The sequence below is a fragment of the Temnothorax nylanderi genome, unplaced genomic scaffold (assembly GCF_030848795.1).
Source record: "Temnothorax nylanderi isolate EJ_2023f unplaced genomic scaffold, tnyl_v1.0 TNYL_tig0328_pilon, whole genome shotgun sequence".
Classification (NCBI taxonomy): domain Eukaryota; kingdom Metazoa; phylum Arthropoda; class Insecta; order Hymenoptera; family Formicidae; genus Temnothorax; species Temnothorax nylanderi.
The window spans coordinates 112,728-184,816 of NW_027249390.1; the positions used below are offsets into that span (position 1 = coordinate 112,728).

General features: G+C 38.3%; 4 protein-coding genes across 4 annotated transcripts; 1 reads left to right on the top strand and 3 right to left on the bottom strand.

Annotated features, from left to right (window-relative positions):
• Positions 1 to 23,405: 23,405 nt before the first annotated feature.
• On the bottom strand, positions 23,406 to 26,075 carry LOC139781301 (uncharacterized). Its single transcript, XM_071720151.1, has 4 exons — positions 25,811 to 26,075; positions 25,138 to 25,635; positions 24,467 to 24,708; positions 23,406 to 24,242 (listed from the first exon to the last, which is right to left on the bottom strand). Exons 1-4 carry the CDS (start codon positions 26,073 to 26,075, stop codon positions 23,406 to 23,408), a joined length of 1,842 nt encoding a protein of 613 aa, XP_071576252.1.
• A 299-nt stretch (positions 26,076 to 26,374) lies between these two features.
• On the bottom strand, positions 26,375 to 28,570 carry LOC139781302 (uncharacterized). Its single transcript, XM_071720152.1, has one exon. It carries the CDS (start codon positions 28,568 to 28,570, stop codon positions 26,375 to 26,377), a length of 2,196 nt encoding a protein of 731 aa, XP_071576253.1.
• A 10,876-nt stretch (positions 28,571 to 39,446) lies between these two features.
• Positions 39,447 to 40,831, bottom strand: LOC139781303 (putative nuclease HARBI1). The gene is made up of 6 exons (XM_071720154.1): positions 40,668 to 40,831; positions 40,344 to 40,484; positions 40,213 to 40,234; positions 39,967 to 40,131; positions 39,572 to 39,880; positions 39,447 to 39,482 (listed from the first exon to the last, which is right to left on the bottom strand). The coding sequence occupies exons 1-6, from the start codon at positions 40,829 to 40,831 to the stop codon at positions 39,447 to 39,449; spliced, it is 837 nt and encodes a 278-aa protein (XP_071576255.1).
• An 11,842-nt stretch (positions 40,832 to 52,673) lies between these two features.
• On the top strand, positions 52,674 to 53,592 carry LOC139781298 (uncharacterized). The gene is made up of 3 exons (XM_071720149.1): positions 52,674 to 52,763; positions 52,838 to 53,177; positions 53,272 to 53,592. Exons 1-3 carry the CDS (start codon positions 52,674 to 52,676, stop codon positions 53,481 to 53,483), a joined length of 642 nt encoding a protein of 213 aa, XP_071576250.1. The 3' UTR covers positions 53,484 to 53,592.
• The last annotated feature ends 18,497 nt before the right edge of the window (positions 53,593 to 72,089 follow it).

Below are 72,089 nucleotides of genomic sequence, written 5' to 3' on the forward strand. Positions count from 1 at the left end.
CGCGTATTTCACATATGGCTCCCCGTCTTTCTGTACGCGGTCGCGGATTTCATTTACTAGTTGCAGTCGGTATCGTCGCGGCAGGAATGTCTCTCTAAAATCGGCGATGAAATCCCCCCAGGTCAACCATCCGTCGCGGTTGTTACGGTACCACAGGAGGGCGTCCCCTTTTAGGAGTTCGGGCAGCCCGCGGAGCCAGTGGTCATCGTAGAATCCGTACGCGGCGCGGAGCTCGTCGATCCGTTCCAAGAATGCCCATGGGTCTTCCCGTCGAAGTGGAGGCCCCATTTTCGCATTTGGTTCATTATCTGGGTAGGGGGGGGGGGGCGGGGTCCGTCGGGCGGTCGGCTGGAATTATCGTTACGGGGGATGCCGGTACTCCGGTGGGTACGGTCAGCGTTCTTGGAGGGGCGTCGGATGCGTTCGGCGGTATTCCGGTGGGCACGGTCAGAGTTAGCGGGGGAGCGTCGGACGCGTTCGCCTGGAACTGCTCGGGATGGGCGTCGATAAATCGATTCAATCGGCGGCGTAGATCGTCGAGATTGCCCTCGGTGTCGAGTCCGAGTGAGTTTAGTTCGGTTATCAAGTCGGGTTTGCTTAGCCTATAGAAATACTCCTTCATTTTGCCGGTTTCCTGGGTCTGCTCCTTACGGTCAGGTCCCTGTTCGGGCGCCATAAAACAACCTGTGTTCGAAACGCGGATCTAGCTCGCGGCTGGGCTGGGTTCGAAGGAGGTGCGGAGGAACGGACGCGCGGTGAGGTTCGGCAAAATGAAGTGTATCGTGGTTAACAATAACGTGGCAGAGTTTATTCTATGATGCACGGTCGCGAGGTTTACAATGGATTGAGAACACAGTGTAACAGTCGCGGTACGTACAATGGTGCGGCGAGCGCAGGACGCAGAGCCGGGGCGCACGCGGTGCGCGCGGGAATGCACGCGGATGGCGATCGAGTCGGGCGATCGGTGTGTGACGGGTGGCGCGAAGTAAGGCGCGGGGCGCGCGGGCGCGGATACGGCGGCGAGATCGCTGCAATTCGGCGCGTTAGGTGGTAGGAGTACCCGGTGAGAAGCGCTCGGTGGAGGCAGAGACGCGTTCTGCCCCCGTTCGGGTAACTCCGTGTGCAGGGAAGCCGGTCGGGTATCGAGAAGCGCTCGGTGAAGATAGAGTAGGCCGAAGGCTCTCTACCTTCGTCCTGACTAGCGGGGCGTGATGTAGGAACGCCGGTCGTCTAACGAGAATCACTCGGCGAAGACAGAGAGGGCCGGAGGCGCTCTACCTTCGTTCGGACCTGCGGGCGCGCGGTGGAAGAAAGCCGGTCGTCGATTGAGAATCACTCGGCGAAGACAGAGAATGCCGGAGGCGCTCTACCCTCGTTCTGACTTGCGGGCGCGGTGTGGAAGAAAGCTTGTCGTCTTTCGAGAATCGCTCGGCGAAGACAGAGAATGCCGGAGGCGCTCTACCCTCGTTCTGACTTGCTAGAGAGATGCGGGAATTCAGGATCGGTGCGGTCGGTCGGAGCGTTGATCGGAAAATCGCATTTAGCGTTAGAAACGCTCGTCTTTTATACCCGGCGCGGCGGCGTTCCGCAGTGGCGGGGGTAGCGACGGCGACCGCGAGCGCCGGGATGGCGCGGCGGAACGGTCGGAAAATACGGCGTCCCGACGCCGCGATCGCGTTCGGCGGTCTTCGGCCGCGGTCGGCACCGTTCGGCGCGTCGAGGCGGTTGCCGCGGCAAGCCCGTTCGCGGGCTTCCTATCGTTATATGCTAGCGTTTAAAATAAGGTGGGCACACCGTGCCCGTTCCTCGCCCGGCGGATGGTCGGCCGGGCGGCCTCGGCAGGGTGTTACGCCGGAACGATGCAGTTTTCGGGGGTGCATCGTTACAACGTGTTCGCGATACCGCAAAAGCGGTCAGTCGTCGCCGATACGTCGTCGAAGGTGAAACGTTAGCGTTACAGAGAGAGAGATCGACGCTCTGCTTTGTTTTTTCCCCGCGATGGCTGCGATCGACGGGAGCGAGATGATTCGCGAACGCGAGAAGATCGTGAAAAATATTGCGAAAACAAGTGATTCGATTCGCAAGAAACTTCGCGCTTTGAAAACCGGTAAGATCGAGAAGGACATTGAGTTGGACACGCACTTTAAACCTCTCATCGGGCCGCTGAAAAAGATCGTCGACAACTCGAGCTTGATCGCGGTGAAGAAGAAGAAGCCGGAAAGCGTCGCTAGCGGGGAGGAGGAGGAGGATGCTACACCGAAGATAAAGAGGGAACGATTAGACTCCTGGTCGGATCTCTCATCGTCGACACCGCGTAAATCTAATCAATCGAAACGATCGAAAGTACTACCGATAACCTCTACACCGATAACCTCTACACCGATAACCTCTACACCGATAACCTCTACACCGACGCGAACCGTGCAACGTACAGTGAGGAGCATAAATGAGTTCCGTTACCCGGTGAGCTACGGTGCAGAGCGGTGCAGATGAGCGCGCTACCTCTAGGTCGGTTACCGTCCTACTTACAGCCACGGTCGATAAAAGGTTCAAATACAGAACCGCGAACGCGTAAAAATAGTCAGTCACGCTGTATTGCACGCGCGTGCATTTGATTAAAAAAACATTTTTAATACAATTTGAAACACACAATTAATATTTATTACATACAGTATAACAATCATAGGTGATTATGTAGGTAATTATAATTGTATTATGCATCTGCAACTATTATTCCACCGACTAAGTATGTGTTTACTGGAATAATATAATTATAGATAATATGATAATTATAATTACAACATAATTACTTATAATTATTCTATTGTATATGAAAAATTGTTTCGCGATATTTTATAATTTTTACGATGTCGCATTATCTTCCGTATCTTATTTATAAGTAAATAAAAAATATTAAAATTAAAAGCTAAGTAAATTAAAGATTAATCGGATACAAAATCTATTTTAATAAAAATTAAGTCAACGGACCCTTGAAATGAAAAATATAAATTGGAAGAGGCTGTAAGGATCAGACGCAGTTCTTAGTGCGTAGTATCAGTATCACTGATTTATTATTCAAGTTTTACATCCATCCGTACGTTTCGGCTCCAATTTGAACTATCTTCAGCGGTATAATATTAAAAATAGATTAAGAGGTTCTTCGTTCCAACGTGGTGAGTTTACTGATTGGAAATTTCAAGAAACGAGATTGAAAACATAATAAGACTAAAAAATCCATATCTGTAAAAATAATTTTATTGTTACAAAAAGTATTTATTTAAAAATTCCAAGATAACTCACCAAGTAGTCTAGAGAACGAATTCATCGAAATAAGTTGTTACAGATCTTAATGTTAACTTGTCGTTTTATAGTCTAAATAAACTTAAGAATTTTATTAAAGTGCAGAAGGATATTTCTATCCAATCAAATAAAAATGTTTATAAAATTTCATGTAAAAATTGCGACGCTTCATATGTTGGTCAGACATGAGGCAATTAAAAACGAGAATTTCTGAACATCGCCACCTGCATATTCACAGAAATACAACAACTCAGTCTGTCATTACCGAACATAGAATTAATTTTTATCACGAATTTGATTGGGAAAACGTTGAAATCTTAGATAGGGAAAACTTTTTAGCAAAGCGACTAGTTTCAGAGATGTCACATAAAGCTACAAAAGAATAGTCTCAACTCCCAAACTGATACTGAGTTTTTGCACCATGCATACGTGTCTATCTTAAATAAATTGTAAACCATGTCCATAAACATTTTGTCTGTCGTCAGATCACGTGTTATTGTTTATACATTGAATAGTTTTATTTCTTACTTGTTTGACCTACACTTTTATAAATTATTTTATTGATGCTTTGACTTAAGACATGCCCCTTCTTGTAATACCGAATTTATATCATTGTTGTGCGTCGTGTCGACAGGATCTCCGGATCTCTTAGTACGGTTTATACTTGTACCGGATGTTCATACCATATTTTTATATCTTCTTCGTTTGACTTATTTCGATGTATTCGTTCTCTAGACTACTTGGTGAGTTATCTTGGAATTTTTAAATAAATACTTTTTGTAACAATGAAATTATTTTTACAGATATGTATATTTTAGTCTGATTATGTTTTCAATCTCGTTTCTTGAAATTTCCAATCAGAGTAACTCACCACGTTGGAACGGAGAACTCTTATTAATCTTTTTTTAATATTTTACCGCTGAAGATAGCTCAAATTGGAGCCGAAACGTACGGATGGATGTAAAACTTGAGTAATAAATCAGTGATACTGATACTACGCTCTAAGAACCGCGTCTGACCCTTACAGCCTCTTCCAATTTATATTTTGAAATCTATTTTACAATATTTTATGAATTTATAGATTTACTAATTTGAACATTAGTAATGTAAATGAACAGTTTTTAATGCGATTTTCATCCATTTTTGCTTTTTACAAAATGTAATTATCTTTTTCATAAAATTGAAATATCTTCTTATAAGAAGAAAATATTTTTATATGTAATGATGGTATCTCGTGTTTATGGTAATTGGAATTATTTTCTGCGAAAGAGGAAGCCATTTTTTATGTGCTATGGAAATTGTGAAGAAATATATAAAGTCTGCGATATTATCACGTTACTGTTAGCCATTATTTTCACAAATATTATATTATTTATATTATCTTTTTTATATAATAAATCAAAGATTAATCGGATAGAAAAATATTCGTAATATAATATATGTTGCCGAGATGTTTCGAGTTTCGAGATGTTCCTTGTCTTAATATTTGGTGGTTCTGAAAAGAACCGATTGTTTTGCTTGGTCCTGGAGCGAATTTTAATAATCCGTCCAGTAACCATTTCTCTCGATCACCTGATGCAGTCGTCGATCGATGGACTGACGAAGATTGGTGAAGAACTCAGGTTCGGCCCGAAGCGCTTCCCATGCATTCCTCGCATGCTCAAACAGAGTTTCTCTAGTTCTCTCATGACCAGGATCCCACGTATTCACAATTTTAGCCCATACGTTTTCTATTAAATTGAGATCCGGAGATTTAGCTGGCCAATCAAGAACCACAATCTCTGGATGTTGTTCGAACCACCTTCGCACAATGTGGGCAGTGTGAACGGCAGAATTGTCCTGAACTAATCGAAATCTCGGTACTTCTTCTGCTGGGAATATATTTCGGACGCTGGGAAGCATAACGTTTTCCAAAATATTAATGTATTCCACAGCATTCATATGTGCCGACGTTTCAATTAATTCACCTGGACCATTTGCACTCATCCACCCCCACATTGCACAAGTGATGCGTCCACTTCGCTCTTGAGGAATAACATACCTCGGATCAAACCTGTGATCATTGGGTCTCCAAACACGACGACACCGATCAACTGCAGAACAAAAGACTTTTTCGTCTGTCCAAATAGTGACATCCCATTCTTCCGCAGATGTCATTAGCTCTTGGCGCGCAAAAGCAACGCGATTTTCGCGATGTCTTTGCGTAAGCGCGATTTTTCGTGCAGCACGACGACAGTGAACATGGGCTTCATGTAGACGTCGTCGTGCTGTCCATCGAGAAATCGGTAACTCCAAGTCGTTAATGGCATTTGATACCGGAAGAAAAGGATGTAAATCTACCTGGTTGACTAAAGCATTATTTTCTTCCACAGTTGTTTTCCGTGGTCTGCGATTATGCTCACGATGATCACGCAGAGCTTCTTCACCACCTTCTTGCCATGCACGAATCCATTTTCTTGCCGTCTTATCGGAACATGGAATTGTGATGCAAATCTCTTCGAGATTTACACCTCCTTCCCACAAACCGATTATACGGCCACGCTGGATTTCACTCAACATTACTGCACCAAGTCGCAAGACAAAATGCTGACTGAGGCAACTATGCGCAGAGCTTTTGTTTAACGTCATTTGACAAAAGACGATCGCCACGTATTAGCGTCTTTTGTTTGTTGATTCGACCGGATTCGGTCAGATCGAAAGTTCGGTTTGAAACTTGATGACTCTAAACTATCATAACAGAAAGCGTTCCTTAACATCGATCAAAGATTCTTAGCATTATCGTGGCAGATTTTAATATTTCATTATCATTTCTCCGATCTTTTAATCTGACCCGAATCGGGTCGAGTCAACAAATCGAAAATCGAAAACGCTATATGTTAGTGCACGATATATCATATTATCGAAAGAAATGATTACTGGACGGATTATTAAAATTCGCTCCAGGGCCAAGCAAAACAATCGGTTCTTTTCAAAACCACCAAATATTAAGACAAGGAACATCTCGAAACTCGAAACATCTCGACAACATATATAATGTTACGAATATCTTTCTATCCGTTTAATCCTTAATTTTTTGTATAAAAAAGATAATAAAAATAATATAATATTTGTGAAAATAATGGTTAACAGCTACGTGATAATATCGCAGACTTTATATACTTCTTCACAATTTATAGCACATAAAAAATGGCTTCTCTTTCGCAGAAAATAATTCAATTACCATAAACACGAGATACCATCACTTACATATAAAAATATTTTCTTCTTACATAAGAAGATATTTCAATGTTAGGAAAGACATTTTGTAAAAAGCAAAAATGGATAAAAATCGCATTATAAACTTAATGTTCAAATTAGAAGAATCTAGGAATTCATAAAATATTACAAAATATATTTCGTATCCGATTAATCCTTAATTTACCTACTTTAATTTTAATATAAAAAAATAGGACGTGTTATCGCTCGTCGAAAGCAAAAGCTAAGTAATGTTACGGCCAATATTCCGAGCAATATTAATTAATTAGGGTATTAATAAAAAGCTATATATACATTTTGAATTGTAATTATCGAGCCAACGTTTCGACCTACTTGGTCTTCCTCAGGGCATTACACTCAAACTTACAAGTAATATAAATAAAAATAATAATAACTGTTAGAGTTCACATTATCAACACTGAAAATTATAGTCATCGCCGATGAACGATTACGACACGCAAAAGAAATAAGGTCAAAGCCAACTTCGAATTAAACGCCGTCACAGGCCACATAATTACAATAATTGTTACCTATTGCAATAAATCCTGATCTGAGTTGCAGTTGACGGAGATGCTAATTTCGTGCATTTTCTGTATATTTTAAAAGGTTCTTGACGCAAAACCGATCTCTACTTTAATTCATTTAATATTGGACATGGCAATTTCCGACGTTGAGCATGGCTGATACCAGGATCATACAGAGGACTGCATTACTTATTGTAATCGGTAACAATTATTGTAATTATGTGGCCTGTGACGGCGTTTAATTCGAAGTTGGCTTTGACTTTATTTCTTTTGCGTGTCGTAATCGTTCCATCGGCGATGACTATAATTTTCAGTGTTGATAATGTGAACTCTAACAGTTATAATTATTTTTATTTATATTACTTGTAAGTTTGAATGTAATGCCCTGAGAAAGACCAAGTAGGTCGAAACGTTGACTCGATAATTATAATTCAAAATGTATATATAGCTTTTTATTAATACCCTAATATTGCTCGGAATATCGGCCGTAACATTACTTAGCTTTTAATTTTAATATTTTTTATTTACTTATAAATAAGATACGGAAGATAATGCGACATCGTAAAAATTATAAAATATCGCGAAACAATTTTTCATATACAATAGAATAATTATAAGTAATTATGTTGTAATTATAATTATCATATTATCTATAATTATATTATTCCAGTAAACACATACTTAGTCGGTGGAATAATAGTTGCAGATGCATAATACAATTATAATTACCTACATAATCACCTATGATTGTTATACTGTATGTAATAAATATTAATTGTGTGTTATCAAATTGTATTAAAAATGTTTTTTTAATCAAATGCACGCGCGTGCAATACAGCGTGACTGACTATTTTTACGCGTTCGCGGTTCTGTATTTGAACCTTTTATCGACCGTGGCTGTAAGTAGGACGGTAACCGACCTAGAGGTAGCGCGCTCATCTGCACCGCTCTGCACCGTAGCTCACCGGGTAACGGAACTCATTTATGCTCCTCACTGTACTGCAAAATTGCATGTCTTTTGCACAATCTTTTTGGTAAAAGACTTAATTCAGATTCTGGCAGACTCGATCAAATCATCGACAGAATCAACGCTTCTAAGGATTTGGAAAATACGTTAGCTCAGGAGGTTGAAGATAACAACTGGAATAGGAAAACTGTACCCTTTCAGAGTCTATCATCTACAGAGATATTGGATTTTCCTGAGATGACTATAGAAGATTTGAAAATATTTTTTACTGGATCGTATCAGTTATCACAAGCAGTTTCGTATCTATCGGAAATGCTAGAAGAGGATAATACTCTTCGTTTGAGTTACGCAAAAGAACAACATGATATAATCAGGTTCGAGGTCCGTTCACGGCATATCAACAGCAAAGTTTACAAATCTTATTTACAATATCAACCTGATAGTGTGGGACTGCAACGGTGTCAGACGTTATTGCTGTAACTGCGCTAATGGTAACAGAACTATAGGGTGTTGCTCGCATATAGCCGCCATAGTTTTTTACCTGTCTCATGCAAGATACTTGTCAAGGATTATTCGACCAGCTGAGATACTTACAACATTGTTTGACTTCGAAGAAGTAACACCAGTAATTGAGGAAGATAGTGACGAGGAGGATTAAAGAGACGATCATGGAATTATAAAAATTAATTTTATTTTATGAAAATGTATATGTTTGAATAAATGAACGATTTCTTTGAAATATATGTATAAGAGGTACAATTTTTTATTATATTTATATTTACAATTACTAATCATATGCAAAAAAACTTAGATAAAATAACCAAAAATCCAGAAATCGACGAAAAATAGGCACTTTTATACAAAAAGTAGGGTTTTCTCGTTGAGTTATGACTGATTTCATGCTCAAAAACATATGAGACATATCGGAATGTATTAAATATTGACAACATATATCCAAAAGTAATATATTATGTTTATTTTAGAGTCAGTTAAGGCACTATCAATCATTTGAGGACCATAAAAGGCCCAAAAATGGCTAAAAATAGGGTTTTTCGCATTTTTGAGTACGGCCCACCATTCCGAAAAATCTGAAAAAATTCTAATACATGTAGAACACTAAAATATACAATTTTCTAGAGTAATTAGACCTGCAACTATCAAAGAAATTAGAAAAAAATTGATTCAAATATTTATTTTATTTTTTTAGGTTAGGTATTCAACGCGCCTAAAGCTAAAAAAAATTGTGTGCTAAGTACTTATTATAAGCCATATTCTCAAATTTTTTCAAAATTTTTAACATGAAGAAACCGGAGAAAAAAAATAATTTTCGAAAAAGCGGTTTTTTGGTGCCACTAGGAAAAAGAGGGGGGATGGATGGTCGGAAAAATCGTAGAAAATTCTTTTTTTAGTGTACTTATGCAAATCCAAAGTCATTTTTCCGTTTCATTGACAGTGGCATTTTGCCTATCTTAACGTGGGGTACCCTTTGCACTTGTTTCTGTAAAAAAATAACAAATGCTATATATTAAAAACTATTAAATATTTGATAAAATTTTATGCATCACAAATACATATAATATATTAGATATTGATTTTAAAAATATTATTTACCTGTTATAGCATCACTATCAAAAGTACTTATTAAGCCATCAACTGAAGATTTTATAATTTCTCGTACACGGTCCATAAGTGTATCTGATCTAGATTCACAAGGTCCTCCACCTAATGTTAAGATTGCATTTTAAAAGAATTGTATATATTTTTATTATTAAGTTTGCAAATATATTTTAGTGTTTAATTTCGACTAAACAGAAGTTGTCAATATTAAAATGAAGATTTAAGTATTAATTTAGAAATATAAAATATTGTATACGAATAAAAAGTTATTCTATTACAAAAATTAGACTGATAATAGATATGTTACAAAGAAGTATAAAGTTTTAAACATTTACCTGTCTTATAAAGTTGCATCTTTTCATCTGCAAAAAACTTTCTTGTTTTTCTTCAAATTATCCCAACAACTTTTTAAGACTTCTGAACTTCGAAATTCAATTGGACACATACTATTAAATAATTGTTCTTTTACTTTCCAAGTTTTAACCTTGTCTTTAGAGGTTATAGCATCGGATCTCTTATTTTCTATTATATTTTTGTATCGGAACACCAAATCTGTTAAAATACTTTTTTCTGCTTCTGTAAAATTTACAGCACGTTTACGCTTGCTTTCTGCGTCCATATTTTCAACTTAATAATAATATTATTAATAATCTCGCAATATTATATGTAATTCTTGTACTTTGATCACAGTCCGTTAGAATCAACATTAAACCAATCACGTTCTATCTTTAGTATGTTTTTTGAGTTATGACATATGTTGGATCTCTGCAAGCTCCTCATTGGGCAAAGACCGCACTAGACTTTGTCCCTAGCTTTAAGTTGGCTACAGTGTACCAAAGAAGAAGCGCACGGCGCGAAATACATCCAGAACGTTAAGAGCACACCACCAGAGAGCATCTGAATCCTATTTCTTCTCTACCTCCCGGAATAAGTTCGCTATTCGAACCATTGGTCCTTCGAGCCGGATTGAAGGAAGAAGTAAAAACAGCAAGGATTCAAGTGTCAATTTCCGAGAGTGTATTGGAAGCCGCTTCCCGTAAAGAAAAGCCGCTGTTCTCCAACGTCGAGAAGACGACTATAGCCGCCATCTTTTCGCTCTCGGGCGGGACATCGCCGTTCTCGCTGATTCCGAGCAGCGAGCTTCCGCTGTCCTCCAACGTCGAGAAGACGACGTACAGCCGGCCTCTCTCTTCCGCTCTCAGGCGACACACCGCCGTTCCCGCCAATCTGAGTGGCGACCAGCCGCTGTCCTCCTCGTCGAGAAGACGACGTACAGCCGACCTCTCTCTCGCTCTCAGGCGAGGAACCGCCGTTCCCGCCAATCCGGGCGGCGACGTGCCGCTGTCCTCCATCGTCGAGAAGACGACGTACAGCCGACCTCTCTCTCGCTTTCAGGCGAGGCACCGCCGTTCCCGCGAATCTGAGTGGCGACCAGCCGCTGTCCTCCATCGTCAAGAAGACGACGTACAGCCGACCTTCCCGCTGATTCTCGACCACCGCTGGACTTCGCATCGCAGACGTCAGCTTTTAAGGTTAAGCAATTAAAATAGGCCAAGGGTCAGTATTCATAATTTATAATAATTACGTGCAATAAATAAGGCCACGGGTCAGTATTCGTAATTGCATTTTTTAGTTTAGTAAGCGACAACAATTAAAATAAAATACCATGGCCGAATTACAGCAGTTAATTGTAAAGAGAGGTAGAGTAAAGGCAAAACTCACTGCTTTTAGAACTTTTCTCACAGCAATCGAAACAGAACCACATAAGCGTGCGGAATTAGTCAGCAGAATAGAAAAGGCTGAAGCATTGTGGACTGAATATGATGCGGTTCAAAATGAAATTGAAGATTTGGACGACTCAGACGATCAATTAGTACAGCGAACCAACTTCGAGGATTCTTATCATGAACTAATTAGTAAAGCTCAAAGTCTTACAGTGGGAAATCAAACTGTTCCAGCAGTCAATGTACAGCCAGGTATGCCTGATCCACTAGCAGTTCGACCTATCGTAAAGTTGCCCAACATAGATCTTCCTAAATTCGATGGTAGCTACGAACGGTGGATACCGTTCCGAGATTTATTTGAATCCCTCATTGCATCTAATGTTGCTCTATCTCCAGTTCAAAAATTGCATTATTTAAGAAGTACATTAAGTGGCGAAGCCGCAAAGGTAATAACAGCCTTGGAAATAAGTAATGATAATTATGAGATAGCATGGCGCTTGCTAAAACAAAGATACGAAAATAAAAGACTCATAGTTCAATATCTTATCCAAAATCTAATTGATCAGCCGCTTATTAACAGAGAATCCTATATAGATCTCAGATCTTTAATAGATACCGTGTCGCAATGCACACAAACATTAGCGAAGATGGGTCAGCCGGTGGAAAGCTGGGGTACCTTGTTGATTTATATAATTTTGCCTAAGATTGATAAGGGATCTCGAAGAGAGTGGGAATTAAAAAGGTCTATAGAAGAGTTTCCTACCTTAACAGAATTTTTAGAGTTCCTTACAAATCGTGGTGCCTTTTTGGAATCAGTGAGTCGTGCCAATCGTAATTTTCAATATCCCACTTCTAGCGATAATCGAAGCAATAACAAGACGCCAGGTCATGGCAAAAATACGTCGCAATCATACGTCGCTTCAAATACTTCGTCATGTTTAATATGTTCTGACAATCACAAAACCCATGAGTGTAATATATTTCTTGGAATGTCAATTGCTGATAGAAATTCTGAAGTAAAAAGAAAACGTTTATGTATTAAATGCCTTAAGACTTTTCACGGGCGAAATTGCAAAGCCCCTAATTGTAAGCAATGCAAAGGCTATCATAACACGTTATTGCATATACCTAATTCTTCAGATGTAAAAGTATCAAGCAACAAAGATGCTAGTTCTAAGGTAGAGGATAAATCTGTTTCCGCGGTTACCAATCAAACGCAAGCCCAACTTGCTATTGCTTCGAACTCAGGCTCAACCGCAGTCTCGGTTAATCATTGTAGCGCTCAAAGAACGCCTCAAGTTTTACTCTCCACAGCGGTCATATTGGTGCGCGATGGTTACGGAGCCCTACACGAATGTCGTGCTCTTCTCGACAGCGGGTCGCAATCCAATTTTATTACGAAGGATTGTAGCAAAATATTAAATTTAAGGCCCGAAACTATTGATACGACTATTGTAGGCATTAGTAATTCTTCCATAAATGCTATCCAGCAAACATGCGCAACAATTAAATCGCGAACAAGTGCATTTCAAGCTAAACTTCACTTTGTAATTATTAATAAGATTACTGAACGCCTGCCAACGACAGAATTGCATAAGAGAAAATTAGAAATCCCCCCCGACTTGCAGTTAGCTGATCCCGAATACTATACTCCAGGGGACATAAATATTTTGCTCGGCGCATCCATTTTTTGGGAATTAATCTGTAATCGTCAAATACGACCACCAGGACAAGCACTTATATTGCAAGAAACCTTGTTTGGATGGATTATATCCGGGCGCATTCAGTCTAAGGAAACTCCATCAAGCCACAAAACATATTGCAATGTTTCTGCAAACTTGAAGCTTAGCCACCAACTGGAAAAATTTTGGGAGATAGAAGAAATCAATCAAAAGGTGCACCTTTCCAATGAAGAAAATGAATGTGAAGCTCACTTCGTCGCTACTCACTCCAGGGATGAGGAAGGCCGCTTTATTGTTGAATTGCCATTAAAAGGTGCCATTGAAGAGCTAGGTGAGTCTTACTTCATAGCCGAAAAACAACTAAAGGCTTTAGAACGAAGGCTAGAAAAGCAAATTGACTTGAAGCATCAATATCACGAATTCATGCGTGAGTATTTGAGTTTGGATCACATGCGAGAAGTACCATACGAAGAAATTGACGATTCACCCGCGTATTATATTCCGCATCACGCGGTCATAAAAGAAGATAGTACCACTACTAAGCTAAGGGTCGTCTTTAACGCATCTTCCAAGACATTATCAGGAAAATCGCTGAACGATTTACTCATGACCGGACCAAATATACAGGACGATCTATTTGATATTGTAACACGTTTACGTCAACACCAATACGCAATGTCAGCAGACATTACTAAAATGTATCGCCAAATCAAGATCGCTAAAATCCACCGTAAATTGCAGCGCATACTCTGGCGATGGAAGCGTGAAGAGCCTATTAAAATACACGATCTCGGCACAGTTACATACGGGATGACAAGTTCTTCATTTGAAGCCATCAGAAGCCTTCAAGAAACAGCGAAGCAAAAGCAAGAGGAGTACCCGGAAGCTGCCAAAATCATACTCGAGGATTTTTATGTAGACGACTTACTAACTGGGGACGATAATATGGAAAATTTAAAACGAAAAAAGCGAGACATCACGACTGTACTTGCCAGTGCAAAGTTCGAGCTTAGGAAGTGGAAATCCAACGTTCCAGAAATTAGCGATCAACCTAGTAGTGAATCCACAGTCATGCTCGGTGAAGCGACAAAAATACTAGGACTATGGTGGAATACAGTTTCAGATACATCTATATATATAAAAATGAATGTATGTATGTATGTATGTATGTCCTTTATACACTCTTGAACTATTCGACCGAATTTTTACCAAAAGTATATGAAATAGGGGTAGAATTTCCCGGGGAGTGTTATAGAGTGTATAGTTTTTCGTTACCGATTTCCTGGAAAACGGTTTTTTTAAATTTTCTAATTTTTTGAGAAATAATTGACCGAATCTCAAAGAATTATAGATCAAATTTCTACCAAAAGTATATGAAATAGGGGTAGAATTTTCCGGGGAGTGCCACTATGTGTATAGTTTTTTGTTACCGATTTTCTGGAAACCGGTTTTTCCAATTCTTCTAATTTTTCGGGAAATAATTGACCGAATCTCAAAGAATTATAGATTAAACAGGGGTAGAATTTTCCGGGGAGTGCTATAAAGTGTATAATTTTTCGTTACCGATCTTTTTGGAAGCCGGTACCAAATTTTTTTCAATTTTTCGGGAATTAATTGACCGAATCTTAAAGAATTGTATATGAAGTAGGGGTAGAATTTCCCGGGAAGTGCTATAAAGTGTACTATTTTTGTTATTGATCTTTTTGGAAACCGGTTTTTATAATTTTTCCAATTTTTTGGGAAATAATTGATTGAATTTCAAAGAATTATACATGAAGTAGGGGTAGAGGGAGAGAGAGAAGAAGAGAGAGAGAGGGAGAGAGAGAGAGAGAGGGAGAGAGAGGGAGAGGGAGAGAGAGAGAGAGGGAGAGAAGAGAGGAGAGAGAGGGAGAGAGAGGGAGAGAGAGAGAGGGAGAGGAGAGAGGGAGAAAGAGAGGAAGAGAGAGAGATGGAGAGAGAGAGATCGAGAGGGGGAGGGAGAGAGGGAGAGGAGGGAGAGAAGAGAGAGAGGGAGAGAGAGGGAGATTAGGGAGAGGGAGAGGGAGGGAGAGGGAGAGGGAGAGGGAGAGGGAGAGAGGGGGAGAGAGAGAGAGAGAGAGAGAGAGAGAGAGAGAGAGAGAGAGAGAGAGAGAGAGAGAGAGAGAGAGAGAGAGAGAGAGAGAGAGAGAGAGAGAGAGAGAGAGAGAGAGAGAGAGAGAGAGAGAGAGAGAGAGAGAGAGAAGGAGAGAGGGAGAAAGAGAGGGAGAGAGAGAGAGAGAGAGGGAGAGAAAGAGAGGGAGAGAGAGAGAGAGAGAGAGGGAGAGAAAGAGAGAGACTATTTGTGTGTCTTATTACATATGTTCTCCGGGGCGGAGCCCGGGTAATCAGCTAGTTTGATTATAAACTAAAATTAGAAAGTCAGCAAAAAATCACAAAGCGTCACATATTAGCGAACATCGCACAAATTTACGACCCCCTCGGTTGGTTAGGACCAATAGTGGTAAAGGCCAAGATAATTATGCAGCGCTTGTGGCAGCTAAAAAGCGGTTGGGATGACCCCGTAAGCGATGAAATACACACATTGTAGACACAATGGAAATCAAACATCTCCTGTCTAGAGTCCATCAGCATTCCTAGAAGAGTAATCGGTGACAATGCAATCAAAATAGAATTACATGGATTCTGCGATGCGTCTGAAAAGGCCTATGGCGCTTGTCTTTTTATTCGCACTATTTCATCTGGTTTCAGATATACACTAAGGCTGTTATGTGCCAAATCACGTATAGCACCGATGAAGAAGATATCCTTAGCTAAATTAGAATTGTGTAGCGCCGTTCTATTGGTCAATTTAGGTGAAAAGGCCACTCAAGCACTAAATATCAATCTAGATGAAAGACATTACTGGTGCGACTTCCAAATAGCACTAGCATGGATCAGCCACGAATCAAGTAGGTGGAACACGTTTGTAGCAAATAGAGTAGCAGAAATCCATCGCGTCGCGAATCAAGTACAATGGCATCACATAAAATCACAAGATAACCCAGCTGATCCATTATCAAGAGGAATTAATCCTGAAAGGCTAAAATCTACAAACATATGGTGGGAAGGACCCGCATTCCTTCATCATGACACAGCGATGCCTCCGTACGAGTGTGAAAATGCTGCTAAGGACATACCTGAAGTTCGTACAACAAGGGTACTAGCACACTACTCAGCCACACAGGACCCCACAATTATAGAAAGGTTCTCATCTTTCACAAGATTAAAACGCGTAATAGCATACTGCCTACGCTTCAAGAATAATGCTTCAAAGAATGCCGTAAAAATAAACGGACCTTTAACAGTTAACGAAATTAACAAAGCAATAACTGCGATTATTAAAATCTGCCAAGCAAATGAATTCCCACAAGATTTACATGACCTTCATAAGCAGTCGCGATTAAATTCTAAAAGTAAATTATTAACATTGCATCCCTTCTTAGATTCGGATGGTCTCATTCGTGTGGGGGGAAGGCTCCATCGCGCACCAATAGAACATGCTCAAAAGCATCCGATTATCTTACCGAGCAAAAGTCATCTTACAAATCTGATAGTTAAGGACATTCATTATAAAAACTTGCACTCAGGACCTCAATTAATTTTAGCCACCATGCGCGATAAGTATTGGCCATTGGATGGCAAAAACACGGTACGTCGTACTTTAAGAAACTGTATTGTTTGCTTTCGCACGAAACCTATAATAGCAACTCAGCTAATGGGAAGCTTGCCTTCAGTCCGCGTGACACCAACCAGACCATTTTTAAACACTGGAGTAGACTACGCCGGTCCCTTCAATATAAAGATCTCGCGAAATAAAACCGGTAAAGCGTATCTGTCCTTGTTTGTATGTTTAGCGACGAAGGCAATACACCTTGAATTGGTATCCGACTTAAGCACAACATCATTTCTCAATGCGATAAAACGCTTTATTGCTCGTAGAGGAAAATGCTCTATTTTATATTCAGACAATGGTACCACTTTTACAGGTGCTAACAATCACTTAAAGGATTTAAAAGATTATTTGCTCAAACAGTCTACGCAGACACAAATACACGAATTCCTAGCGGAACAGTTTATAGAATGGAAATTTATCCCCCCTTACGCCCCGCACATGGGTGGAGTGTGGGAATCCTCAGTTAAGCTAGCGAAAAATCATATGCGAAAGATTATCGGTACAACTATATTAAGTTTTGAAGAATTATACACGATCTTAACGCAAATAGAAGCCTGTCTAAACTCGAGGCCTCGTACTCCTATTTCTAGTGACCCTGCGGATCTACAGGTATTGACCCCCGGCCACTTTCTTATAGGTGAACCACTTAACGCGATTCCGGAGTATGACGTAAGTCAGTTGCCTACAAATCGTTTAACGAGATATCAGTTGCTTACTCAAATTAAGCAAAATTTCTGGACACGATGGTCCAAAGAGTACGTAGCTCAACTCCAGCAACGCGTCAAGTGGAAGTTTTCCAATACGACAAATATAAAAGAAGGCACAATGGTGCTTATCAAGAATGAAAATACTCCTTCAATGTCCTGGCCTCTAGGTCGGATAGTAACTGTACATCCAGGGCCTGATAACCTGACTAGGGTAGTCACGATACGCACAAGCCGAGGAATGAAAAAACGAGCTTTATCTAAAATATGTATCTTACCTATCGAAGAGAATAGAGTCATATGAATAAGTCGAACACTTAACATAGTTATATAAGTTTAGTATTATTTTCTGGTCATGTAAGCTAAATCTTACCTGCGTTTATATTTAAAAAAGAATTTTATTTTATGTATTACCCGCAAAACAGGCATCTTTATGTATGCGACTATACGACATTCGTTTTCTTTTATATATGCGATATTCTTAATAAGATCCGCTCTTTCATGTATTATTATACTATTTAACTATTGTATTGTAAACCTTCCGCTTTCCAAGGGGGGCAGGATGTTGGATCTCTGCAAGCTCCTCATTGGGCAAAGACCGCACTAGACTTTGTCCCTAGCTTTAAGTTGGCTACAGTGTACCAAAGAAGAAGCGCACGGCGCGAAATACATCCAGAACGTTAAGAGCACACCACCAGAGAGCATCTGAATCCTATTTCTTCTCCACCTCCCGGAATAAGTTCGCTATTCGAACCAACATACAAGTTATAGATTTAGCTAAACGTTCACTATGTAACGTTGGTAGAAACTTATCTGAACTAAACCGAAGTTTAAAACTAACGTAAGTTTGGCTAAACTGCAGGTTAAAGCAAATATGGTAGAAACGGGCATAAGACTGACATATTTATGGTGTTCGAATTTATAAAACAAAGTGACAAGTTCAACGCTGCTGAGGTTAGAAATGCAAAAGCCGCAATGTAAGTCCATTTATTCGTGAATAATGACTGTATAGTTCCTGGTTATTCTCCAAATTAATTAAAAATGATGAATTAATAAAATAATAAACAATTTTTATAGGTTATCACGAGAATCGTACGGCGATCAGGCAATTGGTTATGTATGCCTCAAAAGAGACGGATCTTTGGAAACATGTATTATAAAATGTAAAGTATGTCCTGAGCATCGTGTTTGCAATAAAGGATACTCGGTTAGGGGATAATGTTATTTCCGGGGCCCCTCAATTTGATAGGTATATTTGATAGATCTTCCGCGAAAAAAAGAATGCCGCAAACCACAATGCGCTACGATGCATAGTTTTTGAGATATCGATTTTTAAATGGTAATTCTTTACAATAGGGTCTTTTCCGAATTTTGATATTTTCTTGCGGCTCTCTTGGTAAAAACCTTTGTTGTGACTCCGACAGTAATAATCAATCGGGGGAGCCCGAAAAATATGTACCCTACCTATTTTTTTACCAATTTTTTTTCCTATTTTTATACCTATTTTTTCCGACATGCCGGAACACACACACACACACGCGGGGAATGCAAGGGGGGCCTTTGCCCCCCCCGCACCCACCTCCGAAAAGCATCGCTCTTTACAACGCTGTGAGTGTGAATCGGACGGCAACCTTAGCATGTACTTTAAAGTTGTAAAGCGAGGTCTACGCTGCCTACCGGCGGAGGTGGGTGCGGTAGGGGGGGGCCGATATCTTAGAATCAATTAATGAGCCGAAATTAAAAGCTTACTTGGAACAGTGTTCTATCATTTGCAAGGGTGTCATCTCAGATTGGCCTTCGACGATTCCAGAGCTGTGTTTAGTGATTCAAAACAGGTCTAAGATAATTAAATTGGACAGGATGTATCGACGCAGTTGGAACCCCGATACCCAGAAGACGACGCTTGTTGCCACGGACAACATAATCACTACTTTTAAGACTGACAAGATCTGTGATCTATCTATATTTAGAAATGGAGTATCCCTGAGAGTCAGACCGTACGTACCACAAACTTGACAATGTTTTAACTGCTTTAAATATAGACACACTAAGGTTGCATGCAAGTCTGAGACTCGTTGTATAGTATGCGGGGATAAATCCCATGGACATTGCGATAGACCGGTTCGCTGTTGCAATTGTGATGGACAACATAAGTCCACTTTTAGAGGTTGCCCGATGCATGAGAAAAATAAAAACATAAACATAGTTATGGCATATAAAAACGTTTCATTCCACAGAGCCAGGCGGATTGTAGAGGGGGAGGATACCCCCCAGAAACCCCGAGACTAGTTCAGGGAACCGACGGTTTGGCCGGAGTTGTCGCAGAGAGTTGATCCATTGGAGGGGTGTGCGGAGAACAGAAATGGAGAACGGGAAACCCGGCGCCAGGACAGAGCGAGGGAACCCGGTGGCCGTGCGCCCACGAGGCCGAGAAGTGCACCCGTGCCGCTGAACGGCGCTAGTAATTACTACGATCGTTTTGACACTCGCGCTGGCGAGATTACAAAGGAGAGGAGGGGCATCGCCCTTTCTCCTGTGCAAAATGGACCATCTTGGGCTCAGGTTGCCCGGGGGGATCCGGCGGTAAGCCACGGGGAATTAGACCCTCCCCTAGACACAGTTATAACTAGCGTGTTACAGCTACTTCAGAGATTTTCAGTAGCGAAAGAGATTTTGATTGGAGCGCTTTTACAGTCAGAGCGGGGCGGTCAGGGGAACTTGGCATCAGCCCCGAAAAATGACAGCAATGAAGAAAATAATATAGATAAAAGAGAAATGTACAGACGTAAGGAACTAGGACACTCTTCGAGTAGATGGGGGAGGTCTTCCACCTCTCCATTTATATAATTCAATCTATTACTGTGGAACTGCCGGGACTACAGGAGTAGCAGAGATGAGCTCACCAAGAATGTTTTGGACTATGACATCGTCGTCCTTATTGAGACCAGATGTTCTGGTCCCAATCAAGTTTTCTTCTCCAGTCACAAGACTATTAACAGTAAAAATAGCGGAGGCGTGTCTATCTCTCTCCGCAATCACTTAGATTTTGAGATTCTCCCTGTCTCTGGAACTCTGCCGGTGGGATATGACGTCGTTTGCCAAAAATCTTAATAAAAATTTAAATATTGTTGCCGTTTATAGACACCCACGAGAGGCCATGACAAGACGGGATCTCCAATCGGTTTTTCGTGCTCTAGATGGTAGTAGTAATGATACTATTATTCTGGGATACATGAACGCCCACAACACCTCTTGGAACTGCCCGAACACAAGCAACTACGGAGACCTTTTGTACGAGGTGATGAGCGATGAGGAATTCATCTGCGTCAACGTTGATACATTGTCGAGAGTGGGCTCTCGGGGTCAGCGAGATACGAATCTAGACCTTATGTTTGGTACGGAAGGAATTATCGACAGAGTATCCTATAGAAGACGATAGAAATTATGACGACGTTTACACGGCCCGATTTACGCTAAATTAAGTTATAGTCATCATTCGGTGTAAACGTCGTCATCATTTCTATCGTCTTCTAGAATACATAAAGCTAAAGCAATATTTTGATTGGTTCCTTCAGCTTACGTTTACGTTTTACGTTGTTTGTGGTTATGGCAATTTGTGTGCGAAAGTCTTAAGGCTGATTTATGCTGGCAGTAACCACAATTTACCAATCACAGTCGAACGTGAGATGAATAATCGACTGTGATTGGTCAATTTTTGAGGGATTACTGCTTAAACAGTTACGCCTAACATAAATCAGCCTTTAAGGGCCGGTCTATAATGGGTGTCGTAAGTCGTAAATCGTAAGAATTGGCCAATCACAGTTCATTATTCTTCAACCGCAAGAAGAAGAATAGACTGTCATTGGTCAAGTCTTACAATTTACGACTTATGACACCCATTGTAGACCGGCCCTAAGGGCCTTCACACACAAATTCACATATAGCAGTAACGTAAGACGTACCGTAAGAATTGGCCAATTAAAATCATCCCAGGTAGCAGAGTGACGTGAAATGACGTATTAATAACGTCTCTAACGTCATTGAAACGTCTTTAAGGTGCCATTTAAGGTGCCACGTTGACGCACGACGCTCATTTTCAGCGAGCAAAAATCTATAAATTTATATATATATATATACACATAGATTATTGTTATTGTTTATATATATATAAAGTATTATTTCTAGGGTCACGTGATTTTGCTTTGACGCCAGCGTCAAGAAATAAAGTTGAATTTATTTAATATCCAGCGTTGACGCTGAATCGTCGTTGATCGTCCCAGTAAAATAAATAATGGACTTCGAAATACGTAAAATATTAATTATTTTCAAGTAATATCTTCAAGTAGTAATATTTTATGGATATTGTTTCGTATTGCGCGATTTCGAGCGGACATACTGAGCGATTGTGGAATGTGTGTGTCGGCTACTGCCCTCTCGCCGTTTAGTTTGGAGCGAAAGAGTGCGACGTGTCGGCAGTCAGTCGTAACCCAAAGGTTCGTCACGAAGCATCGTGATTGTAACGGCTCAATTATCTAAGGTAGCCTCGGGTCCTTAAGCTGAGTGCGACTTCTCTCATTAAGAGCTTACACTGCTACCGTTATTGATGCTAAAGTTAACAATAAAGGTGTATTACAAGTTGACTGTACCCTCCGTGTTGCAATTAACTATCACACTATCCTCGCGCGTGCCACAAGAGCCTACCCGCGTGCAAGCAATCCTGTGTCCGAACAGCATTACTAAACAGATATATATATAAATAAAAAATATTATTTCTGAAGATTTTTGCTTACTGAAAATGAGCGTCGAGCCGGTCGAGCGTCAACGTGAAAAGGCACCTTTAGACGTCATCCTGCTACCTGGGATGTCTCTTCGAAAATGGCAGCATTACGGTTCGAAAATACTTGATGTAATTGGTCAATTTTTTGTCACATAACCTGGAAGAGATAACATTCATAGTGCAACTATAAATGTTAACTATAATACTATTGGCCGGTATTCATAGTCGGTTTTTATTTCAAGACCGTCTTAAGTAATGTCTTAAGATGCTAATATGGCTCTGTGATTGGTTCATAACATCTTAAGATCGTACTTAAGACGGTCTTAAATATAAGAACCGACTATGAATGAATACCGGCCTATGTCAACTTTGACGCGCTTGCGAGTCCGTCCTTCAATTAGGTTAGTTAGTGTTAATTCCTCCCCTGCGGGCTTGTCGTCCGAGAGAGAATCTGCGGGCTGGGTCGCCCTCCGCGCGTGTTCACCGGTGTGATTCTTCGGGAACGGCGTGGTCAAGACAACGTGTCTTTGAGTTTAATTAGTTTTATTGCACCTTTCGTCAATAGCACCACTACCGAACTTACAGACTTCGTTCGATAATATTTTACAATGAGCGTTGCTTTTTTACTCGTCGAGAGGACTGTGCTCGTCACACGTCGGAACACAGGCCGCAACTGGACTGGCACGGGCCCGTTCGCCGAGAAGAAAACGGAAACCGCACGCGATTGGCTGAGCGATGCTAGGAGCGCGCACGCGATTGGTTGGTCGATAGTCGCAGCGCTTTGGGTCACCGCTAAAGGATCGGAGAACGCGGGAGTTTATATGATTTAAATAGATAATACGCAACAACGCCGCCCCCCTTGAAGGGTTCGCCTTCAACGTGCTATGGTAGATGGACACAACTTTCAAAACGAATGACAACGCGCGTTCAATTCACGGGTCGTGATGATAGTAGTATAAGATCTAATTTAGCGCAAGCTTAAAATAAATGACTAAATTAATTTGTACTAATGATTTAACATGCAGTTCTTAATTCTGAAACGAATTAATGCGCGACACTTAAAGATAAGAGGATATCTAAAGAACAAACAAAAAAAAGGAAAGTGCGCGATTACAAGTCGGTAACGGAAGTTTACAATAAAATAAGAGGAAATGAAACTTGTGGCTATGCGGGCAGTATGGCCAGTTTGGCGAGAGGCCTAACATAAGAGCCCTTGCTCGTTTTGACAGTAGCCGAGCGCGCTACGCCGTCGGATCCGGTGTGTATCTCCTGGACTCGTCCGATGGGCCATTGCAGGGGTGCCGTTGTTTGCTGTTTTATTATGACCAATTGCCCCGTCTTTAGCTGTTGACCCTTGGACGTCTTCCACTTGTTCCTCTGCTGCAGGGTGTTGAGATACTCGTGGCTCCATCTACGCCAAAAGTGCTGACGCATTTGCTCAATCACTTGCCAACGCAATAACTTGTTTACATTTATATCATTTAAATCCGAGGTAGGAAAACTATTCAACGGTGCCCCGACCAGAAAGTGCCCAGGACTTAAGTAAGTCATGTCATTAGGATCCGAACTTAATGGAGTTATAGGACGCGAATTCAAAATTGCTTCAATTTCGCATAAAACGGTTTGCATCTCCTCGAAAGTTAAATGCGAGCTACTCACTATGCGCGCGAGGTGGAATTTGACGGATTTGACCGCAGCTTCCCATAACTCACCGTGGTGCGGAGCGTTGGGAGGAATAAAGCTCCACTCAGTTTTTTGTTCGCGCAAGAAATGCTCTATGTGGTCTCGTGTACCGTCGGCCTTGAGGAAATCATATAGCTCTTTTATTTGCTTTTGTGCACCAACGAAATTAGTCGCGTTATCGGAATAGATCCGTTCTGGCTTGCCTCTGCGAGAGATAAGTCTTTTGAGAGCCGCGATTAATGCGTCGGTGGTAAGATCACTAACAAGCTCCAAGTGCACCGCCTTGGTAGCGAAGCACACGAAGACGGAGATGTACGCCTTATGATTACGCGAATTACGACGCTTACTCTCCCGTAATATTACCGGACCGGCGAATCCACTCCGCAATGCGTGAATGGCCGTGATACCGTAACGCGAGTCTCGGGCAAAGAGCCCATCAATGCCTCAGAAGAGACAGGTTTTACCTTAAAGCATGTCACACAATTAGCTATTATCTTCCGCGTGGTTGACCTCAACGAGAGCGGCCAAAATCGTTGCCTTACCGCGGCCATGGTGGCCTGCAAGCCGGAATGCATATTGCGTACGTGTTCAAGCTCAATTATACGTTTAGACAATTCGTGATTTCGCGGCAGTACTATCTGATGTCGGGCGTCGAAGGCCAGTGCGGAATTTTTCAATCTTCCACCTACACGGACTAGTCGGTCCTCGTCCATGAATGGGGAGAGACACAGAAGATTGCTAGTTTTGCTAATGTCGCGGTGCTTAGTCAAAGAATCGTACTCATCTGCGAAGGATTGTTTTTGAATGACCTTACAAATTGTGTTTAATGAATGAGTCATTTCTTTGGGTGATACGGCAAGGGTTGACGGTTTGGAATTCCGGGGAGCTGAGAGCCTAAGGCAATAAGCAATAATGCGACAAATTTTATTTAGATTGGAAAACTTGTTAAGCAGGTCATCGATGACATTGGTATGCTGAGGTACAACGACTGTGCAAATCTTCCTTTGTTCAGGAATCTCGTTAGGCAGGACAAATTCGCTGCTAGGCCATTGCCGCTCGGGTAGTTGTAAAAACGGAGGGCCATGCCACCACATGTGTGAGTGTATTAGCTCGTTAGGAAGCAGTCCTCGTGACAACACATCTGCCGGATTATCAGAGGACGCAACGTGTCGCCATTGACGCGGTTCGGTTAGTCTTTGTATTTCTCCGATACGGTTCGCCACGAAAGTAGTCCATTTGCGCGACGGAGAGGAGATCCAATGTAATGCTATAGTGGCATCCGACCACAACGTAATTTTTATACTAGACAGGTTTAATGATGCTCTGGCTTTATCGGCTAATTGGGCGAGCAATAACGCTGCCAATAATTCTAGACGTGCAAGGGTCACGGCCTTGAGCGGAGCAACGCGAGACTTGGAGCAAAGCAAGAAAGACTTGTATTCATCTTGTCCTACTTTGATGCGAATGTATACGCATGCGCCGTAAGCGCGCTGGCTGGCGTCGCAAAATCCGTGTATCTCAATGTCCTGATGGTCGGCACAACCCCTGACACACCGAGGAATCTGTAGTTCTTTGATATTGGGTAGCTGTAGTTTGAACTGCATCCATTTGGTGTGCGCATCCTGAGGCACTGATTCATCCCAATCAAGACCCGATTGCCAAAGATCCTGTAATACGAGCTTTGCAATTACGATGGTAGGGCCCAGCAAACCTAGCGGGTCGAACAATCGGGACACCTCGGATAATATTGAACGTTTGGTCACGGGACCGGAGACGTGGCTGGGTTCATAAGAGAATCGGAAGAAATCGCCATCTTGGTCCCAAAGAATGCCCAAAATACGAACGTCGTTTTCCTTGTCGAGCGATACAACCCTTTCGCCACGAACAGCTTACGCCCGATAGCAGTTCGGGGCAATTAGATCCCCACTTGCTGAGTTTAAACGATCCTTCCCTAAGCAACTGGATAGTCTGATCGCGAATTGCGAGAGCGTCGGTAATCGAATCAGCGCCTGTGAGCATATCATCAACGTAAAAATCTCGCGTGACGCACAGTGAACCGAGGGGATATTCTCGCGCACGTTGCTCTGCGTGATGCTTTATCGTATTTGTGGCTACGAAAGCGGCCGCCGCGGTTCTGTAGGTGACGACCATTGATTCATACACTTCAATCTTTAAATTGTTATCTTTACGCCAGAAGATTCTGTGCAATCGCGTTTGAGTAGGGTGAAGCCGTATTTGGCGATACATTTTTGTTATGTCAGCCACAAGTACGAATTTGTGAATGCAAAAACGCAGGAGTATGGAGGCGAGATCTTGCTGAACGACCGGACCGACAAGCATTAGGTTGTTTAGGGAGAGTCCGGTATCAGTTTTGCACGAGGCGTTAAACACTACGCGTATTTTGGGGCCCTCAGCCGTTTCTTTAAAAACACAATGGTGAGGTATACCTATTATATATAATAGACACCCTGTTGATTTGACGATTGCTCGTTTATTAGTTCCATGTGCCCTAACGCGATGTACTCCTCCATGAATTCGGAATAGAGTCCTTTTAAGGCAGGGTCGCGGTCAAGACGCTTTTCTAATGCGCGAAAACGATTCAATGCAATATCTCTAGAATTTCCGAGCCTGTCGGCCCAACCTTCCTGTAGAGGCAGTTTAACGACGTATCTGCCTTGCGGATCGCGACGAACAGTATCTGAAAAGTGCCTCTCGCAGGCCTGCTCCTCAACGGTATAATTGTTAGAATTATTGGAAATGTCATCTATTCGCCAAAATCGTTGGAGCTGATTATGCAATTCGGCGTTGCTTATAGTAGCGTGAAGAGCAACTGCTCTCTGGTCTTGCGCGACGCGCGTGCCCGTCAGACCACCAAAGATCCAACCGAATCTCGTCTTTTGTAGCGTTGGACGGTTAACTGAGGCCTTGATTTGTCCCACGCATACGAGACTCCAAAAAACTTCTGCGCCGACAAGAATGTCAATATCCGAAGAGACGTTAAAATTAGGATCGGCCAATTCAATATTTCGCGGTAGATTAAATGCCGATTTTTTCATGTTGAATGCGGGAACGCTGTCGGTTACGCAACCCGTTACTAAGCAATCGAGGGTAACGGAAAATAAATTTAATCGCGACTGCAGTTTTACGTGAACTGCTTCAGTGGAGCGTGTAGCTGTGCCATTTATGCCGGATATGGACATGTTCACGGAACGTGGGGTCAAGCGCAAACTATTGAGACACTCCCGAGAAATTAGGTTAACTTGGGATCCCGAATCTAATTGGACGCGACAAGATCTTTGAGATCCGTCCGCGGCGCAAACGAAAGCCACGGCGGTTGATAATAGTATGGATTTGCCGTCCGATACGCTTGATGTGTGAGCGATTACCGCGTCCGAAACAGCTGGCCCTGATGAGACCTTATCGATCTTTTCGTAACCGCTTGACTCCGCTTGTTCGGACGCCGTCGTCTGCAAGTGCAGCAACGTATTGTGTTTACGAGTGCAGGTCTTGCAGCCTCCAGACGTGCATTTGTTCGAAGTGTGAGCTGTCGACCGTAAGCAATTCAAGCATAACTTACGAGTACGAGCTTCTGCTATCCGTTTAGGAATCGAAAGGGCTAAAAATTGCGGGCATCGATAAATAAAGTGCGCGCCCTGACAATATTCACATTTCGCATTAAGTGCACTATTGCATGATGCCTTTTGTTTGGCATGCGGCTGAGAACGCGAGCTGGCACCGGATGACTTGCAAGTAGCCTCGAGTACTCGGCATCGATGTGTTAGAAACTCGAAGAACTGTTTTAATGACGGCAATTCTACGCCCTTTAATGACGACTGCCATTCCCGTGCTGTATTCGTGTCTAGTTTGGAACTGAGAATATAAACCAAGAGATCGTCCCACGCGTCGGTCGGGCGTTTTAAAGCCGTTAAAGCATGCACATGGCGTGCGGCGCCATCCGCGATTTGCCGCAATTCAGATGCGTTTTCCCTGTTCATTACCGGCAGGTCAACGATTGACCTTATATGAGTCTGTACTATCACCCTTTTATTGTCGTATCTTTCTTTGAGAAGGTTCCATGCAACCGCGTAATTAGCGTCCGACATTTCTAGTGAACCTATCACCGCACTCGCATTTCCCGAGACCGCGGCTCTCAAGTATTGCAACTTGTGTATGTTACTGAGCGATGCGTTCGCATGTATAATCGCGGTAAATGAATCGTGAAAAGGAAACCATTCGTCGTATTTTCCCGAAAATTTAGGTAAATCGAGCTTAGGTAAACGTACATTGCAGAAGGGCTCCGATACTCCGGAAGTATTTGTCGATGTCCCCGGTAGTGACGGCGCAACATTAGGTGAGGCAGACAAACCTCTTAATAAATCCCGCATTTTAGCTGATAAGTCATAATATGCCTCTTCGAAAGCTACCCTGTCATTAGCCTCGGCCTCATCGAGCATTTCCAATTTTAATTGTAAATCGTTATATTTGTCCCACTGACGTTCTAATTTATCCTTACGCTCCTCAATCTGAGATATTATCGCTGGCGTATGGCCGCGAACAGAATCGACATAACTTTTTATGCGCGTACATGCCGACTTTACTGTCGCACGGCGTCTTTTAAGCAAGTTGAAATCGTCTTCGGTAGCCATTGTAAAAAGAGGCTTTCTGGTCGGGTAGCGCTAAACAATTTTCTTTACCTTAACAATAATACGGAGAGCGTTGGCGAATCGCAGCGGAAGACGAGCAGGAGACGATGTGACGTGACTGCCGGTGCCCGTCGCAGGCAATTGGTCGCTGTATGGAGGGGAAGAAGACGACGCAATATGGCTGCCAATGTCCGTTGGCGGGCGATTACTCGAAGATGGCGGGAAGAGGGCGGGAAGATGGCTGCCGATGCCTGTTGCCTGACGATTCCTCGCTGTGTGGCGGGAAGATCAGCAGCGTGGTCCGAGTAGGCTCCGTCGATGACCCGTTTGTTGGTAGGTGCAAGCGCACTGGCGCTGCGGAGCTCGAACGTAAATGAAAATATGCCGCAATGACGACGGCTTGTCGGGATGGCGTCGAATGCTCGATGCAACCCGATTGCGACGGGCGGGCTTTTGGTGAGCCCTTGTGTGGCGGCGACGAAAAGGAAGGCGTGATTTTGCCGGATATCCGGCTCGAAGGACCAATTGTTAATTCCTCCCCTGCGGGCTTGTCGTCCGAGAGAGAATCTGCGGGCTGGATCGCCCTCCGCGCGTGTTCACCGGTGTGATTCTTCGGGAACGGCGTGGTCAAGACAACGTGTCTTTGAGTTTAATTAGTTTTATTGCACCTTTCGTCAATAGCACCACTACCGAACTTACAGACTTCGTTCGATAATATTTTACAATGAGCGTTGCTTTTTTACCCGTCGAGAGGACTGTGCTCGTCACACGTCGGAACACAGACCGCAACTGGACTGGCACGGGCCCGTTCGCCGAGAAGAAAACGGAAACCGCACGCAATTGGCTGAGCGATGCTAGGAGCGCGCACGCGATTGGTTGGTCGATAGTCGCAGCGCATTGGGTCACCGCTAAAGGATCAGAGAACGCGGGAGTTTATATGATTTAAATAGATAATACGCAACAGTTAGGTTGTAACCGGACACGGCTAAGTGTCGGCTCAGATTCGCGAAATATATCAGACTACTGCTCGGTCGCCACTCGGTTTAACCAGAAATCTACCGAGAAGGTTTAGTTTTCGTTTCTCGTTAGGAATGGATTCTAATATTGACCCTCTTTTCTGTTTCAGGTTCCTGCCTTCGATGGATCGCCGCTGGACAACGATGGACCACCAACTACGTGACCTTGGATCGCCGCTGGACAACGCTGGATCTCCAATCGGATCGCCTATGCTGGACTTCCCCGGATCATCGCCTTACCGCATACCGGATTGCCGCTGGACATCAATGGATCGTCAATCGGATCGCCGCTGGACAACGAATGAATCGTCAACGTTGGATTTGGATCAGCGCTGGACGACGACACCGATTCGTCGATATCAAAGGATCAGGTAAGTATCAGGTAAGTATTCACTAACTTGAGACACTTTTGTTTTATGTAAATTAATGATCTTTTATTCTTAGATCAAATTACAATCACACCTTGATTTCAGGATGGCCTTACAGACTTGATGACCAACACCAGAATCTTAATTTCACAATATTCGTTTCGCGCTCGTAATAGGTTATACGACTATGTGTTCCCGCTTTCGTATCGCGGGCGGTAGCGTAATACTCGGCTAAGTGGCCGATTGTCTTCAGAGGTGTATCTCGGATACGTCCGTACGCGCGTATTTCTGTCGAGCGACTGCCTCGAGTCCCACTCTTCGCTCGGTCTCGCTGATTTGCCACGACTTCCCCCACCACGACTTATGCTCGAACTTGTTTTCGACTCCGGGTCCGCATTCCTGCGTGTTTACGATTTCGGCGGTTCGCGACGGCTGTTTTTGTCCGCATTCCGATCTGTTTGTCTCGGTGGGCCTTTGTTCGCTCGTGTTTACATTCGGAAATTTTTACTCGCTCGTGTTTACGTTCGAATGTTCTCGAATCTACTTCTGTCGCTATCCCCTTACATGATTCAAACCTTAATATTATACATTATTGTTTTCGATAATTCGAACGTTCTCGACGCTTTACGCTTTACAATATCGCGTCTGACTAACTATCTGATACCCGGCTTTACAATTTTATGACGGTTGTTATCTCCGGAATGACGGTCGTTACCTCCGGATTTTAAATTCGGTTTCCGGTCGACGCGCGCTTGTGTACCTACTCTATGGGGCGTCCCATGTCGGATTATATGCTCGGATTTTGTCTCCGTTCCCCGGCTCGGTATTTCCCGGGCCCGTCATCGGCCGTCGACGGGAATGTCTCCGGCGCGTTCGTCGGACTTCCCTGATTCGGTTTTCGTCATGACTTTCTGAAGAAGTCGTCGGGCTCGCGTTTTCGCGGGCCCCAGGTCGGACCTTGACGCCGACCCCATGGCATCACTTTTCGGACCTCTGCCAGTCGTCTCGTAGGTCTTTTCCTCGAAGAAGTCGTCTGGCTCGAGTTTTCGCGGGGCCCCAGGTCGGACCTTGACGCCGACCTCTTGGCATTTTTGCTTGAACCCTTCTCAGTCGTCCCGCAAGGTTTCGTCTCGAAGAAGTCGTCGGCTCGCGTTTTCGCGGGCCCCAGGTCGGACCTTGACGCCGACCCCATGGCATCGTTCTCCGGAGCCTCGTTAGTCATCCCAACAGGTTTCGTCTCGAAGAAGTCATCGGCTCGCGTTTTCGCGGGCCCCGGCCTTTTTCGCGTTCTCAATCACGCATCGGGTGTTGCCCGAATCCTGGAGATGACTTGCGGCTCTTACTTTACGCAAAACCAAATAAAAGAAAATTTTTATCTCGCATTTTTTTACGCCGATCGAAAGGAAATCAAAATAATTCGCAAGAACCTAATAAGTTAACTAAACCTGGGTTGTGCAAGTTCGGCGCTCGTCTTAATCTACTTACTATCTATATATATATAATTGTCTTACGCTACCCATCACCAATGATCATCAAGATCTATGCTTAAAACTATATTCGACGGATAATCGGCCGCGGTGTCTAATAATTAAACAAAACGTGTCCCTTTTTGGGCAAAACTTATAATTAAAGTTCGATCAGCCCGCGGTCGTGACCTCCGGCTTAGTCCGTCGCTTCCTCCTCCCGTTCGCTCTCGCCGCTGGGGCTGAGGAACGGCTCGCTCTCGTACTCCTCTGCCGGCTCGGCCGTCCTCACCCTCTCCAGCAGGACTCGTGGCAGGGTTACCAGGAGCCTCGGCTGCTTCGTCTCGTCATTAGGCTGCAGTAAAGGGTGCGGCTGCAAGGTCAGGTTTTCTGTATCCGATTGGCTCGTCGTAAAGTCGCAGTCGCGGGAATAGGAATTGAACTGACTTGCACAACTGCGACAACGACTGCCTTGCAACCGGAAATAACCTCTCAAGCGACCATCGATACGACTCTACGATCGTGGCTGCGTTCGGGGATCGCGCTATTAGCGCTATTGCATCATTCTATCTTTATCGCTCATCAAGTGTAGAACAAGGATAGAATAAGCAAATAGCGCTAATAGCGCGCTCCCCGAACGCAGCCCGTATCATACGACTTTGCGACTGCTATTGTAGACGAGCATTTAGTGCAGTTTTTATTGCAACGCAGCCAGGCATTTTGGAAGCACCAGAATAAATTAGGGTTTTATTTAGGCGGCAATGAAACAGAGACACGATGTGTTGATTTACGAAAAATACGGCACTTCTAAAACAAATTCTACTGTCGCGCATTTGAGAACACACGTCTAATCAATTAAGAATCAATTAACACTTATTTTGAGTTTAACAGAATCAATATTTAAGTTAAATTTTTAGATTAATCGCGACGCCAAAAAACGTATTGACGTTTACGAAAACAACCTTTTACATGCGGTTGGAAGAAAAATGGCGAACGAGTATACCTCCTTTTTTAGAGCTCTATACCTACTTTTTTAGTGTTACTCTAGTTACTGCTACGTCAATTCGTATGTAGAGGCCTTAAGTTTTTCTATGCCACGGTTTTGCTGGCCACACACACTTCCCAGGTAAAACGTAACAGTAAGATAAGGTTTCGACCAATCGCGTTGCTCGATCCGGCCATCCGTAAAAATTTCTAATTAGCTGATTCAGTGGAAAAACTCCAGGCACCGGGGGCTGTGATTAATTGCAACCTGGTCAAACGGGACACTCTCCCGTGTACATATGCAATACGGCCGTGTGCGCAATACGCTGTATGCAATACGGCCGTGTGTGTAATACGGTCGTGTGTGCAACACGGCCGTGTGTGCAACACGGCCGTGTGTGCAATACGGCCGTGTGTGCAATACGGCCGTGTGTGCAATACGGCCGTGTGTGCAATACGGCCATGTGTGTAACACGGCCGTGTGTGCAACACGGCCGTGTGTGCAACACGGCCGTGTGTGCAACACGGCCGTGTGTGCAACACGGCCGTGTGTGCAACACGGCCGTGTGTGCAATACGGCCGTGTGTGCAATACAACCGTGTGTGCAATACGGCCGTGTGTGCAATACGGCCGTGTGTGCAATACAACCGTGTGTGTAATACGGTCGTGTGTGTAACACGGCCGTGTGTGTAACACGGCCGTGTGTGCAATACGGCCGTGTGCGCAATACGCTGTATGCAATACGGCCGTGTGTGTAATACGGTCGTGTGTGCAACACGGCCGTGTGTGCAACACGGCCGTGTGTGCAACACGGCTGTGTGTGCAACACGGCCGTGTGTGCAATACGGCCATGTGTGTAATACGGTCGTGTGTGCAACACGGCTGTGTGTGCAATACGGCCGTGTGTGTAATACGGCCGTGTGTGCAACACGGCCGTGTGTGCAATACGGCCGTGTATGCAATACGGCCGTGTGTGCAATACAACCGTGTGTGTAATACGGTCGTGTGTGTAACACGGCCGTTGTTACGTCACGGCTTTTGGACAAATACTCGGATTGATGCTAACCGCGTTGTAACACTGTTTTCCCTCTTTCGACACTACTACCTCGGCGTAGTGTAAAGGAGCCTCTCTTTTGTTATTTCAGGACAGTCTGCATACACCGACTATATCCCGGGACTGGCGAGAGGTGTCGTTGTCGGAACGGTACGTGGAAAAGGAAGCAAGGATCTTATTATACAATAACGTCTCAAACAGGAGTAATTGAGGAGATTTTATTATATCTTTATTCAGTAACCGGGAACTGGCAGTTGTTTTATAGTAGGGGTTCTGAGGAATAAATTATTATGACTTTGATTCATGTGCAATGTTTATTTCAATTAGTGGATAAGGAACGGAACAGGGGGTAATTTATAATATTGCGAAGCTAGAGTTTAACATTGAATTTATTATAAGGATAAGGAATACAAAATTATTACTTCGCTCGATTATTAGAACTAAACTTACTATTGTCACGCTGATTCTTACGGAAGGAGCACCCGTCAATCAACCGTCGAGAACGGATGGTCCTAAGCTCGTCAACCAGCCGGAACAGCTTTTGGTACGGAAGGCCCACTGACGTTACTTTAATAGACAAGGATTCGATACTTAATTGTGCAAAAAAATGCGCTGAATGCTAATTGCTCCGGCTGAGTACGGGGTTTTTATAATGGTACATTTGAACGCCTGCCGAATTTGTTATGTTCTGATTCGCTAGTGGACAAATAGAGATGGTAATTATGGGAGGTTTCTCCGGCTTCTATTGGTTAGAATTATTTTCCTTCCAGAAGGTTCCGAGGAGGCTTTGGAAGGAGTCAAAGGACACTTAGGTCATGCGGCTATAGTTCGCGACTGGTAACCCAAGTATTTTTCTCGCGTTATCAGTTTGATGCTTATTCATTGAGATGAAACTAAATCCTTTTTCGTCCTTTGATTCCTACTGCCATTACGGTGCAGCCGAGGTATGAATCATTCATATGGTAGGGGGCGACTGCAACGCCTTAGGTGGTCTTAGAGTTCGAATAGAATCGTAGCGAAGTTAAGGTTAATATGAAAGCGAAAGGTTATATGACAGAGACAAGACAGTTATAATTGGTTGATTCCGAAGAGTTTTTGAAAAAGGGAATAAAATTTAATTCGCGTGACGTCACACCGTGTGTGCAATACGGCCGTGTGTGTAATACGGTCGTGTGTGCAATACGGCCGTGTGTGCAATACGGCCGTGTGTGCAATACGGCCGTGTGCGCAATGCGCTGTGTGCAATACGGTCGTGTGTACAATGCGCTGTGAGCAATACGGTCGTGTGTGCAATGCGCTGTGTGCAATACAGCCATGTGTGCAATGCGCTGCGTGCAATACGTTGTGTGCAATACAGCCGTGTGTGCAATGCACTGTGTACAATACAGTCGTGTGTGCAATACGGTCGTGTGCGCAATGCGCTGTGTGCAATACGGTCGTGTGTGCAATGCGCTGTGTGCAATAAGAGCTATGTGTGCAATGCGCTGTGTGCAATACGGTCGTGTGTGCAATGCGCTGTGAGCAATACGGTCGTGTGTGCAATGCGCTGTGTGCAATACAGCCATGTGTGCAATGCGCTGCGTGCAATACGCTGTGTGCAATACAGACGTGTGTGCAATGCACTGTGTACAATACGGTCGTGTGTGCACCCCTATCAAGTTAGCCCCCCTACCATCGCAAAAAAATCCGGACCTATTAAAAAATTCAGTGCTAATTATGTGCTAATTTGTTGCTCTAGTCCGGATTTTGTTGCTCAAACCGTTTAGCACGAAATCGCGATCGAAATGGGTGGGGCCAGCTTGTCGTCAAGCTAGCTTCCCCCATAATAAAAAACCTATATAGAGTGCTCAAATCCAAAAAACTAATACACCAGAATTTGTTGCTTTTTTGTTGCTCCAAGATAGCGTGAAAACATTTTTGAAATATAACGTTTTTTTAGAAAATACGTATATCCGAATACTTAACAGACAGCACTATATTGACTACATCTTAAACAACGTTATATTTCCAAAATGTTTTCACGCTATCTTAAAGCAACAAAATAGCAACAAATTCTGGTATAAACGTTTTTTCGATTTGAGAGCACTCTATATATTTTTTTTCGCATGGGGGGGGGCCAGCTTGACACAAGTACTAGCCCCACCACATACTAAAAAAACACATATAGAGTGCTCAAATCCAAAAAACAAATACACCAGAATTTGTTGCTTTTTTGTTGCTTTAAGATAGCGTAAACAAATTTTCGAAATATAAGGTTCTGTAAACAATGCCACTAATAAATATTGCATCTTCGACCGTTATCTACGACTTGGATGGCTAAAAACTAAGTAAAAGAATTTGTTGCTCGGGTCTTTTTGTTATTTCAATATTCTATGGACCGTGCCCTACCAGAATATGCAACGTATGATTTTGTTGCTCGCCCCTAACTGCAAATAAACAAATTATTTATCTCCGCGTCGACCGTTACCTACGACTTCGATGGCTAAAAATTAAGTAAAAGAATTTGTTGCTCGGGTTTTTTTGTTATTTAAATATTCTGTGGACCGTGCCCTACCAGAATATGCAACGTATGATTTTGTTGCTCGCCCCTAACTGCACATAAACAAATAATTTATCTCCGCGTCGACCGTTACCTACGACTTCGATGGCTAAAAATTAAGTAAAAGAATTTGTTGCTCGGGTTTTTTTGTTATTTAAATATTCTGTGGACCGTGCTCTACCAGAATATGCAATATATGATTTTGGGTGCGTTCCTTTTGGGCGCTTACACGCTTAAAGCGCTTATAAGCGTTGCTTACGCTGTTCCTTTTGGGGCTGTGAGCGCTTGTAAGAACATTGATGACGTCAGCGTGACATTATAACTCGTGCTCACAAACGCTTATTCCATCGAGGTAGGGCAGCGAAAGCGTGAGCGCTTTATGCGTATAAGCGTCCAAAAGGAACGTTGTGTTGTCTCATCGGTAAGAGCCTAACCAACAAATTAGCACAGCTACATAATTACATGCAAGCAATTAGATAATTTTCATTATGCATATGATTATGCAGCTATGCAAATTTGTCTGAATAAATTTTAAATGAACGTTACTTTTCACGTTTCATTCTCTTTAAGACGGATATTTATAACTCTTTTAATTTTTATCGTGAACAGCATTGTGAAGAAGTTGATAAAGGAATTGACTCTCGGGGAATACTCATCGTACAAGCTCTTTCGTACGTTTCAATACGTAAGTATTAATCTTAAATTTAAGTTAGATAGATGCATAACCTTAAACTTTAGTCAATGCAAAGAAAATCTTATCATAAGCTGTATAACCGATGTTATAATTTTTTTTGTATTGAGTATTTTGTATTGACTGACATTCCGCAAATTCGCTAAATCCATTGCGTGTGGATACTTCGGATATCGTTGCTTGTGCTAAATCTAACTACCGACCTACAGATCATTTGTATTAGTCTTAAGAGTTGTATTAAAGTTTTTTTTCGTGAACGAAAGACTCTTCTCTGAGTCCTGCCCATACTACCTTTAAAATCACGTTCCTTTTCATGCACAATTTGTTTTATATTAAACAAACATATTCCTATTGGGTATCGTTAATTAAACTCAAACATATTTCTCTATATAAGTTATTTAACTTATGGAACTGTCTCGACAATATTTAATTTATATAAGTAACTTGTTAATTAAAATCTTTTTTCAGCATATGAATACTTTACTAGCTGAAAAGCCATTCATGTCCTCTGTAAGCATTGTATCATCAACTGAAAAAAAAGGACACTGTCGCAATCTGAATGTGAACGTCCAGTTAAAGTAATTTGTGGAATTGGCCTTAAGACTAGTATTTATCGTAATATAATACAGAGTTTGTAAGTGCCTGAAATATGGACTTCCAAGAGGAACAATATTTAATTGATGGTGTTATATATAACATTACGGAAACTCCCCAAATTCATCAAAAACTTCGAAGTGGTAAATTGAATATATATATAACGTAATATTTAATTGAACAAATTTTGTTAAAATACAAAATTAGTATACCAAATTAATTATCTAATTTTACTTCTCAAATGATCTAAAAATGTGCATGTACAAAGTTTGTCTTATTACAGATCCTGATTTTGCACAACAATATATATACGGAGCTACCTCTCAATTACAATTCTCTGTAGAAACTAATAAAAGTAAGTAAAAAAAAATAAAATAAAATGTATATGTAAGTTTATATATTAGTTATGTATGTAATATTTATTTAATAATAAATTTATTTATAATTTCTTTATTTAGATGAAAGTATTAATGAAGAGATACAGGATATTTCCAATAATAATACTATCAAAGATAATAATACTTCCTATAATAATACTAACAATAATAATACTATCGAAGTACACGAAAAATTGCACAATACTTCAAATGAAGAAATTGGAGGTACTTTTCATAACTTTTTTACTAGTAACTTTATATAATAATTTCTTTTTTTAAATACAATTGTTTTTATAGGTTTTAAATGGCCACATGAAGCTATTCTATTATTGCTTGAAGAATATAATATAAGACAAAATAATTTCGTCAGTGGAAAAATGTCTCAAAAAAAGTATGGTCCTTAATTGCGGGCGAAATGATGAAACATGGCCATAATGTGACAGGAGCACAATGTTTGTCTAAATTTTCTGGACTAAAACGAACATACAAAGCCGTGAAAGATCACAATAATAAATCCGGCAATGAAACCCGATCATGGACATATTTCTCAGTAAGTTATTTAACTTAATGGAACTGTCTCGACAATATCTAATATATAAGTAACTTATTAATTAAAATCTTTTTTTAGCATATGGATACTTTACTAGGTGAAAAGCCATTTATGTACCCTGTAAGCATTGTATCATCAACTGGAAAAAGGACACTGTCGCAATCTGAATGTACGTCCAGTGACGATAGCTGTTCGAGTACAAACGAAAAGCCTAGTAAGATGATTACATATTCAAACAAGTCGTGTATTTATCTTATGCAAGTGGTAATAATATTTTATTTTGTTTAGAAAAACTTCGACAAACATCTAATACGGAAAAATTAATAGAAGACTTAAAAGAAGATAGAAAGCTAACCGAAGAAACAATTGAAAGAAGACATAAAGAAAACATGCAGATACGTGAGAGACTTCTTGACTCATTTGAAAAAATGGTAGATATTTTGAGTAAAAAATAATTTAGTACAAATATAATTTATTTTTGCACAATTTGTTTAAATATAAGTAATAACTTATTTTTTAAGTTTTTAAGTTCGTTTAAGTTTATTTCATTTTTCCTTCAAGTTTATTTTGTTTCTTTTGAGAAAAATTTAATAAATGGTTTTAAGTTTTGTTTATTATTATAATACTACTAATGATATTATTAGAATTCAACACATGTGATACTTGATTTAATAAATGGTTTTAAGTTTTGTTTATTATTATAATACTACTAATGATATTATTAGAATTCAACACATGTGATACTTGATTTAATAAATGGTTTTAAGTTTTGTTTATTATTATAATACTACTAATGATATTATTAGAATTCAACACATGTGATACTTGATTTAATAAATAGTTTTAAGTTTTGTTTATTATTATAATACTACTAATGATATTATTAGAATTCAACACATGTGATACTGGATTTAATAAATAGTTTTAAGTTTTGCTTATTATTATAATACTACTAATGATATTATTAGAACTTAACACATGTGATACTTGGTATACTTATCACTAGTAAGTGATAATAAAAAAAATATATATTTTTTGTATCGTTACGCAAAAAAAAAGGGGATAAATGATGTGATATGTACAACATAATTTATATAAAAATAAAATATATAAAACGAAATATGTCGTAATGTTTTTTAATGTTATGTATTTTTATACAATTCGCATAGGTAAATTATCACAAATTACATCACGTTTTGTATAACCTGCATTATTTCCTCTGGTTGGATTTTTTAATATATTGTCATTGTCTTGTACCAAATCTGTATCTATTGGAAAACTGTCATTGTGTAATAAACAGATGTTGTGCAAAACACAACAAGCAATAATAAACTCGGGAATTAAATCGACATGTTCCATGTCGAGTACTGTCAATAAGCTTCTAAATCTTCCTTTTAGTAAGCCAAATGTACGTTCAATAACCATTCGAGCGGATGAATGACAAAAATTGTAATTTTTTTGTTTATGTGTTAGGTGTCCATTATCCCGATATGGTGTCATTAAATTTTCATGAAGAGAGTAAGCGGCATCGCCTACTAAATAACTATCATTAGAAAACTTTCTTGGATCTTGTAAATAATTATGAACTTCGGACAAACGAAATACACGTTGGTCATGGACAGAACCTACGTGCCCAGCAACACAATGGATGAATCTCCGTTCATGGTCACAAACGGCCTATTAACAATAAATAATTATAATTACTTATTTAACTGTAAGAGAACTTAACTGTTTAAAGAAAAATATATTAGAATTTAAATTACTTGTAATTGTATACTATGATGCCCTTTCCGATTAACATAACACTCAGGAGAAACATGTGGTGCTCTTATATTAATATGAGTGCCATCAATTGCTCCTATTATTCTGGGAAAAGCACTAGCTACAGTAAATCCCATCATAACTTCTTGTGCTCTATTACCTTGTGGCCAAGTAATAAACAAAGGAGATAATTTGGCAATTGCTTTTGACACTCTTCTTACAGCTCTTAATGCACTACCTCTTCCAACATTAAATTTCTCACTAATAGATCTATAAATAATTAAATTAATCTATAAATAATTAAGAAAATATAATTTAAAAATTAAAAAGAAAAACAGTACAGTTTAAAAATTTTTAAAAAATTTAACAAGTCTCATACCGATACGAATCTGGTGTTGCCATTTTCCATATGGCAATAAGAAATTGTTTTTCCGGTGATAATGTTTTACGACCACTCTTTGATCTTAGTAATGAAGGTTTTATAAGATGTAAGATATGATGAAATGTTGTACGCTTCATTCTATTGTAATATAATTATAAATTTAAAAAATTTTTTTAAGAAACAATATAATATAAAATAAAACATAATTTATTTTTTATTCAAGTATATTGTAAATATATTGTAAATATATAATAACTTTGTCTTATTGTCTAAAATAAATTTAACTTGTGTAAATATTTACAAAAAAAATATTACATTTACCTGAAATGTGATTTAAATTGCACATCAGTATACGATGGTATAACCTTTTCCACATAATTTTGCAGCCGTAATATTGGATGTTTAATACATTTAATGTATTTGTTAAGAAATATTATAATGGTTTCTAATTCATTTTTTTTTAAGATCAGATAAAGAATCTTCATCATCAAAAAATATTTCAAATAATATTGAAATTATCAAGCACAAAATAACCTCTTTTTCATTTTCCATTTTAATGTTGCTTACGCATCCAAATGGAACGACTTTTGTTTGCAATTCTAAGCGCTTAAACAGCAAATGGAACGGTTGAAAATGGCGCTTATAAGCGTGAGCGCTTATAGCGTGTAAGCGCCCAAAGGGAACGCACCCTTTGTTGCTCGCCCCTAACTGCAATAAACAAACTATTTATCTCCGCGTCGACTGTTATCCCGACTTCGATGGCTAAAAATTAAGTAAAAGAATTTGTTACTCGGCTCTTTTTGGTCTTAAAATATTCTGTGGACCGTGCCCTACCAGAATATGCAACGTATGATTTTGTCGCTCGCCCCTAACTGCACATAAACAAATAATTTATCTTCGCGTCGACCGTTACCTACGACTTCGATGGCTAAAAATTAAGTAAAAAAATTTGTTGCTCGGGTCTTTTTGTTATTTAAATATTCTGTGGACCGTGCCCTACCAGAATATGCAACGTATGATTTTGTTGCTCGCCCCTAACTGCAAATAAACAAATTATTTATCTCCGCGTCGACCGTTACCTACGACTTCGATGGCTAAAAATTAAGTAAAAGAATTTGTTGCTCGGGTCTTTTTGTTATTTAAATATTCTGTAGACCGTGCCCTACCAGAATATGCAATATATGATTTTGTTGCTCGCCCCTAACTGCAAATAAACAAATTATTTATCTCCGCGTCGACCGTTACCTACGACTTCGATGGCTAAAAACTAAGTAAAAGAATTTGTTGCTCGGGTCTTTTTGTTATTTAAATATTTTATGGACCGTGCCCTATCAGAATATGCAACGTATGATTTTGTTGCTCGCCCCTAACTGCACATAAACAAATTATTTATCTCCGCGTCGACCGTTACCTACGACTCCGATGGCTAAAAATTAAGTAAAAGAATTTGTTGCTCGGGTCTTTTTGTTATTTAAATATTCTGTGGACCGTGCCCTACCAGAATATGCAATATATGATTTTGTTGCTCGCCCCTAACTGCAATAAACAAATTATTTATCTCCGCGTCGACCGTTATCCCGACTTCGATGGCTAAAAATTAAGTAAAAGAATTTGTTGCTCGGGTTTTTTTGTTATTTAAATATTCTGTGGACCGTGCCCTACCAGAATATGCAATATATGATTTTGTTGCTCGCCCCTAACTGCAATAAACAAATTATTTATCTCCGCGTCGACCGTTACCTACGACTTTGATGGCTAAAAATTAAGTAAAAGAATTTGTTGCTCGGGTCTTTGTGTTATTTAAATATTGTGTGGACCGTGCCCTACCAGAATATGCAACGTATGATTTTGTTGCTCGCCCCTAACTGCACATAAACAAATAATTTATCTCCGCGTCGACCGTTACCTACGACTTCGATGGCTAAAAATTAAGTAAAAGAATTTGTTGCTCGGGTCTTTTTGTTATTTAAATATTCTGTGGACCGTGCCCTACCAGAATATGCAACATATGATTTTGTTGCTTGTTTCTGACTACAATAATATAATTATATGTAATTATGTTGTATTTATAAATATCGTATTATTTGTAATTTTTATTCTAGTAAACACGTACTTATAGTGTTTTTGGAATAATAGTTACAGTTGCATAATATAATTATAATTACAACATAACTACATATAATTGTTTTATTATATGACATAAATATTAACTGTATCAAATTGTCTAGTATGTTTATATATATGTTAATTATTGTTATATGTTAAAAATCTTTTTTTTTATCACGCGCGTGACATTTTTACGGTTTTTGTTCGGTTCTATGAGGCTTCAATCCGATTCACGCTCACAGTGCTAAAAGCACCGCTCTATCTATAGATGGCGCATTCATCTACCGGCGAGTTATGGTTTCTGCCCACAGGAGGCGGAAACACTTGCCGCGCTGGTTGGTGTAGTGTTCCTCTAGTAACAGTTAAGCGCTTTAGGTTAGGAGAAGTTAGTGGAAGTGAGACAAAGCACATCCCGAAGTACGAGAGTGGGGAGGCTGTCTCTTTCGAGTCAGCGGCGTAATTTTCCGTTAATGGCGGACGGATTTGATTCGTAGCAAGCAAGAGCAGCCTTTTGTGCCTTGCGTTATCGACCTTTTGTTACGAAGATCGCTGGCCGTATCATGTCCTACAGGGAAGCGGGTGCTTAAATTAGAAGAAGAGGAAGAGCAAGCAAGAGCAAGAGCGTTCTCCAGCACGCGCTTTGCAAGTTTTCTTGTCATTAAACAGGTAATCCTCTTGACACTGGCATTTATACGATTCTGGAGAATGTATGCATTCTTGATCGCATATGCCATAAATTTGACACTCGTCGATGTCTTTGCAAGTGCGATTATTATTTTGTAATTTATAACCCGGTTTACAGGTACACACACTTCCTTTAGGAGTTGCCTGGCATTCGTGTCTCCTTACGTCGAAGGTGATAAAGCTAATTGCTCATGGCCAAGGTCACGGATTCCGTTGATTGGAATGACGCTTCCATGTTGGATGATAAAGGTATATATGTTATATTAATAATTGTATATTTGCATCGTTTCAATATTATATTTTCGACTTTTTTGATGACTGATTATTATAAATAATTCTCTTTGTTGTGTATAACATGTTGCTTCGGATTCTTAATGTTATGTTTCTATTGGATTGTATGTTGAGCTCATATTTATTTACTTTTTTTTACAAGAGTTTAACTGATCGATGAAAGTAATGTAATATATTTGGCATGAATTTATATGGGTCTATTAGAGTTGACAAGTTATCAGTGTTAAAATATTAATATATTTTTTTAATATGCAGAAGGGATATTTTCTCTGATTTTGGTACTTTTTGTAATTTTTAGGTCTGTTCTTCAAAGCTGAACTAGTGTAACTTGATGCAGCCAGTAAAGAATATAAGGTTTCAGTATTATACCCGGTTTTTTCAGCGTCGGATGACTTTATAGCCCGGGAGATAGCGACAGATTTTTCGCGTTAATATCTATAAAGCTAGATTTTTTTCTTATAATAGTTTAGACAGTATCAATGATGAAAGTGCAATTCTACCAAACTTTTAATGTTGCAAAAATGAATAAAAAATTAAACAACATGTTGCAAAAAGTTGCATAAATGTATTATATCTACAAGATTGAAATTTCACATACTCACAGATGACATAAAAACATACCGGAAATTAATATTTTACCGCGTCGGAAGCGTTGCCATGTCAGGTCTACCACCCACGCAAAGTGTGGAAAAAACAAACATTTTTGACTTATATCTACAAGGCTGAATTTGTTTTCTGGAATAGTTTATTGAATAAGACATCCAAAAAATACAGTCTACCGATCGTCTCATGTTGCTAAAGCCTCGGTAGACGCAATGGAATGCAAGCGCGTGACCGCGGCCGCTGCGCTCCGGGCCATTGCAGTTCGCGGAGAAGTTTTGCATTTTCCGCCGCGGAATATTAATCTACAAAGCTGATTTTTTGTCTACAAACAGTTTATGCACTATTTCGATTAAAAATCACATTCTACCTCCGCTGAAAGGTGGCTAATAGCCGTATTTATAGTCCTTCCTTGAGTAAGGATTCCTTGTTCCTCATTCTACACTTCATAAATTTTAAGGTTCCTTGATCGATCAAGGAAGGTTAATGAAATGTAGAATAACTAATAAGGAACAAGGAATCCTTATTCCTCAAGGAAGGACTATGAATACGGCTATAAATCTTTGGTAGACGTTGTCAAAATGGCAATACATATGGGCCATTCCGCGTGAACCGGATCAGTCACCTCTCAGAAATGAATCAAATTTTGCATATCGGTAGTTTCTGACGAGATAAAATATGGTGTCAAATATATTTTTTTTAATTGCAAATTTTTTCGATTTATAAATAATGGAAAATTTACTGACTTTTTAGTTAATAATTGCATAACTTTTTTCCTTTAAGTGTAATACAAAAATTTTTTAAATAAAGGTTGTCACAAAAGGACTATATTTTATGATGAAATTATTTACAACATAAAAAAAAATTATTTCGTACTATTTATTAAACAAATTATTTTTCAATAATTTTTTTAACTGTCAGGGAGACGATCGAAAAATAAAAAAAAATTTTGTTAGAAACTTTCAAACTTCCAATATACCACAAAAATTTTTCGTCGATGTGTTTTGTTTCATTATCGAGAAAATAATTGTTTAATTTTTGTACGCGTGAAGAATCGGTACTAGTAGCGTTTTTCAGACAAGTGTGAAGTTTGCCGCCCGAGCCGAAGGCGAGGGCAGCAAATCACACGAGTCTGAAAAAGCTTTCGACCCGAAGTGCATGGCCGCCCTGGCGTGAAATTGACCACTTTCGCCCCTCTCTAGGCATGGAGGTCGAACTTTCCGTGGAGGTGTTGTGAAAAAATAGATGTTGTGCACATAGAATAGCGGTTATCAAACTTCCTTTCGTTTTGTTTCGATTATATTCCTGCAAAATGCCAAAAAATCGGTGCTGCAATCCTTTGCAGCTTAGTGGCCATAATTGGGTTACAAATAAAATAACTCACGTGTCCTCCTCATTACGCAAAAAGTTGCCAAATATTGGTGATTACATATGTTTTAATTGTCGTATGAGAATATATAAAGGTGAAGGTATTGCGTTGTCAACAATGCAACAACAAAATATTGCAAAAAACGCAAGTTTGGAGGTAAAAGTCGGCTTTACAAAATTTGCAGAACTTTGTCCTAAACACTGCATTGTAGTCGGTCCACCTGAAACGCACACAGTGTGCGTGTGTAAAATACACCAAAATGTCAAACTTATGCTTGCAGGAATTAATTTCATATCTCGGTCCTTCTATAGTGATGGATCCTGATATTTCTGAAGGAAATGAGGAACCAACCGATCAATTAGAAGATGATGAATCATTGTACATTGGAGATGTCGCAGATGAATTATTGCATGACATAAAACAATTAGTACACAATGCAACTTGCGTCCAAGATAAAATAAAATTTCTCACAATGACTCCACGCAGTTGGTCGATTAGAGACTTGGAACGCAATTTTAATGTTTCTTTTCGAATGGTTCGTAAGGCCAAGGAACTCCAACAAGACCGTGGATTTGGATCGTCTCCGGATCCAAGACCTTCTCGTACACTTTCAAATTCTGTAATTTCAGACGTTATCGCATTTTATAATAGCGATGAAATTAGCCGCATAATGCCTGGCAGAAAAGATTATGTGACTGTACGAAATGCAAATGGCGAAAAAGATTACATTCAAAAACGACTAATTTTATGTAACTTCAAAGAAGCATATGTTCAATTTAAAGCTGAAAAGCCAGAGGTAAAAGTCGGCTTTACAAAATTTGCAGAACTTTGTCCTAAACACTGCATTGTAGTCGGTCCACCTGGAACGCATACAGTGTGCGTGTGTAAAATACACCAAAATTTCAAACTTATGCTTGCAGGAATTAATTCCATATCTCGGTCGTACAAAAGGACATATCAGGATTTATTACAGAAAATTACTTGCGAAACTCCAGGTTTTCCCTGTTATCTTAACGAATGTGATCATTGTCCAACGGTAGACATCGTTATTAAAGAAATTAAACATTTGTTTGAAGAAAATTTTGTCGAAAATTTGACGTATAGCAGATGGACACACACAGATCGCTCTACTTTAGAAAATATCATAATGTCAAGTGAACAATTTCTTGAAATTTTGAAAGAGTTGCTTGAAAAACTAAAAATGCACAATTTTATTGCCAAAGAGCAAAGTGCGTACATGCAACATTGCAAAAATAGTTTACAACCCGGCGAATTTTTAGTCCTCGGAGATTTTGCGGAGAATTATGCATTTGTCGTGCAAGATGAAATTCAAAGTTTCCACTGGAACAACAACCAGGCAACTATTCATCCTTTCGTCGTTTATTATCGTGATGAAAACGAAATCAAGCACTTAAGCTTTGTCGTGATATCGGAAGATTTACACCACAATACGGTCGCTGTCCATCTCTTCCAACATAAATTAATTGTAAAATTAAAAAGTGAATTTGGAAGCGCAAACGTAAAAAAATTAATTTACTTCTCTGATGGCGCATCTGCCCAATATAAGAATAAAAGTAATTTTATAAATCTAACATCATGAAAAAGATTTTCAAGTTAAAGCAGAGTGGCATTTTTTCGCAACCTCTCACGGCAAAAATCCATGCGATGGTGTGGGTGGCACAGTCAAACGCCTTGCTGCTCGCACAAGCCTGCAACGAACTAATACTGGTCATATTTTAACACCCAAAGACTTGTATGAATGGGCCCATTCGACAATAAAAACTATGAGTTTTGCTTTTTGCACCATTCAAGAACATGAAAACCAAAAAACAAAACTAGACTCTCGATTTAAAACAGCAATAACGCTACAGGGTACGCGACAATTCCATGCTTTCTTACCATTGACGACAAAACAAATACAATGCAAAATTGTCTCGAGATCGGAAAATACGTCCACATTGAAAATTATGCGTTAAGCATAAAATAATTACTAAGTTTTCATTTATTTTTTTTCACAATTATTTTTTATTTTTTATGACAATGTTACTTTGCTTTATAAAACAGAAAAAAGAATACAAAAAAACAAAAATAAAAATCCAAAAAAAAATCGAAAACAGTATTGTTTGAATTTTTTAACCATTCTATGCATTATAAAAAATTAAGAACGATGCTATTAATTTCGTTTTTGAGAAAATTAACTTGGATATTAAGTTCGCCTAGCGCGCCGCGCGGCCAGCGAGCGAGAGCGGTCACCGTACAGACGTGGCTGCCGCACCAAGTACCGATTCTTCACGCGTACAAAAATTAAACAATTATTTTCTCGATAACGAAACAAAACACATCGACGAAAATTTTTTGTGGTATATTGGAAGTTTGAAAGTTTCTAACAAAATTTTTTTTTATTTTTTGATCGTCTCCCTGACAGTTAAAAAAATTATTGAAAAATAATTTGTTTAATAAATAGTACAAAATAATTTTTTTTTATGTTGTAAATAATTTCATCATAAAATATAGTCCTTTTGTGACAACTTTTATTAAAAAAATTTTTGTATTACACTTAAAGGAAAAAAGTTATGCAATTATTAACTAAAAAGTCAGTAAATTTTCCATTATTCATAAATCGAAAAAATTTGCAATTAAAAAAAATATATTTGACACCATATTTTATCTCGTCAGAAACTACCGATATGCAAAATTTGATTCATTTCTGAGAGGTGACTGATCCGGTTCACGCGGAATGGCCCATAGTCAAATCATGACAATTATGTTCTTTATTAATATTAATGAACAGACAGTTTTCTTATAGATGTGTTAATCACTTTTTCACAACACCTCCACGGAAAGTTCGACTTTCCATGCCTGTAGAGAGGGGCGAAAGCGGTCAATTTCACGCCAAGGCGGCATAGCGGGCGGAAAGTAACCACTTTCCTCCCTAGGGAGGAAAGTTACAACTTTCCTCCCTGTTTAGCGGGTGGAAAGTGGTCGGGCGGCAAACTTCACACTCGTCTGAAAAACGCTACTTTCGCCCCTTGGTGCACAATATACTATTATTTACTCTCCATTATGATCTATGTTTCGGTAAGGAAATTTATCTTTCAATTAATATTTTTTTTAATGTCAAAGAAAATTAATATATTCAACATATTAATAAATAATAAATTCACGATCCTATATAAATCTCATTGTAAGAAATGATTGTTTTTCATAACTTATTCTAAAAATTCATTCGTTAAAAGTTCATTATTATTTACCAATGTTACTGTCAATTAAATACTAAAATTATTACAAGTTATGTTTTGAAAGTAATTTCAAACAATTTAAAGAAAGCCTGAGAATATAAACATAAATAGCTGTTCTCAAACGGATACAGATTTCCTTCACCAAGCTTATGTATCCAAATATCCATATTAAATAAATTGTAAACCATGCTGATCGCTTGTGTATGTACTGTGCTTTAAGATGTACTACCGCTTTTGTCGTTAGAAATGTTTATATTGTTGACCCTCATGTTTCATCTGTTATTTATAATGGTTGGTCACCATGACCCGTGACATGACTAAACGGAATCGACGTTAGATATTTCGTATTTGTCTTCCTGACAAGTTGGTTGATTCCATCTCTTTATATGCAGTATTGTACCTTTTCGGATGACACTCTTTATACTCGTAATTGTCTCGTTCTCTTGATGGCAATCGGGTGAGTTTTACAATATCATTTAAAACGACTTGAATTATAGTTAACATTTTTACAGACATCAATTCCGATATAGTCAGTCATATTTGGATCTTCCGAAACGTTCGATTATATATACACTGTGAATAAATCAGTGAATTGGATCTTTTACGCACCGATATTGCTTTAATCGTGCGTGCGAGAGAACGTGCTGTGAGGCATGGTTTCACAATCATTATACTGTTTTGTGTGCCGAAAGAAGCCGAAAGACCGAAATATTATTAAATTTGATCAAGAAAAATTTAAAAAATGTTTGGAGATTTTAGCTATAAAAAAGCCAAATAAGCTAGTGTATGGTGATCTAACTTTGCCTGCTCAACTAACTGAAAATGAAGGTTATCATTCAGAATGTTACAAGCGATTTACTGCACTCTCAAGAAAGTACAAACCGACACCAATCGATAATTCTCAGCCTTCTACAAGTTCAGAAACGCCACCGAATCAATTAAAGGCAAGGTAAGTGTATATAGATGCATTACAGCGTCCGATTTTCGACCAGGCGTCTCTACTACTTTTGGCGCGCTTCGCAGCATGATTTCAGGAGTTTTCTTTTAGGCTGTGATTTCTTTTCGCTAATTTTACAAATTCAAATGAATTTATTATTAACAAATATGTTAATAGTAATATATTTTTTTAGCAAACTCGAATATGTCGTTTCTGAATCAAAAAAAATTCAAGATTTAGACCAGCTTCAATCTCAAGAAGGAGAATTATTGGAAGAACAGCAAGACGAAGATGTGCAGGAAAAAATGTCTGACGAAGAGGAGTTTGAAGAATCCGAAGATACAGCAGTATGTTTTTTTTTGCGGTAAAAAACGCAAAACGTTCAAAGGTCGTTGTGAAAATTTACACATCATTTCTAAAACAGCAACTTTTGAAAGGCTACAAAGCAAAGCTTTGTTGATTGAAGATATAGATTTATGGAACGCACTTGAAGATGCAAAAAAATCTGAAGACAAATCTGCATACTATCATGCCAGTTGTAAAAACAAAATTGAAAGCACTTGTGAATCGCTTACCCTCGCACAGCAACCATCAAAAGAATGGCACGAAAAGCGAAATATTAGAGCAAATGTTTATGCACAAGTTTGTTCGTTCATTGCTCAAAATGTTATATCAGAAAAGAAATGTTTTTTTCTGAATTATTGCCAAACATTATACACTAATTTACTGAAACAAGAATATAAAAAAGACAATTTATATCAATGTCCAGCATTCCCTGCACGGTATTTAGAAAACAATTTACTAAAAACTTTTCAAAATAAAATCAGTATTGTAACATTAAATAAAAAAAAAGTTATAAAGCCTTACGGTGCTGCCGTAATGGGAAGTACGGACCTTGAAATTTTACAAAAGCGTGATATTGTAAACAGAGCAGCACTTATTTTGAGAGAAAAAGCGAGGTCTGTAAAGAAAAATAAGTTGCCGGACAATATAACAACGAAGGACTTGATTGCCGGTGAATGTTCAGAGATACCATCTCTTCTGAACGATTTCTACGTTACTTTATTGAGTAGTTCTAATTATAGGCGCAAGCAAAACCGGATTTGTCATAGATTAGCTAAATCATTCTTGCAAGATGTAATTTATGCTGTTTCAAACGGAGAAATCAAACCCTCTAAGCAAATCACTCTTGGTTTTGCTATTAAGGGATTAACCAATAGTAAAAAAGTTTTAAAAATTCTGCATAGGTATGGTCAAGTTGCTAGTTATACTACGTTTGAAGAATTGGAGACCGAATCAACGTTAGCTGTAGCTCAAAACTCGGACGTCTGTCCAGAGGATATTTTACGAACATCATGTCTACGTACTGGATTAGCTTGGAACAATTTTGACCGATTCGTCGATACAACGTCAGGGAATGACACTTTACATGACACGGTTGGCATAATTTATCAAGATATTCCAAATTTAGACATAAATAAAAATTCCGATTCGTGTTCAGCTCTTTCAAATGTTAGCCAGAATGAGAGCGAGACTTTACCATCCAAACAGCCACCAAAAAAAAATGAGAAGAAGCTTTGATGTACCTACTCTTGAATTGCAACAGAAACCAAAAAAGAAATTAACAATTTTAGAGCATTTGTTAGGCACAGATCATCCAGCGCGCCTTTCAATTCCTGAAAGTCTCAATTCTTTCAAAAAAATCAATTTTGCTTGGATGCTTTCGCACAACTTGAATATTCCAAATATACCGATGTGGGTAGGATATAATCACAGGATTCATGAAGACACATCTCCAAAACAAAGAATTTCATATTTAACTACTATAAATTCGGTAATTATTTAGAATACACGCTGCACCTCGAATATCAATGAAATTATGCTCATTCGACGCGTTTTGACACGAAACGAAAGAATCTGGCAGCAAAATGCGGCGGTCTGCCATGCGAAGCGAGATATTTAGCGTTAAAGTTGACGACTCTCAGGTTAAGAATCCTGTCATACCGACGTGACGTAGCGACCATGAATATGCCCCGCGGCCACATGCGCATGCTCTGTCAGCTCTGTGGCCGCACGCGCATGCAAAAGTGCGCGAATTTGAAACGTATGCATACTTATAATGCATAAATATAAATATGTACTTTTCATATACCAACTATTCTCTGCTTTAACAAATTATTTCCGCTACAGATATTAAGCGTCGAAGTTAACAAAACGGAAATAATTTGTTAAAGCAGAGAATAGTTGGTATATGAAAAGTACATATTTATATACCAACTATTCATAGAACATATAAATATGTACAATGAATAAGTACATATAAATATGTACTTTTCATATACCAACTATTCTCTGCTTTAACAAATTATTTCTACTACAGATATTAAGCGTCGAAGTTAACGAAACAGAAATAATTTGTTAAAGCAGAGAATAGTTGGTATATGAAAAGTACATATTTATATGTACTTATTCATTGTACATATTTATATGTTCTATGAATAGTTGGTATATAAATATGTACTTTTCATATACCAACTATTCTCTGCTTTAACAAATTATTTCTACTACAGATATTAAGCGTCGAAGTTAACGAAACAGAAATAATTTGTTAAAGCAGAGAATAGTTGGTATATGAAAAGTACATATTTGACGACTTGACAAGTCATGAAATCTCTGTCATACCGACAAAATGTAGCGACACGATCGCGAAATTTTAAACAAGTGAAGCGCGCCAATATTACGTCTGATATATGTCGTATGCACTGCGTGCCTATAAGAATCGTAATAAAAATTATTTAAATAAAATGCTGTTCTTTGAATTCATTCAGTTAATGGCGAATAAAGAAAACTTAATAGATTTTCTAATTCAACACGGTGTGTTGCCATCAAAAATTAATTGTGGGAATTGTGGTGTGGAATTAACCATTAATAAAAACACATTGTTGTTCCGATGTCAAAGAAGATATTCCACAGCAACGTCTTCAAAAAAGAAACGTGTCTCCAAGTCATGTAATTTTTCCAAAAGTGCCAAAGTAGGCACGTGGTTTGGAAACAGTAATTTGGAACTCGCTACAATTTGTAAAATTATAGCGAGTTTCCTAATGCTACGCCCTCCTCGACAGGAAGACCTCGAGGAAGAACTTGGTGTTTCTTCCACCACGGTTGTCGACTGGTTCAGTTTTTGTCGCGAGGTAATATATTTTAATTTTATGCACTACTTTTATATATTTATATATATTATTATTAATATTTTTGATATTTACAGGTCTGTGCGTACTGGGCCGATAAGTGCAGCGAGAAACTTGGAGGTCCAGGACGCACCGTTGAAATCGACGAGGCAAAAATTGGCCATCGTAAATACAACCGTGGTCGCCTTTTGAAAGGCAATTGGATATTTGGAGGATACGAGCGAGAGTCGAAGAAAATTTTTATTGTGCCAGTAGAGGATCGAACGGAAGAAACGCTCCTGGCATGCATTAAGGAGTGGATCATGCCAGGAACGACGATTGTTTCAGATTGCTGGAAGTCCTATAATTGTCTTAACAATGAGGGCTTCCAACATCTGACAGTCAATCACACCTACAACTTCGTCGATCCAGATACTGGTAAGTAATGGCAAAACATGTAGTAAAACGTTAACGATATGAATATATAGTTACAAGTGCCTATATGTTAAAATAAATATTTCTTAATTTACAGGCGCCCATACTCAGCATATTGAGCGTGTTTGGAGAGAAGTTCGAGCAAATATTCCAAAGTACGGGACTCGATCGCACCATGTCGAGGGATATTTATTCGAATTTCTATTTAAACACGCTCATCCTAGGGCTGAGAGAATAAAAATCTTCTTCGACGTCATCGCCCAGATGTATCCTCCATTGTCTACTGTCGAGGCCGGGCAAACAGAATAACATTTGGAGACACGTTTCGACATCGGAACAAGAAACTGTGTTGCAACATCCACACTTCTCACAATTAATATTTGATACACCCCGTTGCGAAATAACATTTTAATATTTGTTGTATTAATAACATATTATATATATATATATTAGATATTTAAATACATTTTTATTATTTGTTAATTGGATTGAAATTTAAATCTAACATTTCCTGCAAATAAACGCTGTAGCTGTATACAGCGCTGCGTCGAATTTGCCCGAATTCCTACAAAGTATAAAAAACATAATAATACTTATTTGCTCATATAGTTATCAATTAAAATTAAAAGAATTACCTCGTGCTTTAAATAACGGAATCTATCCTTAATATTCCGCTTCCTCTCCTCTGTGTATGCGTTTTTTAACGTAAAACTTAAGATATCATGCAAAAAATCTTCGGAAATATGATTTAAAATTGCAAAATTCACAATGATCATTCTGTTATGATCCTTAAAATTTTTCTCCCAAAACATCTTTCGAATAAATTTCGGCCATGTCTTCGCATCGCCAACAACATCTTGTACCGTGAGCCACGGATTATTATGTATTTGCTCAACTGAATACGACATTAGTAAATTTGGAGGTTGTAAATAACGATCCGAAGTTGAGCGCGTTAAGGTACGTCGCTGCACATGTGACCACGGAGCATGCGAATGTGGCCGCGGGGCATATTCATGGTCGCTACGTCACGTCGGTATGACAGGATTCTTAACCTGAGAGTCGTCAACTTTAACGCTAAATATCTCGCTTCGCATGGCAGACCGCCGCATTTTGCTGCCAGATTCTTTCGTTTCGTGTCAAAACGCGTCGAATGAGCATAATTTCATTGATATTCGAGGTACAGCGTGTATTCTAAATAATTACCATAAATTCATCGCCAACCAATCCAGCAGTAGTTGAAAAAACAATGCGTCAAAGCATACAAGCAGCTGACGAATGCGGCCAACAATATATGCAGGTTACGTACGATTTGGCCATCGCAAAAATAGCTTTACAGATACAAGCCAACGAGAAAGAGAACGTTTTGATCGACTTTTTGTACATTTAGGTGCTTTTCATATTCAGCTAGCATTTTTCAAAGCCGTAGGAAAATTTATCGATGAATGCGGTGTGACTGCTATTATGTCTAGTGCTGATATGTTAGCTGCTGGATCAGTAAATGGATTCATTCTTGGCAAACACTTTAATCGGTGTAAAAGACTGCATCCTGTAGTAACACTTGCAATACAAATATTGCATTTTCGAAGTTTTCTGGAAACAAACCCTGAATTCGAAACAACCGAGATTAAGAACTATCTCGAAAATTTCGTCGAACAAAAGTCAGATAGGCCAACGTTGCAAAATGAAATCTTAATTAATATATTTTCTGAATATAAAGAATATAAAAAAAACACACTTGAAGGTCGACACGGAAAAACGCCACAATTCTTTATGATGTATGCTCAATTCATCGATTATTTTCTGATGTTCAGTTTCAGTATAAGAGCAGGAGATTTTAAAATGTTCATGTACGTTTTACCGAAAATTGCAAATTTATTTTTCTTATTTAATCAACAAAACTACTCGAGATACTTAGTGAAGTACCATGACAATTTATTAAGAGTAGATGAAACGCATCCAGGACTATTACAAGAATTGAAAAAAGGAATTGGAATTAAAAGGACCGACAATGATTTGTCCAGGCAGCCCATAGATCTGACACTAGAGCAGACAATCAATGCAGATGCTGCGAACAAATTAACAGGTAACTACTATATTATTGTTATGCAATAAAAAATATAATTTATTTCTTCAACATATGATAATAAATTTTTTTCAATGTTTTATTAAATTTATAGGTATTTCTTATTGTACTAATTCAATATCAGCTCGACTACGTTGGTGCAAAAGTCACAGCATACGTACAAAAATTATTAGCCACGTAATGGAAGAGACTGGTTTGAAAAAAAAAACAAGATGTGACAGATGATTTGAAGCAGAGTATGATAAAAAAAAGTAGTCACCAACTCCAAAAATTTATCAAACTTATTGAAGAAAGCGTTAATCCCTTTGATAGTACATTAGATAAGGATTTATTTTTTAATATTGCTAGTGGCCGAGCTGCAGACGATTGTGTAGCAGATTTTTTACTGAATGTGGAGAAGGCAGGAGAAGATCTGCGCAATAAATTCATTGATGTATGTACCTTGGATCAAAATAGATTTGATCGGAGTTTAAAGAAGAATAAAATCCTGAATTTTGTCTCATCACAGGCCAAAACACAAGTAAAAGTTTCGGGTAAATTAGTGAAAGTGAGAATGCAACGCGACCTATTTGGGCAGCTTCTAGCTATTGCGCTTAAAAAAAAATCGATATTGAAAAAGTTTTAACATATCCGTTGACACCTATGCCATTTTCTTTGTGCCATCCTGATACAAGTATTTGCAAAACTGAAAAATCAGTCTTACTTAAATTATTGGAAAAAAATATCGATAGCGATCCGCCTTCAGAATCAGATCTTCACATTTACGACGGATTTTTTTATTTATACCAAATGAAAAAAATACCAATAACTTATGCAAACATATCAAAAAAATTGTTGCATATGTTTTTGAGAAATAATGCACTGTTTGTGATAATCGTTTTTGATACTTATCCCTCTCCTTCGATCAAAGATCACGAGCACGATTTGAGAGAGACCCATCAAGGTCGAAAAATTGAAATTAGAGGTTCATCGACACGCCCTTCTGACTTTTCAGCTCAATTGAAAAATATTACTTTTAAAGAAGACTTGGTGGAATATCTTTTGACAAGCTGGGAGCGAAATGAAATGGCACCGCTTTTTGAAAATAAAATTGTTTACGTGAACTACTATAAATGTTACAGATATCAAGGTGTCAACGGAAATGTTGTAAGAACAATTGAACATAATCAATCGTGCTCAAACCACGAGGAGGCCGACACTAAAATAATCTATCATGTCTGCAATTTCGAAGAGCTTCAGCCACCATTTAACGTTCTCGTGCGATGCTCAGACACGGATATATTGATAATAATGTTAAGCAATATGAAATTTGTGCATCCTGAAGTAAAGGTGTGGATGGAAGTTGGCGTTGGCACTTCATTAAGGTGTATAAACGTTAGTAAATTGTACGAGACATTGGGATCAAATATATGTGACGCTCTAGCTGCCTTCCATGCTCTAACTGGTTGTGATTTTAATCCGGCATTTTTCCGAAAGGGAAAAAAACGGCCTTACGCGCTATTTGCAAAATCTGAAAAATATATTGCTGCATTTACTAGTTTGAGTAAATATCAGTCATCGAATGACACAGAATTTGATACATTGGAGGAGTTTGTATGCCAGATGTATGGCCAAAAAAAAACTAATAAAATAAATGAAGTGAGAGCATTCATGTTTTTAAAAGTTTACAAAAACAAGGATGAAAAATTATTTTTCGAAAACGTTAAAAGTTTTGATTCCTCTTCTTTGCCGCCTTGTCAATCAGAGCTTCGGGAACACCTCAGATCAGCTTATATTTCACAAATCTGGACCAATGCTCATTTGAAGAACCCGACAACTTTATCCCTTCTTGATTGCGGTTGGAAACTTGAACCGAATAAATATGTTTTCAATTGGTTTAGTGGAGATCAAGTACCGCAATCTATTGATGATGTAGAACTTGAAGAACATTGCAGCGTTGACTCAGGTAACAAAAAATATTTTCCATTCAATGTAATAAGCTCGCGCATGGTTAAAATAAGTTTGATTTATTATTATTTCTCGCAGACACTGAAGACACAGAAGAGCTACAAGAATCTCCAACGTGTAGTACCGCATATTCTAACAGTCCAATTAATCTTTTGGAAGAAAATGATGGTGTTTTGTACGAAAGAGATTCCGAGGACGAAATCAGCGACGAGAGTGAATATGGAGATTCAGATATGAGTAGCGAAGAATTCGACAGTTAATTTGATAATTAAATTTATATATTTTTTACTTTATTATTTATTTATTTATTATTAAAATATTGTGTTATTAATTTATATAAAAAATATCACATAAAACTATAATAATATATCGATAATTGGTGCAAGTAAAAAGTTACTTTCAATTCACTGAAAATAAGCTTATTGCTTTATCTCTCACATTTCTATCCACAACGTTTCTATACCATCTGCAATTTTTATACATGCTTTTTACTATTGAAAATTGAATAAAAAGAAGGAACTGAAATGATGGGAACTGTAAAATTTTTATGCACTCGGGAAAGAAATTCAGAACGTTACAAATCGTTTAACTTTTTTTATGCCCTGTAATTTCAACAACGTCTACCAAAAATTTAGCCACCTTTCAGCGGAGGTAGAATGTGATTTTTAATCGAAATAGTGCGTAAACTGTTTGTAGACAAAAAATCAGCTTTGTAGATTAATATTCCGCGGCGGAAAATGCAAAACTTCTCCGCGAACTGCAATGGCCCGGAGCGCAGCGGCCGCGGTCACGCGCTTGCATTCCATTGCGTCTACCGAGGCTTTAGCAACATGAGACGATCGGTAGACTGTATTTTTTGGATGTCTTATTCAATAAACTATTCCAGAAAAAAAATTCAGCCTTGTAGATATAAGTCAAAAATGTTTGTTTTTTCCACACTTTGCGTGGGTGGTAGACCTGACATGGCAACGCTTCCGACGCGGTAGAATATTATTTTCCGGTATGTTTTTATGTTATCCGTGAGTATGTAAAATTTCAATCTTGTAGATATAATACATTTATGCAACTTTTTGCAACATATTGTTCAATTTTTTATTAATTTTTGCAACACTTATAGATTGGTAGAATTGCACCTTCATCATAGATACTATCCAAACTTTCTTGGGAAAAAAATCTAGCTTTATAGAAATGATTTCATGAAAACTGTCGCTATTTCCCGGGCTATTAATTTTATGTTGAACTTACTTTTTTCTTTCTAAAGGGACAGTTAGAAAGAAACAAAAAGTTTAACCTAAGGTTAAAGTTGTTCAACGCTGACAAAACTGGGCCTTAGTCTCTTTTTCGTTTTGGAAATAAACTATCCAAAATGTTGCCGTCTTAATAGACGGCCATACTAACGCGTGGTCAATTTTGTGCGTAATGCCTTGGTTGGCGCAGTCATCTCAAAGTCAAGTTTACTTTTAATATTTTGAATGTTTTTGTTAACAATTCTGTTAACAATTCCTCGGAAAATATCTTGTTATAAATGTTTACAGTGTACATACAATAAAAAACTAATTATTTGATATACGGCAACGTAATTGGCAACGATATATTACACATGTGCTTATTTGGTACGATAAAATTATGCACGTGCGTGTGTGATTAATACGAGTCGTATTAAATCAATATCGAATTACTAGAAACTTGTATCGCGAGCAGTTCTTATTATTTATGCTTACGTTCGCCACGTCACACACCTTGTTTCAAGTTAAATAAAAGCAATAATTTAAAGAAAATGACAAGTCGATGTTTGAATAAACTTGGAATTGAGTAGTCAGATAGTAGTCAGTGCGCCAGCCGAGCTGATAACATGTAAAGTTGACCACGGGCTAATAAGGCCATTTATTAAGATTGCTTTGGACTATTTATTTCCAAAACGGCTGAAAGAATAAAATACTGATATTCTATATTCTTAATCTATTCATTCAATAAGTTTTAATTCATTTTAATTCAGTTATATTATTTATTATACAAAACTCATACGAAGAAAAAGTCTTTTGGTCGCACTTTCTATATCTATGCAAATTCCTAAAATGAATTACGTATTATAGAAGTTTCGTGTACGCTCTACTTAATCAGTTTACGTTTATTACTTCATTAATCACATTTTTAGACGTTATTTTAGGTTTTTTTAAGACTTAGAATATGTTATAATTTGTCCAATATAGGTATAACACTTTTACGGAGACGTCCGGGAAAAGCGGCATTACAGCGCTCACGCGCTAAATGTAAAGAGCGTAGAAAACAACGTTTGCTTGCTGCTATTACAGAAAATGAGGAGTCTCAACAGCAGCAGCAACAGAAGCAGCAACAGAAGCAGCAGCGGCAGCAGCAACAGAAGCAGCAGCAACAGGAGCAACAACAGAAGCAACAACAGGAGCAACAACAGAAGCAACAACAGGAGCAACAACGGCAGCTGCGGCCACAAAATGCGCGTATTTTAGAGCTGCATAAGGAAATGGCGAACATCAAAAAACAGATACGAGAGGAGTTACGAGGCCAATATGGTTGTCGCGGTCACGGTCGTGGTCACTGTCGTGGTCACGGTCGTGGTCGTGGTGGTTATAGTCGTGGTCGTGGTGGTTATAGTCGTGGCCGTGGCCGTGGTCGTGGCCGTGGCCGTGGTCGTGGCGACCAAGTTTTTATTTACCAACATGGCAATATTTATTTATAAAATACATAAACATTTTTTTTACATTTATATTTTTATTTTTTTAAGTTTTTGTAATAAACTGCATTTATTTTTAAAAATTAAAATATATTATGAAAATGTAATTGTGTGTATTTCTTGTATAAATATTTTATAGGTAAAATTAGGAAAAAATAATTCCCTAAAATAAAAAATCTCGCAAGATTGGTTTCTTTACAGTTTCTGAAACTAGGTATATGATAATAAAAATGTTTTGCTTGCACGGTTTGTACGACTTTTTATAATTTTAAACTTTTCATATTTTCTCGTGATGTTATTTTATATATAGGAGAGACCGGGGCTAAAACGTCAGTTTTTTTTCGGTGCCGATTTTTAACAACAAAATAAATAATTTTAGTTAAAAGTGGTATACCACTGTAAAGAGTGAACCTTTAGCTACAAAATTTATATAGGAAATTTTTGTCTACGTCGCTTTGTTTAACCGGTATAGAGCAAAAACGACAACGGTGGAAAAATTGAAATCTCAAAAATGCCGGGGTTTAAACGTCACACTGCATTTTCAATACATATACGTACATCTAATCCTGAAAAATGATAGGATACATTTTAATAATTGTTTTTTAAGAGAAAAATATAAAAATTTATTTAAAATTTTTATGCGAAACATTATTAAAAAATAGTTACGAGGGTTCCTCTTTCCGCAGAAGTCACTCGCCCGACTTGTTTTACTCCTCGTCGTCCGATGACTCTATTCGGTGTCTGAACGGTTGTAATTCTCGTCTCATCCATATTCCATATGCAGTGAGCCTGGAAATGCCCGGAAATGCCTTGGAAATGCATCCGGACTGCTTACTGACCAATTAGCCCCAAACACAAGTTTCAGGTTTGATCGCCCACGAAATATTAGGCATCAACGATAATGAAAAAACTACACTGGATTCGTGTTCAGCATGCATTACTTTTTATAATCACGTACCTCGAGATTTGGAGAGCAAATATTATTGCAGATATTACAAAATTTCTACGCGCAGAAAATGTAACTTTCACCTTCCGAAAACACGTTTGCCCTCGTAAAAATCATAATACGGCAGGTAACCTGCCGAAACTCCGTTGGTCACATGGGTACCATAAGCAGCGTTTACAATGTTAATAGCGAGTTCGCACAATATACAGGTTCCGAGATATTTGATTTGACGCTTCAACCCCGTTGACGTTTTAGCCCCGGTCTCCCCTACTTATCGTTTCAATTAATTTATTAAGTTATTTTTTTCATGTTAAAATCACATTTATATTTGTTACATGATAGCTTATTTACATTCTGTTTTACAGTATATCTAAATAGGAAAAGAAAAACAGTTAATCTGTATTCTTTAAATAAAGTAATAATATTATATTTGCAAAGATTATAGTTTAACAAGTAGTAATATAAGTATCAAGAAAGTCATTTTAATATGTCGTTTAATAATTACTGAAATTAGCTTGTTTTTGGTATTATCAGTGATTATTTATTAAATCTATATAATTAATTATTCTCACACGTATATGCTGCTCTTTCAAGAGAAAACTTAATATTTTAGGCAATAATAATATTAATTATAAAAAGGAGTTAAATAAACATAAAAATGACGTTTAATTTTAAGTATGTTATTAACTTTATATCTCACCATTTGTCCTTGATGCCGACATCAGGAACACGGCGTTCCCATCTTTTGGAGGAAAATAATGATATATGAGCAATCAAGTATAACGACCGTAAATGCATTACATATTCTCCTAGGCGTTTTATGCGTATTACGTATAGCAATCTCGATATCGGTGCAATAATAATATATATTATATAAAATTACGACTCCCTCCTTCCCTTCCTCCCTCCCTCCCTCTCTCTCTCTCTCTCTCTCTCTCTCTCTCTCTCTCTCTCTCTCTCTCTCTCTCTCTCTCTCTCTCTCTCTCTCTCTCAAATAAATTTAAAAGTATATAATAAAAATTAGATAAATAATCATATACTTTAAATTAAATCAAAATCATATATTTTTATTTATTAAAACATATATTATTGTCATAATATAGTAAAACAAATGTAATTAAAAATATAAATTAGAGTATTGAAATAATATTTTATCTTTATCTAATATCATGATCTTTATACTATTATATATTTATCTCTCAATCAATAGAAAGGATAAAATCAAAAGGTATAAATTAAGGCATAAATAAAAAGGTACACATTTATTTCATTTATTTACACTTTATTTTCTCACTCATTATATACAAAATAAGCAAGTAAATACAGTCATTGCGCGAACGCTTTAGTATAATAGTGATTCAGCGCTCTTCATCGATCTATTAATTATTAATTTTACTACTGTTTTGTCTTATGATTGCGTAGTATCAATTGCAGTTCACGATTTGAATTTCACTTGTGAATATTACGCGAACGCTAATTTAACAAAAAGTTTCTGAACAATAAATACATAAAAAAAAATTATATAATAACAAATGCAGTTCACGACTTCACAAGATTATTCCGCGTACGATCTATTAATTATTAATTTTACTACTGTTTTGTCTTATGATTGTGTAGTATCAATTGCAGTTCACGATTTAAATTTCACTTGTGAATATTACGCGAACGCTAATTTAACAAAAAGTCTCTGAATAATAAATACATAAAAAAGATTATATAATAACAAATGCAGTTCACTTCACAAGATTATTCCGCGAACGCATATCAATTCTCTTAACACTTGAAGTACCGAGTAATCATTTTTGATCGTTTTTAATTGTTAAATTAATATTTTATTTTTATACAAAAGATAAAATTCTGAAATTTTATGACTTAATATGTCATCAAAAAGGAAGAATTGACTCGTAAAAAGTCATAAAATTTTAGAATTTTATTTTTTACACAAGAAATAAGGTATTAATTTAAAAAATACAAACGGTCAAAAATGACCGCTCTGTACTTTTATAATAAGTGTTGCATTTTCCTGTTATACTCATTAATCGTTCACGCTCTTAAATAATCATTGCGCGAACGCATTCATATTTTCTTACTTCACAATTAATGATTTTAGTAATTTACATTTCTTTTAAAACTATTATGCAACATATACAACAATATGTGGGCAAACAATATAATTATTATTTAAAATCGTTTCCGTATCTTTTAAGTCATCATATTTGATCCATTTGTTATGTTATTTGTTATGAACTGATAGCAGTGTAATGACCAATTTCTTCATTGAGAGAGCTTCGAGTATGTCTCACAGGCGGTTGAAAGTTGATTATTCCAGCAAGAGTATATTCTTCCCTCATGAATGATAATTTAAATTTTTGTGGTATATCCATTAGTGGAACATTAAACTCGTCTCGATCGGTAGAATTGGAATACATCTCCGTTATGATGAACCGTCCTGAAAATAAAAAAAATTTGTAAATTAATAAATTTTGAATATTGATTTATTTTTTATTTTAAAATAAATAATTTATTTTTTATTAATGTAGTGGAAAATAATATATTTATAATTCTCATTTTGCAAGAAATTTTGCAATAAAAAAGATTAAAAAGTATTAAAATTTGAAGCTGTACATGTAAAATAGGACTATTTTTTCATCACTTATAAATTTAAATACAAATTAAATATAATAGTCCAGTAAAATGACTCGAAATTTGTCGATTTGGAGGAAATAATACTGACTGGGCTGAAACTTTGTAAACAGGCTTGTTTTAGGGTACTATTCAACATATTAAAAGTCCCTACGTGTAGACGCTACGTTGCGGGCAGGGGAGGGTCCAAAAAGTCCAAAAAATCAGTTTTTCGCAAATAACTCGGAAAATATCAACTTCACGGAAATTTATGTAGATCTCAAAATTGTAACTTACAAAATTCCGCACAATTTCGTTTTTTATTCAAGTCTGTACGACCAAATGGAGCAGAGATAGAATTTTTTTTAACACCGGTAGTTTTGCGGTAGTTTTGCGGTCTACGACGTCTCATTTTAAAGATAATTAAAATATCCTTAAGAAAAATACATAACATTACTGCCTCCAACCAATCAGAAAGTTATTTTCCAAAATGCACTCAAAAATGACATTTTTTCATGTTTTTTGCTCTTAACTTCAAGCTATCTTTACCAAAATGAATTCATGCATACATCAACATGTTCAAAATTTTATTCTCTTTAACTTTCATTATACATACTATATGTGTACAACCTATACTTTCAGAGTTAATACTGATTTTTACATGCAAAACATCAACATAAAAAAAATTGTTTTTTAATTAATAACTCGGCGAATTTGGACCGTACAGAAATGAATAAAAAACGAAATTGTTCGTAATTAGATTCTCTACAACTTTTATTTAAAACATTTCTCGATTCGAGAGTCCATTTTCGAGATAGCGAAAATGGATTTTCGTTGCGTCGCAAAACTACCGGTGTTTAAAAAAATTCTATCTCTGCTCCATTTGGTCGTACAGACTTGAATAAAAAACGAAATTGTGCGGAATTTTGTAAGCTACAATTTTGAGATCTACATAAATTTCCGTAAAGTTGATATTTTCCGAGTTATTTGCGAAAAACTGATTTTTTGGACCTTTTGGACCCTCTCCTGCCCGCAACGTAGTGTCTACACGTGGGGACTTTTAATATGTTGAATAGTACCCTAAAACAAGCCTGTTTACAAAGTTTCAGCCCAGTCAGTATTATTTCCTCCAAATTTTGTCATTTTACTGGGCTATAAATTTAAATACAAATTAAATGTTAAAAGTTACAGTTGTTTCTGTAAATAACAGAGATTCGACATTAAAATTTGCAATATATCAATTTTTAAACATTTTCATTAAAAAACAAATTATAATTGTAACAGTAAACTTTTAATTTAACAAAAAATACGTCCTTATAGTTAAGTTATTTCAAACATTTTATCCTAATAATATACACAAAAAATAAGCAAATACCTGTAACCAGAAATTGTAGTATTTTCCAGTCCATCACAGTCCGGTTGACAACAAGCTCGCGAACCTTCAATCACAATATCCTTTTCTATTCCAATAAAATTGCATTCTAATAGTAATGTTACTTCAACTTGCACTATTGGCAATAATTTTACTCTTTCTGTACAACCCTTTGCACATTTGGTTATCTCCTTGAATGATGGATGCATCTGAAACAATTTTCTACACAAAAATCCAATTGTTACTTCACAACCAATAAGAATACAATTATTTGGTAATATTTTGTTTTCAAATATTTCTTTTAAAATTATTGCACGAAGTCTGTATGATGATTTTTTAATACCGTGAGATACCATTTCATTAATTAACTCAAAAAATTTTAAATTTTTTGTAGTGCATATTAGATTTTTAATACTTTCCGAATCAAAATAAGCAGCAATGAATAATTGTAAAATACTATCAAATGCACAAGTATTTGCTAATAAATATTTATTTTTTCCAATCTGAACTGGTTTTAAAGATATATTGTTACCGTTTCTTATAATTGGTATCTTATATAGATTCCTTTCTAATAAAAATTTATTTTGTATACTGCCCTTTTGCAAATACTTCCCTTTGGACTGCGCCTTATCCGCCAAGCCACGCCAATTTTCAACTTCTTTGCTTGCAATTATATCTCCAACGTTGTTCATGTTTTGACAGCTAACACATATCCGCTTCTGTCCATATCCTTCTTCGCCAACTGGTATTAAACATCCATCCAAAGCGTGTACATATTTGTTACATACATAACACGTGTGCCCACCGGTAGGTTCGTGTCCATTTTCACAAGCTGGGCATCTTTTTTCTAGATTCTTATTTTGCGTGATGTTATTAATTTCATTCTGATTATTATTAACTTTTTCTTCTTGTACATCATTTTCTAAAACAGTATCTTTTCTATTCGCACGTACTAGTTTTAAACGACCACTCATAAAATCAACGTGTTTCGTGACAGTCATCTGCACGCATGGGCGTTTTCTCTGTTTTTAACATAATATTTTTTATTATGTTAAAATCACTTTCTACCGAAGCACTGCTGGCTGGTATTTTACCAAATCCAAATTTATCTCGACACACGCAAGACCATAAAGGAAGCAATTTTACATCTTTCATAAGATAATCGACCAATTGTGGCATATAATGTGCATTTTCTCTGTCTCCCACATTATCAGCCAGTAAAATCTTAACTTTTTCATCTATATCTTTTGCCCAGTAACTCCACTTATTAAAACTGTTTCCGTCTTCATTTTCTTTTTCGTTATAATCTTGTACGTTTTCCGTAACTGTTTCGTCCAAAGATTCTTTTGCAAAAAGATTCTTCATTCTTATTTTATATTCCTCGCATATCGTTTTATTATTATCTTCCGTCACACCTTCTGTTTCACTCCGCGCAATAATTAAAATTCCTTTTAATATTTCTTCTACTGTTTCAACATCCCGGCATAGAATCAGCTGTCCTATCATACATAAATAAAATTGTTTTATACGCGGGCGTAAATTTTTCAAAAAGTTAGCATATTTTTAAATAAAATGTGCTACATTAATGCGTATGTAGCAAGCAGGTAAAATGTTTTTTTTGCACGCGTCCGCGTATTCGTCCAGCGTAGAGTAATTAGTAAAACTTCGCACGGCTGCTGTTAACAGTGCACGTGAGAAATCACACACAACTTCACGTGGTTGTGGCACGCCGGATCGTATCCATTCCGTTAACCAATATTGAATGATGTTTGTATTATGTTTCTCTGATATCATTTGTGCTACTGGAAAAAGACCACTTCTTTCTGAATTGACAACACAATTATATAAAAAGATAGGTCCTGTTTTCGATTGATCAGACCTTTTTATTTTTTTTATAATGCTTCCAGTTGCATCAATATACACGGAAGATGTTTCATCCGTTGTGTACGTCCTGTACACATCTAATTGATAATTCGACCAGTAATAAACAAAGAATGGATTTAATCCAATATTATGGATAACATTTCTTAATGGCCCCAATTGCATAATTCCTAGTGCTCTTATAGGATCTTTATGGAAATAATTCTTTTGCTTAACTTCATATTTAGCGGTTCGCAGGACATTTGAACTAAATAAATGCGGAGGCTTAATACTGTCATCACTTTGCATTAATTTTTCGGCCATTTCTGTTCTATATTTCATAACAGTGGTCCTTTTTAATTTTTCCACAACAGCTTCTCTAACAGGATTTCTCAAATAACGTTTCCCGCAACGATTTCCTTCTCCTTTAATAAATTTGCATTTTATTTTAGTTATTATTTCTTCTTTATTATCTATAACGCATTTTATTATCGATCCACATTTGCACGTGCCATATGCGTATCCTGATTCTCCATTGCGTTCTAATTTATTTTGTTTAAAATGGAATCCGCAAGATAATTTGGCACATTCCCAAATTTTTTCACTAAATACCTGTTGCCATGTTCCGGGTTGCAATATTGTGTATTCTCGTGTAGGAGGTCGGCCTTTTTCGTTTTGCCTGTATGTTTTGGTCATGATCATCGATGTAAAATCTTCTTTTGGCATTGTTACTGTAAATCTCAGCACGTCATCCTTATCATTGTAAAGCCCTTCTGATTCGTTCAATGTTGATTCGTCAATTGATGTCTGAAAGGCACTTGATACGTTTGAAAATCTAACTTGCATATCATGTTCTTGCTGAGAAGGAGAGACAGGTGGCCGATTACATAATTTCTCTCTTATTTTATATCTGTTGCAAGTAACTAGTGTGTATAAAGATATCGGTGTAATAACATTTTCTAAATCTCTTGCTATTGTTATCCAAATGTCGTTAAGTTTTGAAATAATTTTTCCATCGTCTTGAACTATTTGATCTTTATACTTTATTAATGTATCAATTATGATATCCTTATCAATACTTCTAGGTCGTCCACGACCACGAGTAGCCATTACAACAAATATTAAAACCGAAAGGTATTAACAAAAAGTATTACGTATCACGTACAACCGTAAGATAAAAAAAATAATATAAAAGCGCACAACATTCGCGATACACGCACCACACACGCGTAATCGCGTATAAAGCGTATAATACGAACTGCGCCTTCAAACAGCTTTCGATACGATATGAGAAAAGCTATGCTGCTACTAACGCGAAAAGCTATGCTGCTCTCACCGGTGATCAAAAGCGAATGACGAAATCAGAATTCATCGACAATCACGTATGCATTAGTAGCGAATGTATTAGTAGTGGAAGAATCATAGGACGGCAACGCAAACATGTCCTTTTGAAGTTTCCCGACAATAAAAAAGTCGCGGAAAACAACAAGAGCGCGGCACCAGACTCACGCGGCGTCTCTCTCTCTCTACTCTTTCTTTCAGGCGGCGACTGTTTCTCGAGAGAGAGAGAAAGAGAGACACCGCGCGAAGAAAGTCGTTCCTATATGTCCGCGCCCTTAATCGAATAAAAAAACCATAGATAAATCAAGATAATTGAATCAATCATACATACGCGATAAAAAAATTAATTATTTAACCGAACTTTTAGCCATCGAAGTCGTAGATAACGGTCGACGCGGAGATAAATAAATTGTTTATTTGCAGTTAGGGGCGAGCAACAAAATCATACGTTGCATATTCTGGTAGGGCACGGTCCACACAATATTTAAATAACAAAAAACCCGAGCAACAAATTCTTTTACTTAATTTTTAGCCATCGAAGTCGTAGGTAACGGTCGACGCGGAGATAAATTGTTTGTTTATTTGCAGTTAGGGGCGAGCAACAAAATCATACGTTGCATATTCTGGTAGGGCACGGTCCACAGAATATTTAAATAACAAAAAGACCCGAGCAACAAATTCTTTTACTTAATTTTTAGCCACCGAAGTCGTAGATAACGGTCGACGCGGAGATAAATAATTTGTTTATTGCAGTTAGGGGCGAGCAACAAAATCATATATTGCATATTCTGGTAGGGCACGGTCCACAGAATATTTAAATAACAAAAAGACCCGAGCAACAAATTCTTTTACTTAATTTTTAGCCATCGAAGTCGTAGGTAACGGTCGACGCGGAGATAAATAATTTGTTTATTTGCAGTTAGGGGCGAGCAACAAAATCATACGTTGCATATTCTGGTAGGGCACGTTCCACAGAATATTTAAATAACAAAAAGACCCGAGCAACAAATTCTTTTACTTAATTTTTAGCCATCGAAGTCGTAGGTAACGGTCGACGCGGAGATAAATAATTTGTTTATTGCAGTTAGGGGCGAGCATCAAAATCATATATTGCATATTCTGGTACGGCACGGTCCACAGAATATTTAAATAACAAAAAAACCCGAGCAACAAATTCTTTTACTTAATTTTTAGCCATCGAAGTCGGGATAACGGTCGACGCGGAGATAAATAATTTGTTTATTGCAGTTAGGGGCGAGCAACAAAATCATATATTGCATATTCTGGTAGGGCACGGTCCACAGAATATTTAAATAACAAAGAGACCCGAGCAACAAATTTTTTACTTAATTTTTAGTCATCGAAGTCGTAGGTAACGGTCGACGCGGAGATAAATAATTTGTTTATTGCAGTTAGGGGCGAGCATCAAAATCATATATTGCATATTCTGGTACGGCACGGTCCACAGAATATTTAAATAACAAAAAAACCCGAGCAACAAATTCTTTTACTTAATTTTTAGCCATCGAAGTCGGGATAACGGTCGACGCGGAGATAAATAATTTGTTTATTGCAGTTAGGGGCGAGCAACAAAATCATATATTGCATATTCTGGTAGGGCACGGTCCACAGAATATTTAAATAACAAAGAGACCCGAGCAACAAATTTTTTACTTAATTTTTAGCCATCGAAGTCGTAGGTAACGGTCGACGCGGAGATAAATAATTTGTTTATTTGCAGTTAGAGGCGAGCAACAAAATCATACGTTGCATATTCTGGTAGGGCACGGTCCACAGAATATTTTAAGACCAAAAAGAGCCGAGCAACAAATTCTTTTAGTTAGTTTTTAACCATCGAAGTCGTGGATAACGGTCGACGCGGAGATAAATAATTTGTTTATGTGCAATTAGGGGCGAGCAACAAAATCATATGTTGCATATTCTGGTAGGGCACGGTCCACAGAATATTTAAATAACAAAAAAAACCCGAGCAACAAATTCTTTTACTTAATTTTTAGCCATCGAAGTCGGGATAACGGTCGACGCGGAGATAAATAATTTGTTTATTGCAGTTAGGGGCGAGCAACAAAATCATATATTGCATATTCTGGTAGGGCACGGTCCACAGAATATTTTAAGACCAAAAAGAGCCGAGCAACAAATTCTTTTAGTTAGTTTTTAACCATCGAAGTCGTGGATAACGGTTGACGCGGAGATAAATAATTTGTTTATGTGCAATTAGGGGCGAGCAACAAAATCATATGTTGCATATTCTGGTAGGGCACGGTCCACATAATATTTAAATAACAAAAAGACCCGAGCAACAAATTCTTTTATTTAATTTTTAGCCATCGAAGTCGTAGGTAACGGTCGACGCGGAGATAAATTATTTGTTTATGTGCAGTTAGGGGCGAGCAACAAAATCATACGTTGCATATTCTGGTAGGGCACGGTCCACAGAATATTTAAATAACAAAAAGACCTGAGCAACAAATTCTTTTACTTAATTTTTAGCCATCGAAGTCGTAGGTAACGGTCGACGCGGAGATAAATAATTTGTTTATTTGCAGTTAGGGGCGAGCAACAAAATCATACGTTGCATATTCTGGTAGAGCACGGTCCACAGAATATTTTAAGACCAAAAAGAGCCGAGCAACAAATTCTTTTAGTTAGTTTTTACCCATCGAAGTCGTGGATAACGGTCGACGCGGAGATAAATAATTTGTTTATGTGCAATTAGGGGCGAGCAACAAAATCATATGTTGCATATTCTGGTAGGGCACGGTCCACATAATATTTAAATAACAAAAAACCCGAGCAACAAATTCTTTTACTTAATTTTTAGCCATCGAAGTCGTAGGTAACGGTCGACGCGGAGATAAATTGTTTGTTTATTTGCAGTTAGGGGCGAGCAACAAAATCATACGTTGCATATTCTGGTAGGGCACGGTCCACAGAATATTTAAATAACAAAAAGACCCGAGCAACAAATTCTTTTACTTAATTTTTAGCCATCGAAGTCGTAGGTAACGGTCGACGCGGAGATAAATAATTTGTTTATTTGCAGTTAGGGGCGAGCAACAAAATCATACGTTGCATATTCTGGTAGGGCACGGTCCACAGAATATTTAAATAACAAAAAGACCCGAGCAACAAATTCTTTTACTTAGTTTTGAGCCATCTAAGTCGTAGATAACGGTCGAAGATGCAATATTTATTAGTGGCATTGTTTACAGAACCTTATATTTCGAAAATTTGTTTACGTTATCTTAAAGCAACAAAAAAGCAACAAATTCTGGTGTATTTGTTTTTTGGATTTGAGCACTCTATATGTGTTTTTTAGTATGTGGTGGGGCTAGAACTTGTGTAAAGCTGGCCCCCCCCATGCGAAAAAAAATATATAGTGCTCTCAAATCGAAAAAACGTTTATACCAGAATTTGTTGCTATTTTGTTGCTTTAAGATAGCGTGAAAACATTTTGGAAATATAACGTTGTTTAAGATGTAGTCAATATAGTGCTGACTGTTAAGTATTCGGATATACGTATTTTCTAAAAAAACGTTATATTTCAAAAATGTTTTCACGTTATCTTGGAGCAACAAAAAAGCAACAAATTCTGGTGTATTAGTTTTTTGGATTTGAGCACTCTATATAGGTTTTTTATTATGGGGGGGCTAGCTTGACGACAAGCTGGACCCACCCATTTTGATCGCGATTTCCTGCTAAACGGTTTGAGCAACAAAATCCGGACTAGAGCAACAAATTAGCACATAATTAGCACTAAATTTTTTAATAGGTCCGGATTTTTTTGCGATGGTGGGGGGGCTAACTTGATAGGGGTCGTGTGTGCAACACGGTCGTGTGTGCAATACGGTCGTGTGCAATGCGCTGTGTGCAATATGATCGTGTAGACAAAGCGACGTGTGCGCAATAATGCCTGTAGGCAATCGCTCTGTGGACAAATTGAAATGTGTGCTATCGGGATTGTGTGCAATGGGTGTGTGCAAACGAAGCTGTAGCCAATCGTTTTGTAG

Bases quoted from the DNA above. Each gene is read 5' to 3' on its own strand.
- LOC139781301 (XM_071720151.1), bottom strand. From the start codon at position 26,075: ATGGTCGTCACCTACAGAACCGCGGCGGCCGCTTTCGTAGCCACAAAT. The intron at 25,636-25,810 runs GTTCGTGGCGAA...TCGACCCGCTAG, and splicing joins ACTGCTATCGGGCGTAAGCT to GTTTGCTGGGCCCTACCATC. The intron at 24,243-24,466 runs GTAAGGCAACGA...CGTAATCATAAG, and splicing joins TGCAGGCCACCATGGCCGCG to GCGTACATCTCCGTCTTCGT.
- LOC139781302 (XM_071720152.1), bottom strand. From the start codon at position 28,570: ATGGCTACCGAAGACGATTTCAACTTGCTTAAAAGACGCCGTGCGACA.
- LOC139781303 (XM_071720154.1), bottom strand. From the start codon at position 40,831: ATGAAGATTCTTTATCTGATCTTAAAAAAAAATGAATTAGAAACCATT. The intron at 40,235-40,343 runs GTATGAGACTTG...AATTATTTATAG, and splicing joins GCAACACCAGATTCGTATCG to ATCTATTAGTGAGAAATTTA. The intron at 39,881-39,966 runs GTAATTTAAATT...TATTGTTAATAG, and splicing joins ATCATAGTATACAATTACAA to GCCGTTTGTGACCATGAACG.
- LOC139781298 (XM_071720149.1), top strand. From the start codon at position 52,674: ATGCTACGCCCTCCTCGACAGGAAGACCTCGAGGAAGAACTTGGTGTT. The intron at 52,764-52,837 runs GTAATATATTTT...TGATATTTACAG, and splicing joins GGTTCAGTTTTTGTCGCGAG to GTCTGTGCGTACTGGGCCGA. The intron at 53,178-53,271 runs GTAAGTAATGGC...CTTAATTTACAG, and splicing joins CTTCGTCGATCCAGATACTG to GCGCCCATACTCAGCATATT.